Raw genomic sequence first — 51,097 nt, forward strand, 5'->3', positions numbered from 1 at the left:
TCTCGAGAATAAATAAACATTTTTGTACAAAAAGAAAAAAGAGGGACACCTGGGTGGCTCAGTTGGTTAAGCAACGGACGTCAGCTCAGGTCATGATCTTGCAGTTCGTGAGTTTGAGCCCCACATCGGGCCCTGTGCTGACAGCACAGAGCCTGGAGCCTGTTTCAGATTCTGTGTCTCCCTCTCTCCCTCCCCCCTCGTGCTCTGTCTCTCAAAAATAAAGAAACATTGGAAATATATAAATCAATAAAATAAATAGTAAAAAATATGAAAACTAAAACATCCTGTCATCCTGTAAGCAGATAACTTGTGAGATCCCTTTCTCTGGGACCCGCAAACGCTACTCGGGAGGCAATCTTGGGAAATTTGGCAAAGAACAGGGGGACCAGAAAATGACACTGAAGGAGGTGTGGGCACCAGCTTCTTGCTGTGCCCAAGCTTGGGAACACACAGAGCAGGGTGTTTGGACCAGGCTCTGTGCACTGCCCTTCAACCCTCTCTGGGAGACCTGGCCTCCCTGCCTTTGCTCCGCGAGGTTGGACATTCTTTTCTGTCCTTCTCTCCGAAGCTCCAGGGAATTAGCGCCTCCCCGCAAGCTGGTGATCTTCCTTTTTTTCTTTTTTTAAAACCTTTTTTAACGTTTGTATATTTTAAGAGAAAAAGAATGCGTGTGCATGCAGGAGAGACGCAGAGAAAGGGAGACCTAGAACCCAAAGCAGGCTCTGTGCTGACGGCACAGAGCCCGATGCGGGATTCGAACCTATGAACCGTGAGATCGTGACCTGAGCCGAAACGGAGTCCGACGTCTAGTAGACTGAGTCACCCAGGCGTCCCTAGCTGACGATCTTCCAGTTAAGGGGGCAGAGAAAGAGAAGAGCCAGGCCCTGCCCTCCCAGGGAGAAAGCATGTGCGGCCCATGGCCCGACCCAAAGGTTTCTGAGTCTGGCTAACGGATGAGGAGCTCTGGGCCTTCTCCAGTCTAGAGAAGCTCTCACACTGGCTGGGAAGGGCAGACTCACCCTCAGGGTAGTTGGGACTGTAAGCTGGATGTGGGGGCTTATCCTCAGGGAGGTGGAGGTCAGAGGTCAGCCAGGCTGGAGTCGTCAGGGAAGGAATACCCAAGGATGTGGTTTGGGTAGTCCCCGAGACCGTGCTTATCTGTGAGTGTCAGAGGGAAAACTGAGCGAGAAAGCTCCGGGCAAATGGGAAAAGGAGTCATTATTCCCTGACACGTGCACACCTCCTTTCAGGCAGAGCTGAAATCTAGCTCAGCCTGCCCCCACTAGCAGACGCCTGGGCTAGAGGACGCGGGTGGCATGGGTGCACGGTCCTGGCCTTACCCACTCCCAGCCCTCTTAGACACAGCCCCTCGAGCCCCCCATCCAGAGAGCTCCTCACTCTCCCCAAGGGCTAGCTAAGGACATGAAGGACACTGAGAAGCCTGTCTGACCCAGCTTCCTCTGGGCCTGGGGCTCTGGGCTCTCCAGACACAGCCAATTGTGACCAAGCCATCTCAAGTCCAACCACGGCACATTTATTGCCATGAATCACACCCTAGCTCACCCAGGAGGGACCATTTTCGGGGCTCGAGGGCCGGCCTTGGAGCAGGACTGCCCTGCCCCCCCGAGCTGGACTGGGCCCCTGGAGTTCGTGGCCTGGAGTCCACGGCCCCATACCCAGCCACTCGGCTCCGGTCGAGATCGTCTGGGGGCCTGGACCTCAGTCATTCCGTGGGTCTGTGTCCCCTGCTCTGCCCGGCACAGGTGTGTGGGAGAGAACGTCGGAGTCCAGTTTCAGCATCGTGGAATCGAGAACCGTGTTCCTCACCACGTCCCCAGTCCCACCTTCGGGTGCCACTTCCTTGGCGAGCAGTTCCTCAGCCACGTTCCTGAAGAAGCCATTGAAGAACAAGTCACGAGTTGCATCTTTAGGGGCTAAGAAACGCAGTAGCAACTAGAGGCAGCAGTAGCCACGCCTGGCTTTGTGATCCCGAGAGGTGGGGCTTTCCCACACCTGCAAGTCCCCGGCCAACCTTTGTCATGCGCCCTCCGGGACCCTCACCTCCAGGACCAGGCCTGTTCCACCTCCCAACCCTGCCCAGACCCTTCACACTCCTGCATCTTTGGGGCTCATCTCTAGCATTTACTGAGCACCTGCCATGGGCCAGACTCTGCACCAAGTGCTTTATGTGGACTTAGTCTTACCAAGAGCCCTATGAGAGAGAAAGGCTAGGCCTCATGTCTTTCTTTGCCTCTCTGTGCCTCAGTTTCCTCCTCTGTAAAATGGGGCACAGTGAGAGGACCTATCTTGTATGCGGCCGTTGTTAGGACAAAGTATGAAAAGGCGCGTGTGGAACAGGACTTGACACATGGTAAACGTTCAATAAAGGTTAGCTGTTTTTATTACTCTGGTATCATTCCATTTTGCAAATGAAAAAGCTGAGTCTCAGAGGTATTCGGTAACTCCCCTGGGCACATACTAGGATGCCGCAGCAGAGACAGAAATCCGGGCCCTCTGGCTCCAGAGGCTGTTTCTTAGCTCCTCTTGCCGCTTTGCATTTCCCCCTCTCTACAAGGGGACAAACTCCTATTCATCCTTCAAAGCCCTACTCAAATGTCACTTCTTCTGTGACGTCGGCCTCAACTCCCCAAGCTGAGGGTCCTCCCTCCTGGGCCGTCTATAGGTCCCGTGCATCCCTCCCTCAGAGCCCATTAAGTGAAGACTTTCTCCCCATAAAATATTGCTTGAGGCTGGGGACCTCTTACCTCTGACAACGCCTAGCACAGATGGTGCCAATAAGAGTTTGAGGAGGGAGGGAGACGGGGAAGAGGGCAGAGGATGGCCAGAGACAGCCACCCTGTGATATGAGCACAGGGCACTGGAGGCCATCAGCCAGCCTCTGTCCCTCACTGGTGCTCAGGTCCCCTCAGGTCCAGGGAGAGAGCGATGGGCCATATCGGCCCAAACCCCAGGAGACATGGTCCTCCTGGTCATGAGACCAGAAGAGACCAGAGGCCAGAAGTGCCCCTGGAGCAATCAGGATGAAGCCCAATTCCCAAACGGGGCCCTGGGCTGCTGCAGCCTTGAAGTCAGAGTCACGAATCAAGACTGGGTCCTCTTTGAGAACCTGAGACTTCAGACCGGAAATCAGAGGCACTCAGAGAGCTGGTGGCCAGCCAGTCCCTCTGCCATGGGAGGGAGGGAGCCCAGGGCATCTCCACGGACAGCACCCAGTCCTGACAGGCAGCCAGAGGGGAAGGGAGAGGGGAAGACCTGGCCCGGGGTTGGTCAGGAGAGCCAAGAGGGTGGGAGCTGGCCGAGGCCAGGCTGCACGGGGGGGGGGAGGGGGGGGGTCGCGGCAGCATCCGGGAGAGCTGGGCAGACTTCTGTAGACACAGAGTGGCCCTTGTGTCACAGGCCCATCTGGCAAACAGGCAGGGATAGACGGTGCCTGACTATTCTCAGTGCCAAGGGCCAGAGCCCAGGGGCCACACACACCTACCTTGTCTGTAGGGGGTAGTGCTCCAGGATATCAGGGAGAGGCTGGTCTTGCGTTTCTGGCAACAGGGAGCAGAAGAACAAGGCCAGGATGGCTGAGACGCAGCAGAGGAGGATGGGGAGGAGGGTGAGTCTCTGGCTGATGATCATCAGGGACGAGATGGCTCCAGCTGCCCAGGCCAGGGACACCAGCCCCAGACCTGTCGCCCTGGAAGGGGAGGTGAGAGCCCGTCTGGGAGGCCTCCTGGGCCCAGAGGCTGGCTGGAGGTGGGGCGGAAACAGCAGCTCCCCAAAACCTCACACTCTCCAGTCTCCAGCCCATCCCGACTCCCCGGACACCCTTGCACAGCATTGGGCTCCCCCCTGATTCAGGGCAAGCGGTAATTTCTTCTGGGCCTACTTCTTGGCGCAGGAGACCCACCCGGCAGTGTGCGGGCCCGCGGGGAGAAGCCAGGGTGGTGGCGTTGGGTGGGGGGCAGGACGCTGCCACCCTCACCATGGCTCCACGCTGCGGGGTGGAGCCTCAGGGCAGGGCTGTCACATCTCGGGCCCGCTGTGCAAGGCGGAGACTGCAGTCAGACTGCCTGCTGCTGCCATTCGCTGTCTGGCCTCCACCTGATGCTGTGGTCTGAGATCGGGTTAATGATGGAGTCTGGGGGATTTTCTGAAGGGTCAACGGGGTGACCCAGGGAAACCACTCATCATCACGTGCCTGTCACCGGGTGCACGGCCGTTCTCACAGAGGTCTCAGTCTCCATCCCGCGTGCCCTCGCCATGCCCCCCAGGGGCCCTGCCCGCCAGGCCACCTACCTGAGGACCGTGGGCAGGAGCTCAGCGGTGTAGATGAAGAACACGGTAACCGAGGCCGCCAGGCTGAACTCTCCAAGCGCGACCATCAAGACCATTATGGATTTCAGCTCTATGGCCAGACAACGGGGCCACCTGAGTCTGGGGCCGTCCTCCCCCGGGGATGAGGGTTGGGGGCCGCCCATCTGCTCTCCCTCCATCCCTCTTCAAGGCATCTGAACAGTCCTCCCCCACCACCTGGTGGTCAGCTGGTCAGCAGACTCAGGCCGGGCCAGGCCAGTATATCCGTGGTGAGATTGCTCCTCCCCTCTGCCTCTCAGTCCCCACACCTCTGCCTCCCAGCTCACTCCCTTCTTCCACATCCTCACCTGAGGCCGCTTCCCCTACTACTCGACCTGCTCAGGGCCCTCCCACCTCCCCGGCCATCCTCTGCAAGGTAGACCAAGCAGGGAGGGGTGCACAGGGGCCGGGAAGGGTTCGGGCCCTGGAGCCCCAACTCTTAAGACATTCCAGGATTCCCGACTCTGGGCAGCCAGATGTGCGCGTTGAGGAAGGAAGAGAAGATCCCAGAAAGGCCATTCCTCAGCCTTGGGGAGGTCTGGGGGCAGGAGGGAGCTGGAAGCTTCCAGCTCTCCCTTTACCAGCTTCTGCTGGGCCCTGCCCGCACCCCGCTCCCCACTCTGGCCCCAGCTTTGCTTGGCTTTGGGATGAAACCAGAGATATGGTTCATCTATTGGGGATTCCTCGTTTCCCTCACACATGTGAGAGTCTTAAACGTTTCTGTTTGACTCATTGTAGGCCCACTTTTTACAAAAACCGCCAAGCCATAGGAATTTAAGAATGCCTTGGTTTCCCCATCTCGTTTTAGCCAGTCAACGCTGCCAGCGTCCGAAAGAGGAAGGGTCTCAGGCAAGATGTGCACAACGCTAACCCCCAGAGAGCAGGAGGGCTCCCCCTGGAGGCAGATCTTGGACAAGCTCCCCCACCCTGACCCCTGCAGCTGAGGGGGCTCTTGTGGTTAGCAATTCTGATGGAGTGAACCCTGACATCTTAACACCCACATCCCCAGCCCTGCCACTCTCCAGCCCTGTGACCTGGGGCATATTCATCGTCTAAGGGCTCTCTGAATTTTTTTTTTAAATAATTTATTGTCAAACTGGTTTCCATACAACACCCAGTGCTCATCCCAACAGGTGCCCTCCTCAATGCCCATCACCCACTTCCCCCCCCCCCCACCCCCCATCCACCCTCAGTTTGTTCCCAGTATTTAAGAGTCTCTTGTGGTTTCCCTCCTTCCCTCTCTGTAACTTTTTCCCCCCTTCCCCTCCCCCACGATCTTCTAAGTTTCCCAGGATCCACATATGTGCGAAAACATATGGTATCTGTCTTTCTCTGTATGACTTATTTCACTTAGCATCACACTCTCCAGTTCCATCCACGTTGCTACAAAGGGCCATATTTCATTCTTTCTCATTGCCACGTAGTACTCCATTGTGTATATAAACCACAATTTCTTTATCCATTCATCAGTTGGTGGACATTTAGGCTCTTTCCATCATTTGGCTATCGTTGAGAGTGCTGCTATAAACATTGGGATACAAGTGCCCCCGTGCCTCAGCACTCCTGTATCCTTTGGGTAAATTCCTAGCAGTGCTATTGCTGAGTCATAGGGTAGGTCTATTTTGAATTTTTTGAGGAGCCTCGACACTGTTTTCCAGAGGCTCTTTGAAATTTTGAAAATATTGCCACCCCTGCCCCCCACCTCCATTTCCTTGTCTGGTTCTGAGCTGAAGGGTGCTGTGCCTTCCTGGGAAGGAGAGGCCTCCGTGCCAGAATGTTCCAGAGAGTTTAGCCCACTGTTACATGCAGTTTTCAGCGGGCAGGTCATTTTTTTCCTGGTGGAGTCACAGATAAAAGGCGTTTCCCAATCAGAAGCTGCAGATGAGAGGCAGGGCCGGGGGTACCAGTTGAAGGCCTGTTTGTGTGCCTCCGTTCATATGCAACCATCGGATCTGACCGGAAGAAGGCCACCTACTCTCCCACACAAGGATGGGTCCTGGGACAGCACTCCCTCCTCTCCCAGGTTTCTGAGAGCTTCCAGCACCCGGTCTCGGAGTTCTCCTTCGGGGAGGGCAGGGCTCCAGTGACTGGCACCAGCTCAGGAAGGTAGGTGAGCTGTGGGAGCAGGAGGCTGGCTCCCCGGGGTGTCTTGTTGGCCGGACAGGGCAGGAGGAAGGGGTCTGAGGAAGCAGGAAGGCTGGGGGCTGCCGAGGGGAGGGTGAGCCGTACCTGGGGGGAGGATAAGGATAAGCAGGCACGTCAGGGTGCCTTGGAAGAGGCTCACAGCCAGGCTCCACTTCCTCCCGATCTGCTCGAGGAGAAAGATGCAGCACAGCCGGGCGGGCACCTCCATGATGCCAGGAATCACTTGTCTGAAGTGGATGTTCATGGCAAAATCCTTCAACTTGAAGCACAGTGTAAAATAGCTGTAACTGACAGTAAACCTGAAATGAAGCCAGGAGAGAGACGTTCAGAGAGAGAGAGGGGGATACAGACAGGCCAGGAATAAAGACAGAGGCAGAGGAGCGCCCGGGTGGCTCGGTCGGTTAAGAGTCTGGCGTGATCGCGGCTCGGGTCACGATCTCACAGTTCGCGAGACCAAGCCCCGCGTAGGGCTCTGTGCTGACAGCGAGGAGCCTGCTTGGGATTCTCTACCCCCACCCCCCTCCTGCCCCTCCCCTGCTTGAGAGCTCTCTGTCTCACAAATAGGTCAGTGAACTTAACAACAACAAAGACAGAGGCAGAGTCGAGCCGGGCGGGACGGGCTGGGAGAGAGAAACAGAGCACAGAGCTCTGGACCCGTAGGCCAGCTTCCCGCCTGCAGCCCGCTTATGCCCCCTTCCCTCTCCAGAGCCCCCGACACGCCCTGCTTGCAGTCCCTGCCAGCCGGTCCCAACTACTCACCACACACAGCCCATCACCAGGGTCACCTTTCGGAGGTGCCTATTGTTATAAAAGTCCAGGACAGATGCCTTAGTCACCTTCTTTCTGGGCAGCTGGAGCTACAGGACAAGCAGGACCATCAGAGGCAAGGCCGAGACCCCGGCTTGCTCCCCACCCCCACAGGACCTCAAGGCCCTCCTGCCCCCCACCCCCGTCCCCCACAGTCCCAGCTTGGCCTCCGGCCTTCCACTGGCAGGGCTCGATTTCGCTGTCTCCGTTCTCCTCAGACAGTGGACTGGGGACACCCTGTGGGCAGAGGTCCCACCTGAAAGGATGAGGAAGGAAAAGGCCCTTCCTGCAGCCCCTGTCCTGGCCCCACTCCGGGCCCGAGGCCTCTTACCTTGTCCAGCAGACTTAGGGGAATGGTCTTCTTGTTCACGCCAGCCGCGTAGCACAGCATCTGCTTCGCTTCCTCCAACTTCCCGTTCATCAACAGCCACCGTGGGGACTCCGGCAGGATCCTGCACGTACCACCCGCTCTTACCCATCCTTGCGAGATGCCCCCGAGACCTCCAACATGAGGCGACGTGGGTGTCGGAGGACTTGAAAGAGACCATCGACCTCGGGCGCCCCTGCCCCTTTCTGGCAGTCGGCCCTTCCCCTGCCCCGGCCACACACGGCACCCCCCTACTGCCCAGTGTCACCCCAGACACAGGCTGCCTCTGCCCTCCAGCGTCTTCCCCCTCGCCTACCTCTACAAACTCCCTACCTTCCGACCTCAGGCGTCAGCCCCGCCTGCCCAGGCACACTGAGGGCACTGTCCCCCACGCCCACAGCCTCTATTAGAGCCCTGCTCTCCTGGGTGGCATTTCCCTGCTCCCTCTCTGTCTCCTAACAGCTTGCAGAATATGGAGGGCAGGACCCCAGGGCCCAGCCCCTGCTTGAGTGAGTAGAGGTCCTCCCTGTCCCACCTCCTCCCTCGCCACATTGCCCACCGCCTTTGACCTCTGCATAACTCTGGTCCCTCGGTTCTTCCCGATCCTCCTGGGCTGTCAGAATCTCCATGGACGAACATTTATTAGGTGCCCTGGATTGTGCCTGATGCCCTTACATATATATATATCATCCGGTTTAATCTCTGCCCAGCCCTGGACCTAGTTTGATTATCCCCTTTTTATTCCCAGCCTCAAGGGGTAAGGACTCGCCCAAGGTCACAGAGGCAGACCTGATTGGGCACTCTTTACAAACTGTGCCATCACTCCCTGCAGATTCTCGCGTCACCCTCCTCTCGAGGCCCTAGCCTGAATTCCACGGCCAGCAGTGTATACATGTGCCCATGACACTGGAGGCAGCTGCATTCTTATTAAATTTTTTTAATGCTATTCATTTCTGAGAGAGAGAGAGAGAGCACAAACGGGAGAGGAGCAGAGACAGAGAGAGGGAGAGGGAGACACAGAACCCGAAGCGGGCTCCAGGCTCTGAGCTGTCAGCACAGAGCCCGACGCGGGGCTCGAACTCACGAACTGTGAGACGGTGACCTGAGCCGAAGCCGAAAGCTTAACCGATGGAGCCACCCAGGCGCCCCACGGCAGCTGCATTCTTTCTGCCTGCCCCTGCTCCTGCCCTCCCCTGGGGCCAGCCGGCAGTGCCCCTGACATCCTTCTCCACTATAAGGCTGAAGAACTCTCCTAAAGAAAGTCACCCAACTGGGACTTCTTCAGAAAGATGGGAGATTGACCACATGCCCACTCTAAACAACAGGAATGAAAAAGGATAGCAATAGAGAGAGTGGGAGAGAAGACCGGTGGAAGAAAGACGTAAGAAATACACATAGCTCAGAAGCTGAGGGGCTGGAAACGTCCGGTTCCTGGTGGTAAGACTCTCTTCCCGTCCCCAGGCTGCCATCATCCCTTCAAACCTGGGGAAGGAGCCTGCTTTTGCGAAAGGGAGTCAGTCTGCCCTCCCACTCCTTGCCTGGAGCTTACTGATCCAGAAAAGCGGGAGCTGCCCTGTCCTCCGGACAGGCATTTCCAGGAGAGCTAATTCGTGTCCCCTCAAGTCGGAGGGCCTACACGAAACCAGAGATGGGGGAGCTCCCCCTCAGGAAGGAAGTCGGTGGGAGCCATCCACGATGGCAGGGTGGGGGCTGGGGGTGGTGAGAGTCTTTTTGACGAAGTGGACCCTGCTGTCTTGAAGTCACCCCACGTGCTAGGGTGAGGGGACCCTTGCAGAGAGAGCCCGGGGAGTGACCTGCCAGGGACAGGGTGCGGAGAGATCACAAAGACAGTGCCTAGAGCATGAGAAGACACGCGTGAGCCCCTGAGGCACCTGCATTTGAACATCTGCCCTACAGAGGCCAATGACCATGAATACAGCCCCTGTTGTGCACTTATCTCTTTTCTCGCATGGCCCCTCTCCTGCCTAGAATCTAGAAGATCACCGAGCAGGTAGACCGAGGAGAAAGGGCAAAGGTCAGAATACTAGCCTGAGTCGGCTAGCCACGGGGGAGAAGCTGCGAACTAGACGTGAGATCAAGTTTTAAACTGGCCTGGACTGGATTTTTTTCATGCCCGCAAGTGCGTCTGAATTATCAAAATGAGACTTCTTTCTTAGAACTAAGACTGACCGTAAAGAGATGGAACCTGCCCAAGATAATGTCACGAGTCAGCAAAGGGACAGCTGACGGGGCGGGTCTGAAGAAAAATGGACCCCATTCAATGAGCCATCTGTTCACAGAATGTAGAACCAGGGAGGCAGCTACCAGAAGAAAGAGCTAAGAGTCCAGCGTCATGGCATCTGGGGAAGGAACTGGGGGGCTGAGGGGAGCTGAAATTGCCGACTTAACTCTTCACCACAGACCTTTTGGTTGTTACGTAGTCGTTAACCACACGCATCCATTGCAGTAGTGACATTTCGAAGAAATGTTTCAAGGTCAAGCCGTGAAGCACCATTTCCTAGTTACATGACAGAGTCACGCCATCTGGCGTCAGCTGGGTCCCCACGGACGCTTGGGCATCCCGGTGACTGCCAAAGACGGTCTCCAGCACCTGCCGAATTTGGAAGGTCTCCAAGCCACCTACCCGGCCTCACTCTTAACTGGTAACTCCTCTCACCATCCATGTTGGGTATGGCGCAGTGGGTAAAACGCAGAGGCTCCGGGGCCACACAGGCTGAGTCAAATGCCACAACCGCCACTTGGTAGCTATGTGGCCTAGGGCAAGTTACTTCCATTCTCTGAAGCCTCTGTTCTCCCCTCCCCGCCCCCCACTCCCCACGTCTTCAGCCCCCAAGAGACTCACACCCATCTTTCAGGGTCGTAAAGATTAAATGTGATGATTCCAAGGTGAGACCTGATCCTTCCTTCACACTGAACTGCCTGGCCCGTAACCAGGTGATTTCAGTCTCTTCCTCTTCTATCCGCCTTCTCTTCCCTCCCTCCCCAATCACTTGTCCCTTCCTAGCTTCAGTCCCTCGGGTTCCCGTCTGTGACGCCCCACAAGTCAGAACATCACACACCCTCCCTGACTCTGTCTTTGCTGTCCAACCACGTTATCGCTTTGCCCCTGCCCACCGCAGCCCAGCGCTGCGGAAGAGTCACCTCGTGGAAGGCTCCATTTTTCAGCCTCTCTTCAGTCCCGCAACCCCCTGCCACTTCACTGAGGCTACCTCCAGGCCACCAAGGCCAGTAGACTCTTCCCCCGCATCGCCTTTCTTGCCTTCGACCTTGACCATGCTCTTGTCCTGAGCGCCTGCCTCTCAACACTTTGCCTTCTGATTTCTCTGCCTCTCTGACATCTCTTTGAGGGTCTCCTCTGATGGGGGTTAAGGCTAGGGTTCCAGGCGCTCGGCCCTGGGCTCTTTCTCATTACCTCCACATCCCATCCACTTTCTTCAAGGGAAGATCCCACCCACTCCACCCCTTCAAGGACCCCCCGAAACCCTCAACTTCCAGCCCGTCAGACCCGTCACTGCGCGTGCCCTGTTTGCTCACCAGATATAGAAGATGAGGGGGAACACGGGCGCGCCACCCACCAGAAACAGCAGCCGCCAGTGGGGAAGGCTGTTGGCAAGCCCTGTCAGGAACATGACTCCCACAGAGAAAAAGCAGTGTTCCAGGATGATGGCATGGGACCGGTGCTCAGCCACTAGCCACTCAGTGGCTGTGCGGAGGCCAAGAGGACAAAATCATGGTCAGCTCAGTGTCCCCAGGGCTACCCCTGTACCCAGACTTCTGAGATGCCCCAGCCCTGCTCTGGACAGTTCAGCCTGGGTGAACGTTCTTCTGCCCTAGGTGGACGTACTAGATAGCCTCCGGTCCTTTCTCAGCCTGACTGCTCCCTCTGAACACATCCTGCCTGACCCCACGTGTCTCTCTCAGAGATGGCCCATTTCTGGGTACAAGTCCTCACACGTGGTCTGACACACAGTGAGGCGAGGAATCTGTGTCCTTGTGTTTGTTTTTAGTGCCTCGGGGCTTTGGCCACCCAGGCCTCGGGCCCTGGGGAGAATCTAGTTCCTTCTGACCCGCTCCAATGAGAGGAGGTCTCTGGCCGGGGACCCCTGAGCTCACTGGGCCACAGCAGCTGTAAGCTCGATGAGCGTATGGGCACTTAGGGCTTTCGCATTCCACAGGCCAGGGATGAAATCCCAGCTCCTTCCTGTAACTGTTGTGTGGCCCTGAGCAAGTTGGTTACCTTCCTGAGGCTCAAGTATCCTTCTCAGTTAAAGGGATAATAGATGAGCGCCTACTGAACAGGGTGCTGTCATGACACGCTGAGACAGTATGTAACGGGGTTAGCAGCTCGCCTGGTCCTTCCGAAGGGCTCAATAAATGTAAGCCATGTAGGGGGGATGCGAGAGAGGTAAGGGGGGTAATGCGTGCGGTACGAGGGGCCGAGGGTGGAGGATGAGTCTGGAAGGGCGGTCTGCGGACATTGGCCCGCATCGCCACAGGCAGCTGGGAGGAACCTCTTCCCTCCACGGCCTGCCCGGATTGGGCCTCAACTCTACTCCTCCTGCAGGGTCCCTAAGTACCCGCCAGCCCCGCCCCACCGCAGATCGCCCCGCCCCACGATCGCCCCGCCCTTCGGCCGGCCCCGCCCCTCCAGGCCCCGCCCTCTGCTCCCTACCCGCCCCGCCCCTCACAACACCAGCACGGGCCGGGGCTCACCTAAAGACACGCTGCTGATGGTGTAGCCCACCAAGGCCTGGGACACGCCGAAGCGGAAGAACAGGTACTGGTGAAAGGTGCTGACGAAGGCTGTCCCGAAGCCGAAGATGATCAGCCCCAGCAGCGACATCAGGATGGTGGGGTAGCGGCCCAGCCTGCGGGCGGTGGAAGGGAGGCTGCGCCTAGCCTAGCGTGAGGGCCTCCCTGGCTCGCCCAGCACGACACCCAGGGCCAGGCCTTGAGTGCCCCTACCCTCTCCTTCCCCAGCTTGAGACTCTAGCTCTGAATGCACTCACTTGTCACTCATGAGTCCGAAGATGAGGGACCCGGTCAGGATGCCCGCGGTGAACATGGTCTGCGTGCTCTCCGAGTTCTGCTCCTTGCCACACACCAAGTCAAACTGGGGGGTTTATACAAGATTGGCTACAGGTCTCCACCCAGGGCCAGCCTTCCGGGTCTAGAGACTACACCCCTCTACCCCGCCCCCAACCCCCAGGTGGGCCTTTAGGCAGAAGAGGCCTGGGTCAGAAGAGGCAACCGGGCCTGCAGCAGCGTGCCTCAGGTGTCACCTCTGCATTCTACCCGGCACCTGGCAGACTCTGGGAGTGAGGCCTGGAGAGAGGGGACCAGAGGCCCAGGCCAAAATGGGGAAGAGGCCGAGAGGGAACTGAGCAAAGACGGGAATCACTGAAGACCCTTTCCCAAGTACAGATATCAGGCCTCAGTCTAGAGATTCCAGTTGGGCAGGTCTGTGCGGTGACGGGCCCAGCTTGCAGCTTGGGCTGAGAAACCCTGTAGGAGGTGCCCGATGAAAGCTGCTTCTTCCCCGGGGTTCTCTATCTTGTGTGAGTTCAGAGGGCAGGGCCTCGGCTACAGAAGCAGCTCCCTGGACAGATGGCAAGGCCTGCCGACTGACATTTGCCTCTGCACCCAAATCCGCTCCAGCTTCCCGGCGAAGACAGCTGAAGCCAGGGCTGGACAACAGGACCCTAAGGTTCTGCCCTCGCTCTGTCTCTGCAGGGTGACCTCGGGCCAATCACTTCCCCTCCCCGGGCCTCAGTTTCCCCACCTGCTCAATGAGGGTGAGAGCACATCTCTGGGCCTGTGGGGTAGCTATAGACAACTCAGGAGAAGGCACACCTCATTGACCAGTGATCGCTTCTTGGTGTCAGGGTAGATCCACCCATCTTGGCATGACTCTGTGTGGTTGAGGCCAAACTGGATGATAGAATCCAGGTCCCAGGCTACGGGCAAGTACATGAGGCACGTCTGGAAACTTCCATTGGGTTCTCGGGGCAGGGTCAGGTTCATCTGCTCAGCCTCTGTGAGGTTGGGGCCCACTGCTAGAATCCAGCTGGTATTACAATAGGGCTTCTGGGCTGTGAACACGAAGACGTCGGCAGAGATAAAGAAGGCCAACAGGATGTTGGGGATGAAGGTGAGGACCACCAGTCTCCGCTGGAATGTGCCGAACTCCCCCACCGCATCCAGGACGTGGGCAAACTTGTCATCCTGGTTGGCTTCTGTGGCCCTCAGTCTGCGTAACAGCATCTCCAGAGACCAGGAATTGGAGTGTTCTTGTGCCTCGTGCTGGTTCAAGTTCTTGGAAGGGTGGTGGGATCTGTGTTTTACCTTGCAGTTGCTTTCTCCTGACATCTGTTCCAAGAAAGGACGCCACTCAGGGACTGCTGCTGCCACTTCCCAGACACGAGAGACCGGAATGGGAGCCACTGGTCAGAAATGGGCCTCTCTGTCTTGGAATAGTTTGGATTAGGCCTTGATGTTCTCTGTAGCTCCCTCCTTGGCTTATGAAGTTTCTCAGTCAACATCATTTGTCCCCCATGAGCCCCACCCACCCCTGATTTTCAGTACACTGAGGGTTTTTTAAACATTTGAGAAAGTGTCACTTCTGTTGTCATGAGTAAGTTCTGAGCAGCTTTGGTCTCCCACAGCTTTCCCAGAACTGAAACTTTGTTGACACACACAGGGAGGCACTGACAGTCTTGCAAAAGTAGGAGAGGTCTCCAGGGACAATTCCTTCAAAAACAAACAAACAAACAACACCCCCTCCCTGCCCCCCCCCCCCCATATCTGGACCAAGAGTTGCCAGGAAACTGAGGCCAAGGTAGGTGGCTGGAAGCCTTGACCACAGAGATAGGGAGCCAAGCCTGGGCACCAGCAGCATAGAGCCAAACTGGAAAGGCAGGTAAGGGGAAGGCAGTGCGGGGCGGGGGGAGGTAGCAATTCTGACTGTAAGGAGATTTATTACCTTGGAACAGCAGCGAGGTGGGAAACGATGCTTAAAACTGTGTTGAGCTGAAATCCTCAATGGAGCTGAAAGAACTCCTGGGTTGGGCACCAACAGAAGCAGAAACAAGCCTTCTCTGTTAAGCCTGCACAGATTACAATCAAGCAAAGAGTTCAAAAAGAAAGATTACGAAAGTCGTGAGAAGGCAATCCATTCTGAAACAACAGCTCCTGGCTGCAGGTGTCGGAACAGTCAGTTACACAGTATAGAGCCACTATCGTACGCAGTTTTCAAAGCAGTGAAAGTCGTAATTACAGGGTGAACCCACGAAGAATTGACAAAAAGCAGACATTTTCGGAGGGCAGACGCTGAGCTTTTAAATGAAACAGAAACACTAAACGGAAGACTGCTGAGTCAGATTTGATGCAAAGAATTAGGGAACTGGAACATATAGCCAAAATGTGAAACAGAGGCCCAAAGACTCAAGAGATACAAGGTTTACCATGCATGGAGACATAGAGAAGCAAAATCTAAAGAGAGAAAAGCAATACATTTTCTAAAACTTGGAAAACATGAATCCATAGTCTCAGGAAATAGTACGTCCCAAGCAGGATCAATAAAAAAGAAACCCACGGCTATGCACATTGCAATGAAGCTATAGAAGGCATCAGTGACAAAGGTCTTCGAAAACGTCTAGAGAGATATCACTGACGAACGACCAGCGGTGGTAGCCTTCTGTTAAACAAAAGTGGATAATCAACAAGGAAACCAGAAGAGAGTGAAAGTCTTTAGGAAAAAAGAAAATAATAGCCAAGCTAGAATTGTTTACTCATCAAAATTATCTGTCAAGAATGGGGTAAAATAAAGACAGGTATAGCTGGTCAAAAATTGAGGGAGCATTCATGTAAAAGACCTGATTTAATGGAATTTCTAAAAAGTAAGGAGGAGGAAAACTATTTCAGGAGAATAGCCTCAGAAACAATGAGCAATCAAAAAAGGTAAACATGTAAGCCAATCCAAATATTGATTGTATTAAATAATAAAGATCCTGTCCATTTGTGGAATTAAAAAAAAAAAAAAAACATGACAACATGATGGGCAACAAGAAAATATGTCAGGAAGGGGACAATCAGAGCCAAAATATCCCTTTCTATTGTTTGGGATGTAGGACAGAGAAACCAAAAATTCAAATTTACATATGCATGATAAACTTTAAAGGACAACCACTCCAATGATATACCCAGAGAACAGTAGTGGGAAAAGGTGGATGAAAGGGGAAAACAAATACGAACCGTCAATCCAAAAGAAGTTAAGGAAAGAGGGAAAAAAAAAAAGGGGTGGCAATCATTGAGACTGGAAAAATGAGACACAGTACATTGATTATCACTAGTTTAAAAAGAGATGGTTGGATTGAGCCTTTTAAAAGTCAAATTCATACGCTGTTTTTCCAGAGGGTGACCAGTATTTTCCAATTCTCCCAGAACACACCCAGTTCATGTCTGTTGTGCTGGTATGATGACTCATAGTGTCCCCTTAACCCCTCATAAAAGTTTTGATTTGTATGACAATTTGGTCACCCCAAGAGAAGGCACGTGTAAAGCATACGCATGAAAGGTTGAGGGTAAGAGGATGGAAAAAGTTACATTAGGCAAACATTCATTTAAAAAAAGCTGATTTAGGGGCACCTGGGTGGTTCAGTCCATTGAGTGACTGACTCTTGGTTTTGGCTCAGGTCATGATCTCACGATTTGTGAGTTTCAGCTGCGCATCGGGCTCTGTGCTGAGTGTGAAGGCTGCTTAGGATTCTCTCTCTCTCTCTCTCTCTCTCTCTCTCTCCCCCCCCCGCCTCCGTCTCCCACTTGCACTCTGTCTCTCTCAAATAAAATGAAAGAAAGAAACAAAGAAAGCTGACTTAGCTACATTACTATCAGACAAAATAAAAAGATAACGCATCATTTGGAATAGAGGGATTCCTTATCGAAAGATAAAAGTTCTTGGGGCGCCTGGGTGGCGCAGTCGGTTAAGCGTCCGACTTCAGCCAGGTCACGATCTCGCGGTCCGTGAGTTCGAGCCCCGCATCAGGCTCTGGGCTGATGGCTCAGAGCCTGGAGCCTGTTTCCGATTCTGTGTCTCCCTCTCTCTCTGTGCCTCTCCCCCGTTCATGCTCTGTCTCTCTCTGTCCCAAAAATAAATAAACGTTGAAAAAAAAAATTAAAAAAAAAAAGAAAGATAAAAGTTCAGTATGCCACAAGCGTGAATTTTAAATATATATGAACCTAACAAATGTCTTCAAATATGGAAAACAATAATCGGTATAACAGGAGAAATTGACAGCTCATCAATATCATGATGAGAAATTTCAATGCACCTTTTGTTTTATAAGTTTATTTATTTATTTATTTATTTATTTATTTATTTTGAGAGAGAGAGAGCACACGTGAGTGGGGGAGGGGGGCAGAAGGAGGAAGAAGACAGAATCCTAAGCAGTCTCCATATCAGTACAGAGCCCAACCCAGGGCTCGATCCCACAAAAGGTGAGATCATGACCCGAGCTGAAATCGAAAGTCGGATGCTAAGCCACTCAGGCACCCCTTCAAGGGGTCAAATATACAAAAACTTAGTAAAGATATAGATTGTTTGAATCACACAATTAATGAGATTTTTCTAATGGCCATTTGTAAAAGTCTGCATCTAACCACTAGAGAATACCCACTTTTCTCATGCCTCCTGGGAGCATTTGCAAAACTTTATCATGTACTAGGTGATAAAGCAAGCCTCAACAAATGTCAAAGAATAGTCAAAAATTGTCTTCTGACTACCACACAATTAAATTAGAAGTCACTAACAAACAGCTTAATGGCTTAATTTAGAATTCTTGTATATTTTGGGGGGTGCACGGGTGGCTCAGTCATTTGAGCATCTGACTCTTTTATTTTTTATTTTTTATTTTTTATTTTATTTTTTTTTAAATTAGGAAATGTTCTTTTTTTTTTTTTTTTTTTTCAACGTTTATTTATTTTTGGGACAGAGAGAGACAGAGCATGAACGGGGGAGGGGCAGAGAGAGAGGGAGACACAGAATCAGAAACAGGCTCCAGGCTCTGAGCCATCAGCCCAGAGCCTGACGCGGGGCTCGAACTCACGGACCGCGAGATCGTGACCTGGCTGAAGTCGGACGCTTAACCGACTGCGCCACCCAGGCGCCCCGACTCTTTTATTTTTTAAAAAATTTTTAAATGTTTATTTATTTTTGAGAGAGAGACAGAGACAGAGTGTGAGCGGGGAAGGGCCAGAGAGAGAGGGAAACACAGAATCAGAAGCAGGCTCCAGGCTCTGAGCTGTCAGCACAGAGCCCGACTCGGGACTCAAACTCACAAACCGTGAGACCATGACCTGAGCCGAAGTCGGACACTTAACTGACTAACCACTCAGGCGCCCTAAGCATCTGACTGTTGATTTCAGCTCAGCTCATGACCCCAGGGTCGTGGGATTGAGCCCCACACCAGGCTCTGAACTGGGGGCATGAAGCCTGCTTACGATTTTCTCTCACTCTCCCTCGGCTTCTCCCTCGCTCATGCATGTGCTGGGGCGTGCTCGCTCTCTCTCTCTCTCTCAAAAAAATAAAAATAAAAAAAATAAAAGAATTCTTGTATATTTTCCATACATTTGTAATACAGTTGTAGTTACTTGTCAGAATCTGCCTTCTATCCTGGGACTTCTTGGTCTCCTAAATGATTTTTTTTTAATTTACGTATGTTAAGCTTCACTCTTTGCTCTTTAAAGTCCTATGGGTTTTGACAAATGCACAGGGTCATGTACCCACTATGACACCATAGAGTATCATGCCAAAATTTCACTGCCCTAAAAAAAATTCCCGTGTTCTACCTATTAAATCCCTTCCCCTCCTCTCACACCCCTGGCAACCACTGACCTTTTTACTGTATATCTTACCTTTCCAGAATGCCAGATAGCTGGAATCATAGAGTATATAGCTTTTCCAACTGGCTTCTGTCACTTTGCAATATGCACTTTAAGGGTAATCCATAAATTTTCATAGCTTGATAGCTCTTTTTTTTTTTAATTTTTTAATGTTTATTTTTGAGAGAGAGAGACAGAGCATGCGCGAGAGAAGGGCAGAGAAAGAGGGAGACACAGAATCCGAAGCAGGCTCCAGGCTCCCAGCTGTCAGCCCAGAGCCTGACTCAGGGCTGGGGCTCGAACTCACAAGCCGGGAGATCATGACCTGAAGCGAAGTCGGATGCTTAACCGACTGAGCCACCCAGGTGCCCCATAGCTCTTTTTTTCTTTTCTTTTCTTTTTTTTTTTTTAAATCACTGAGTTATATTCTGCTATATCTGCTTCCCACGGTTTGTTTCACCATTCACTTATTGAAGGACATCTTGGCGTTTCCAGTGTTTGGCAATTGTGAATAAAGCTGCTATAAATATTCGCATGCAGGTTTTTGTGTGAATACAGTTTTCAGATCGGTTGGGTAAATACCTTAAGAACACGGGTCAGTGGCTGCACCAGTTTGCACTCCCACCAGCAAGGAACGAAAATGCTTGTTTGTCGGCATCCTTGCCAGAAATTGGTGTTGTCAGTGTTTTGGATTTTAGCCACTCTAATAGATGTGTAATGTTATCCCACTCTTTTCAACTGTGAGGGGCGCCTGGGTGGCTCAGTCGGTCTGACTTCAGCTCAGGTCACGATCTCATGGCTCCTGAATTCTAGCCCCGCGTCCGGCTTTGTGCTGACAACTCGGAGCCTGGAGCCTGCTTCGGATTCTGTCTCCCCCTCTCTCTGCCCCTCTGCCTCTCAAAAGTAAATAAACATTAATTCTTTTAAACGGTGATTCCCTAATGACAAATAATGTTGTGTATCTTTTCATGTTTATTTGCCCTCTGTATACCTTCTTTAGGGGATTATCACTTCAGATTTTTTGCTCATTTTTAAATTGGGGTATTTGTTTTCTTATTCTTGTTATGAATTTTTTGTATATTTTGGATACAAGCCTTTTTATTAGATATGTGTTTTTGCAAATATCTTTTCCAGTCTGTGGCTTGCCTCTTTATTCTCTTAACAGCATCTTTTGTAGAGCCGAAGTTTTTTTTTTTGTTTTTGTTTTTTTAATATTTTTTTTAATGTTTATTTATTTTTGAGACAGAGCATGAACGGGGGAGGGTCAGGGAGAGAGAGGGAGACACAGAATCGGAAGCAGGCTCCAGGCTCTGAGCCATCAGCCCAGAGCCCGACGCGGGGCTCGAACTCACGGACCGCGAGATCGTGACCTGGCTGAAGTCGGACGCTTAACTGACTGAGCCACCCAGGCGCCCCGAGCCGAAGCTTTTAATTTTAATAAGGTCCAACTTACCAAGTTTTTTCTTTCATAGATTCTGTTTTCAGTATTGTACCTAAAAATTAATTGCCTGGGGCGCCTGGGTGGTGCAGTTGGTTAAGTGTCCGACTCTTGATTTCAGCTCAGGTTATGATCTCAGGGTTTGTGAGTTCGAGCCCCATGTTGGGCTCTGTGCTGACAGTGTGGGGCCTGCTTGGGATTCTCTCTCTCTCCTCTCTCCTCTCTCTCTGCCCCTACCCTACTTGCTCTCTCTCTCTCTCAAAATAATAAATTTAAAAACCTTTTCTAAAAATTCATTGCCAAACCTAAGATCACCTAGATTTTCTTCTTTGTTTTCTTCTAGAAGATTTATAGTTTTGTGTTTTACATTTAGGCCTATGATCCACTGAGTTCATTTTTGTAAAGGGTGTAAAATCTATATTTAAAGGTTTTTGTTTTCTTTTCTTTCTTTCTTTCTTTCTTTATTTCTTTTGAGAGAGACAGAGACAGTGCGAGTGAGGGAGGGGCAGAGAAGGGGAGAGAGAATCCCAAGCAGGCTCTGCACCGTCAGCACAGAGCCTGATGTGGGGCTCAAACCTATGAAACTGTGAGATCGTGACCTGAGCCAAAATGGAGTTGGGGGGTGCCTGGGTGGCTCAGTTGGTTAAGCATCTGAATTCGGCTCAGGTCATGATCTCATGGATTGTGGGTTTGAGCCCCGCATCGGGCTCTGCACTGACAGCTCAGAGCCTGGAGCCTGCTTCGGATTCTGTGTCTCCCTCTCTCTCTGCCCTAATCCATTAGCATCCTGTCTCTGTCTCTCTCAAAAATAAATAAATATTAAAAATAATAATAATAAAAATAAATAAAAATTTAAAAAGATTTTATTTTTAAGTAATCTCTACGCCCAATGCGGAGCTCGAACTTACAACCCCAAAGTCAAAAGTCACATGCTCCACTGACCATGCCTGCCAAGCACCCTTAACCTGCTGCATTTTTTGTTGTGATTTGTATTGAACCCTTAGGTCAAGTTGGGAAGAATCGACATCTTTTTTTTTTTTTTTTAATGTAATTTTTTTTTTAAATGTTTATTTGTTTTTGAGACAGAGGGAGACAGAGCATGAGTAGGGGAGGGGCAGAGAGCAAAGGAGACACAGAATCTGAAACAGGTTCCAGGCTCTGAGCTGTCAGCACAGAGCTGGACCCGGGGCTCGAACCCACAAACCGTGAGATCATGACCTGGGCCCAAGTCAGACGCTCAACCGACTGAGCCACCCAGGCACCCCAGAAACTGACATCTTAATAACAATATTGGGTCTTCTAATCCATGAACATGGAATATCTAAATCTATATCTATATATATATTTTAAAATGTTTATTTATTTTTGAGAGAGTGCAAGTCGGGGAGGGGTAGAGAGAAGGTGGACAGAGGATCTAAAGCAAGCTCGGTGCTGACAGGATGACAGCAGCGAGGCTGATGTGGGGCTCGAACTTACGAACCACGAGCTCATGACCTGAGATGAAGCTGGACGCTCAACCAACCGAGTCACCCAGGTGTGCTTATCTATATATTTTTTTAAGTCTTATAAATATATATATGACACATATGATTTAAAAAACATATATATATGATTTTAAAAACTTGCGAATACTTCAGAAGTCAAAGAAGACGTCATAATGGAAATTTTAAAATATTTACAAATGAGTCATAATGAGTGGTAACATATTAAAACTTGTGGGTGGTATAAAAGACGGTCCTCTGTGGGATTTTCTACTGAAAATCAGAAGACTGAAAATAAACAAAACGCCCATCATAAAGAGAACAATAGAATAAATCCAAATAAGTAAAGGAAGGAGATAATACAGTTAAGACAGAGATAAATAGAAATAAAGAATATAATAAGAAATGGGGCACGTGGGTGGCTCAGTCGGTTAAGTGTCTGACTCTTGGTTTGGGCCCAGGTCATGATCTCACGGTTTTGTGGGTTCGAGCCCTCCATCGGGCTCCGTGTTGGCAGCATGGAGCTTGCCTGGGATTCTCTCTCTCTCACTCTCTCTCTCTCTCACTCTGTTTCTATCTCTGCCCCTCCCCCACTCACACTGTCTCTGTCTCTCTCAAAGTAAATAAATAAACTTAAAAAATACACATATATATAATAAGAGAATCAATAAAGTCCAAAATTGGTTCTTTAAGTAGATGAGTAAGTTAGACAATTAAATAAAAATTAAAAAACAGAAAATACAATAGAGGCTTTTACATATGAAAGAAAAAGGAATATAAAGGTACAGCAAGATTAAAAATATTAAATTTTTTTTTCCAACGTTTTTATTTATTTTTGGGACAGAGAGAGACAGAGCATGAACGGGGGAGGGGCAGAGAGAGAGGGAGACACAGAATCGGAAACAGGCTCCAGGCTCTGAGCCATCAGCCCAGAGCCTGACGCGGGGCTCGAACTCACGGACCACGAGATCGTGACCTGGCTGAAGTCGGACGCTTAACCGACTGCGCCACCCAGGCGCCCCAAGATTAAAAATATTAACCAAATGCTAATATCAACTTTATGTCAATGAATTTGAAACTTCGATGAATTAAATTCCTAAGACAAAAGGAATCCAATGGACTCCAGAATACATAGAAAGACTTACAAGTTCTACAATGATGGAAGAAATGAAAGCAGAAGTTAAGAATCTTTTCACAAAGAAAACACTAGACCTAAAATGTTTTTCAGGAGGTCTACCGAACATTTATGAAACAGATCATTCCAGTTTTTGTTTTTGTTTTTTTCTTTCAGGAACTAAGTAGAGAGATCATTCTAACTTCAGTAACAAAACTAGAAAACTACAGTACAACAGTGGAAATTTTAGATCCATTTCATTCATAAAAATAAATGTAAAAACTCTAAGTACAATGTTAGTAAATCAAATTCGATAGTGTATAAACAGGGAAAATATACCATGATCAAGTGACTTTCAAACTAGGAATGCAAAGGGGCACCTGGGTGGCTCAGTCAGTGAAGCGTCTGACTTTGGCTCAGGTCACGATCTTATGGTTCGTGGATTTGAGCCCCACGTCGAGTTCTGTGCTGACAGTTCAGAGCCTGGAGCCTGCTTTGCATTCTGTGTCTCCTTCTCTCTCTATCCCTCCCCTGCTTGTGTCTGTCTCTGTTTCTCAAAAATAAATAAATGTTAAAAAAAAAAAAAAACTTAAACTGGGAATGCAAAGATGGTTCTATTATTAGAAAATACATAAATACTTATACTTAATAGATTAAAAGAGAAAAGCCATATGATCATGTTTAGAGACACAGAAAATGCATTTGATAAAGTTCAATGCTAATTCATGATTTTTTTTTAAATCCTAGGCAAAAATTGGATTTTTTTTAATCCAATAAAGAGAATCTACCCTCCTTCCCAAAATTATCCCAAAGGGGAAGCTTTAGAATTATTCCCTTTAAAAATTAAAGGCAAGACAAAAGTGTCCACAATCACCCATTCAGTATGGTGCTGACAGCCCTAGCCAGGGCAATCAGATAAAGAGAAATTGAAAGCATAAAGATTAGAAAGAAGAAAATAAAACCCCAAAGAATCTATAAATAATTAGAAACAAAAGGAGAAATTAGCAAGCTAGCTGAGTATAATGTGAATATGCAAAAGTCAGTTATGGGCGGGCACCTGGGTGTCTCAGTCAGTTAAGAGTCCAACTCTTGGTTTGGGCACAGGTCATGATTTCACGGTTCGTGAGATTGAGTCCCGGGTTGGGCTCTGTGCCGACGGCATGGAGCCTGCCTGGGATTCTCCCTCTCGCTCTCTGCCTCTTTCCCTCTCTCAAAATAAATAACCATTTTTTTTTTAAAAAGTCAATTAATTACATGTCTGTAAACCCCAAACCATTAAATTTGTAAAAATATACCATTTTAATGGGAAGATGTTCAAATTCACTTGACATTAGAGAAATGCAAATTACAATAATACTAAGATAACATTTTTTACCTATCAGATTGGCAAAAATTGAACACGATGACTCATTTTGTCAGTGAGGCCGTGAGGAAACAAATTCCCATTGCTTATGGGAATGCAAACTGGGACAAGCCTTCTGCAGGATAATTTGGCAACTCCTACTATTAACCCAGCAACCCAGCCACGCTGAGTTGCTTAAATCTCGCATGTTCTTCTAGGACCTGCGTGTGTGACTGGTCCTCAGCTGGCTTCTGGGAGCTGAGTCCTGGGCTACAAACTGCTAAGAGTATTTTACATGCTTGGAACTTTGAACCACCCTGTACCAGCCCGTCTACGTGTCTTGTGCCTTATGGGGAACATACCCTTCCTTCCTAAGGGCTGAAATTGAGTAACGAAGTTTCAGTAACTATAGTCAATCATGAAGGTGCTGTGTGCCTATGTGACCAACCCCCAGTAAAAACCTCAGTTCTCAAGCTCAAGGAAGTTTTTCTGGCAGAAAAGACTTATGTTGCCACTGTTCATTGCTGGGGGAGTAAGGATATCTTGTGTAATTTTGCTGGAAGAGTACTGTTGGAAGCTGGTGTCTGGTTGCCCCAGCCTGCACCCAATGCATCTTTCCCCTTTACTGACCTTGCTTTGTATCTCTTTGCCGTAATCATTTTAGCTGTGAGTATAACAATTTCTGAGGCCTATGAGTGCAGGATATCACAGAACTGGGGGTGGTCTTAGAGACCACTGACACTTGACGGAACTATAGATGCACTTACTTTTTGACTCGGCAATCCCACTTCTAGGAATTTACTCTGCAGATACACTTCTGACGATAAGAAAATACATAGGTGCGAGATTACTCACTGCAGCTTTGATGGTATTATGAAATATTGGGAACAACATCAATGTCCATACGTAGGAGAGTGGTTGAATAAACGATGGTGTATCTGCCCAGTGGAATATTATGCAGCTGTAAAAAAGAATGAGGAAACTTTCTATGAACCCATGGAATGATTTCCAGGCCATACTGGTAAGCAAAAAAAGCATGTGCTCAAGAGTATGTATTGTATGCTACCCTTTTATAATAAACGGAGATATAAGGTGATATAAGGTGTATGCTCATTTGTGGGGGAAAAAAAGTACAGGGCAGGTAAGTCGCAAGCTAATGAGATTGTGTATCTATGAGAGTGAACAGATGGAAACAGGTGAATGGGGCTGAAGGGAAGAGGGGGAGGGACACTTCTCTAAGTATAGCTTTTTTTTTAACAAAAGGAAAGTAGATACATTATTGTCATTATTAATAACAGCTTATAATTGTAGTTGTTATAGTTTACAAACATTGTCATGTTCATTACATCATTTCCCCCCATCTTCCTTTGCCCACTTATTTTTCTCCAGAGAGCTTGTCGCCATCTGGTTTCCAGTTTGTATATTTATATAGTTATGTATGTATTTATTTATTTTAAAGTTTAAAATGTTATTGAAATCCAAGTTAGCTAACATATAGCATACTGATGATTGCAGGAGTAGGATTTAGTGATTTATCACTTACATAGAACACCCCGTGCTCATCCCAACAAGTGCCCTCCTTAATGCCCATCCCCCATTTAGCCCATCCCCCCACCCAACACCTCTCCAGCAACCCTCAGTTTGTTCTCTGTGTTTAAGAGTCTCTTATAGTTTGCCTTCTTCTCTGTTCTTATTTTTCCCTCCCTTCCCCTATGTTCATGTGTTTTGTTTCTTAAATTCCACATATGAATGAAAATACATGGTATCTGTCTTTCTCTGACTGACTCATTTCACTTAGCATAATACCCTCCAGTTCCATCCATGTTGTTGCAAATGGCAAGATTTCATTCTTTTTCATTGCCGAGTAGTATTCCATCATGTATATATACCACATCTTCTTTATCCATTCATCAGTCGATGGACATTTGGGCTCTTTATATAACTTGGCTATTGTTGACAGTGCTGCTATAAACATTGGGGTGCATGTGCCCCTTTGAATCAGCATTTTTGTATCCTTTGGATAAATACATAGGAGTGCAATTGCTGGGTTGTAGGGTAGTTCTGTTTTTAACTTTTTGAGGAACCTCCATACTGTTTTCCAGAGTGGCTGCACCAGTTTGCATTCCCACCAGCAGTGCAAAAGTGTTCTCCTTTCTCTGTATCCTCACCAATCTAAGTATAGCTTTTAATATAATTCTGACCCTTAGAACCATAGCATGTTTCACATACAACCCCTCCTTAAATAAATAATCAAAATCAATCAGGACATGGCAAAAATCCAAATGACAAACCTAACTATTGTAAACATCATAACCACATTGAAGGGGATGGGGAAGAAAAGAATTAATCTACATAACTTTATGTTGACGACATTATAAAGCTGAAGATAAGAATTGTACAAAATGTATTCTAGTTAGGGCATTTGTTTGTCACAGGGATATGAATTTGCAGTTCTGAAACTACTTTGTGTATATACCGGAATTCAGCAAATAAGCAACTGTATTATAGATAAGAAGAGCTAGCTTTCTCTTAGAGAAAAGAGTTACAACCAAGGACAAAGGAAGACTAGAATGAAGACCGATGGTGTTGGACTAGACTCAGAGGCACCAGTATGAACCCATGACTTCGGATACATATTGATACATAAGAGATACGTTGGATATATATTTTGTAGCCTTGCCCATTGAGATGGCCTAGAGCAGTAACACCCTAGTAGCAATGATCACACTTAGTTCTCAGATCTTGGTTTCCAAGTAAAAGAATGACGGTTCTTTGGAGAAGTGGTTGGTTCCAGGGCTGGAGCAGGGAAAGTGCAAGATGAGGGGGTAGGCACTGTGCTACCAGAAAGTAAGGAAGTACCCCCGAAATGGCAGGAGCACATCAAAAGGACACAGAAGCCAACCAGAAGAAGTCCCCAGTAGCCAAATCTAGGACAATGTTGGCAAAAAATAAATGACTGTAATAGATTATGACCCATAGACTAAATATACCTGAGTCCATGGAGATACAATAGTTGAATTAACAGGAGAAAAGGGACAGTTCTTTCTTACTGTAGGATTTTACATTAATAATATGGAAGGAATGATGGAAATAGAAAATCTCCACCGTTGTAATTGCTGCAAGCAGGAAGCATTGAGGGCTGTATAAGACTACAGGATGAAAATAGGAGGAATAGGTATGTGCAGAGTTTCAAAGTATCTCCCCACCTGACACTTACCAACTACAAAGGGAAAATAATGACTTTATAATGAAGAAACTTGGTGGACACCACTTCAAACAAGTGATCGAAGTTAAAATCCCAGTAACGGGGCACGTTGACATCAGGGACCCCCTGATATCGTGCACTAAGAAGGGTACATCAACACTTCTTGCCGAAAATGCATAGCGCTAAATAGTCATGAGGAAACACCAAACAAATTTAGGGACATTCTACAAAATAGCTAGTTACTACTTTCCAAAAGTGTCAAAGCATGAAAGATGAAGCCCTAATTTGTTTCCAGGTCGGAGGAGACTAGGAAGACAAATCAATGCAGTGTGGGATCAGCCCAACTCTAAGGGAAGGAGCCAGGAGCAGTCCAGTCACTTGCTGCCTTCCAGCCTGGAGGTGAGGGGGTGATGGATGCCAATGGCTCTATCCATTATGGCCTTCACAAGGCCTAGAATGAAGCCACCAACTTTTACTGGGTCAGGGTCCTTATCGGCTTTGGGCTCTTAATGTGGGTCAAGAGGAATAAAAGGAAATTATGAGAATATTCAGTGTGCTGCCTACAGCAGAAACTTGGTCAGAGCCCAACTTTTATGACACAATAAGCCAAATTCGTTTAAGATAGCAACTGGAAATATATTCCATTTCCAGGCAGTCTGACTATGAGCAGCTACAAAACCAAGCTAACACTATGCGGCTCTCGTTGGAATGATATCTCAGAAAAGGAGCAACATAAGCGATTATCATTAAACAACGTCGTAGGAAACTCCGGATTCTACTAAACCATGAATAGCATTTTTTAAAAACTTCTGTCTTGCTAAAATCATTTACTTGTGACTTTTCAATTTTTTTGTGTTTTGTTTTGTTTTCTAAAATTGCATCTTTGAGGGTGCCTGGGTGGCTCTGTCGGTCACGTATCCGACTTCGGCTCAGGTCATGATCTCACAGTTCATGAGGACAAGCCCCGTGTCAGGCTCTGTGCTGACAGCTCAGAGCCTGGAGCCTGCTTCAGATTCTGTCTCCCTCTCTCTCTGCCCCTCCCCCACTCACACTCTGTCCCTCTCTCAAAAATAAATAAACGTTAAAAAAATAAAAAATAAATAAAATTGCATCTTTGGGGCACCTGACTGGCCGAGTAGGTAGAGCATGTGACTCTTGATCTTGAGGTCGTGAGTTCAAGCCCCACCTTGGGCATAGAGCTTATTTTTAAAAAGTAATAAAAATAAATAAATAAAATTGTATCTCCAACTCATTTTTTGCACAAATTTTAAAAATGGTTTCAAAAAGCCTCAACACAAAGAGTCTGCACATACCTAGGAACATAGAATATAACTAGGGATGGGGATTTTACCTTTGGTTTCTTCAGGATACAATCAATCAGGAATAAAAACACAGCTCTGGAGGAGAGTATCTGTAGTGCATGCCACTTTGACTTGAACATTTTTGCAGAATTAAAAAAACAAGCATCATCAGCATAACTTCCTCTTTGATTATATTCTGTGATAAAGGTACCATGGATAATGGATTAATCTGTGTTCTTACCTGTTATTACCACTCTTTAATTGAATTAACTATCTCTGCTTCTTTAGAACTTGCACAGTAGACTATCTTTTCTTTTCTTTTTTTCTTTAATGTTTTTTAAAATTTATTTATTTATTTATTTTTTTAATTTTTTTTTTCAACGTTTTTTTTTTTTATTTATTTTTGGGACAGAGAGAGACAGAGCATGAACGGGGGAGGGGCAGAGAGAGAGGGAGACACAGAATCAGAAACAGGCTCCAGGCTCTGAGCCATCAGCCCAGAGCCCGACGCGGGGCTCGAACTCATGGACCGCGAGATCGTGACCTGGCTGAAGTCGGACGCTTAACCGACTGCGCCACCCAGGCGCCCCTAAAATTTATTTTTGAGAGAGAGAGAGAGACAGTGTGTGTGTGAGCTATGGAGGGGCAGAGGTGGGGGAGGGGCAGGGGATCCAAAATGGGCTCTGCACTGACAGCAGAGAGCCCGATGCAGGGCTTGAACACATGAACCATGAGATGATGACCTGAGCTGAAGTCGGACACTTAATAGACTGAGCCGCCCAGGTGCCCCTAGACTATCTTTTCTACATCGTGAAGTATCCATCTGCTAATGGTGGAAGCTTTCTGTGGCTGGACTTTTCCTCCCTTAATTGTGTTCCCAAGAGTTTGTTCTCTTTCTTTCTTTCTTTTTTTAATCCCTCTTCCATGGGAAGAGTCTTCCTTAAGCCATACTGGGGGGCCATGCTGCTGAATCAGTGGGCACTTCTGTATTGATGTTGGCAACGTTTTTTTGTCATAGGACTATCAATGTTTACTGTAACTATCTGATTACTTATGCTTTTTTTAGTATAATAAGCTTCCCTGAAGATTCTCATATCCTGTACCATTTTGTACTGTATATTAAAATCTTTTAACCTCATTTTAAAAAGTATTTATTTAAATAAAAGCTGGTTGTAGACAGTGGCAAGGAAGTTTGTCCAGGTGACTGTTCAAGAATAAGTTTTTAAACCAAAGTTATTCTTTATTTAAAGAGTTAAGAGTTAATGTTTCAAGCATTATTGCCTTTTCCTTTTCTAATTGCAAGGTAAAGAATATAAATTTTAAATGAAAAGTTTGGGCCAAATAAAATAATTCAGGGAGATTGTATTTACTTTTTTCTTTTTTATAAGAGAGAGAGAGTGCCAGTCAGGGAGGGGCAGAGAGCGAAAGTCTTAAGCAGGCTACACGCTTAGTGTGGAGCCCAAGGTGGGCCTTGATCCCATGATGCTGGGATGGTGACCTGAGCCGAAATGAAGAGTTGATGTTCAACTGACTGAGCCACCCAGGTGCCACTGCATTTACTTTTAAAATTTAAGTATATCACTCAAAAATATGTCTGTGGTACAAGGTGGAATGTTGACCAAATGAAATAATTCTTTATTAACTCACAAATGAGTTTGATGTATCACCTATGCATAAAATGAGAAACTAACCAAAGGACTGAAACAGTTATAGTTATAGGCTGGGGGGAAGCAGAGCATCCAGGGGACAATCTTAAACTTTGCTCTGTTCTTAGGGGAACTACTGTGTACTTCCAGGAGCAGAGAATATAATCAGAAACAGGAATGGTTTACTTATTGTCACTGATGTGTGGCACACAAGTTACACTATGCTAAATGATAAACCTGACCGCTTAAAAATGAAAATCTTAAGACTCTTAAATACAGAGAACAAACCGAGGGTCAATGGAGCGTGGGGTGGGGAGGAGGGGGAAAATGGATGATGGGCATTGAGGAGGGCACTTGCTGGCATGAGCACTGGGTCTTGTATGGAAGCAATGAACCATGGGAATCTACCCCCAAAACCAACAGTACACTTCACACATTGTATGTTAGCCAATTTGACAATAAATTATATTTTAAAAATAAAAATAAAAAGTATTCTTTTCACCCAGAAACTGTATCAAAAGCTCCTGATATGGGGCGCCTGGGTGGCGCAGTCGGTTAAGCGTCCGACTTCAGCCAGGTCACGATCTCGCGGTCCGTGAGTTCGAGCCCCGCGTCGGGCTCTGGGCTGATGGCTCAGAGCCTGGAGCCTGTTTCCGATTCTGTGTCTCCCTCTCTCTCTGCCCCTCCCCCGTTCATGCTCTATCTCTCTGTGTCCCAAAAATAAATAAACGTTGAAAAAAAAAAATTAAAAAAAAAAAAAAAAAGCTCCTGATATGTGTTCAAACCAGGGACTAGTACAATCCTTCATCCCCCGCAACCTTTTCTATCAGAACTGTCTTACTGTAAGTAACTCAAATGTGTCCAGTTAAACTTTAATGTATGACAAAGTTTTAGGTATAGTCATTGCTTATTAATAATTGTCTAACTAAGAAATGTCTAATCCAAAAGCACTAACCCAATACATAGAAGGTACTCTGAAAAAAAAAGAAAGGAAAGAAAATCTTAAAAAAGAAAAACAAAACAAAACAAAAAAATAAGCCACAACTGACAGAATGTACTTGAAAACACATATTGCTGAGGAAATAATTAGAATCAAAAGCTATAAAGTACCTTACAAATCAATAATAAAAAGTCAAGAGAAAAATGGGCGAAAGACATGAATAGGCATTTCAAGAACAGATAATCCCGGTGGCCCACAAATGTATGAAGAAATGTTTAATCTCTTTAATAATGAGAGAAATGCAATTCAGGGCCATAATGAGATATTTACACTAGTTTGAGACTAGTGTAAGACTCAGGAAATCTGACAATACCAAGTGTTGGAGAGGGTCATCATTTCTGGCAGGATTATTCATTGTTCCGCTTTGAAAAACAATCTGGGATTGTCTTATCCAGTTGAGTCTTTGCATACTTGATGACCCAGCAATTCTGCTTCCAGGTGTATACTCTGGGGAAACATTTCTATGTATGATCCAGGAAATAAATACCGAAATGTTCATGACAACATCAAATAGAAAAAATAAAAGAGCATAAATGCCCATCAACAGAAGAATGGGTAAATGGAAGCATATTTATACAATGGAATACAATACAGCAGTGAAAATGAATAAACTTTAGCTATATCCATTAAGACTTGACCATTTCTGACTTCAAAGATGGAAGGGGATTAGGAGCCAAGCAATGCGGACAGCCTGGAAAAGCTGGAAAAGTTGAGAAAACGAATCCTCCCCTAGAGCCTCCAGAAAGGAATGGGGCCCTACTGACGGCTTGATTTTAGCCCAGTACGACCCATTTTGGACTTCTGACCTCCAGAACTATAAGGTAACAAGTTTGTGTTAAGCCACTAAGTCTGTGATAGCTTGTTATAGCAGCTACCCGGAACTAATACAGTGTGTTTGTGTGTCAGGTTGGAGGGAGTGAAGGTGGAGAGAGGCTTCCCAGAGAGAATTTTGCTCTCCTCACAGAGACTGGGCTTTCAGGCATGGAGCCAGCTGTACTGGCCTTCCCCCATGGGGTCCCCTTCAGTGTCCCCTTCACGGGGCTCTGCCAGTCCGCGGGGCTCTGGAGCACCTGCTCCCTCAACTGATCCCACAGTTCCCTTGCCAGATGGACAGGCCCCAGGCAATTGGTTCTCAATATACAAAAGAGGACACCGAGACCCAGAAAAAGGAGGTAAAGCCAGGAGCAGCACTGCATCTGAAGGCAGGAGATGACCAGTTGCCACACCTGGGAACTCACACTTCCTGTGAGGGCAGCCTGTTCCTTCCACAGACTCGTCACCGCTGAACAGGCCCCTGTAGGCTCCTGTCCACATCTGTGCTGAGAACGCAGCCCCACAATTGCCAGGTGTCATCATAATTGCCACCTTCCACCCCCACCCCCCCCACCCCCACCCCCTGTCCCTCCTCCCCGGAGACAGGACCACAGTCAAAGCCAGGACCCACCTGACCACAATCCAGGCCTGGCCAGACCCTTGGAAGCAGAATCCTTGGGTTCCATTGGCGGCCGGGGACGAGTGTCACAATGGGCCAGGCGGTCCGGGGGAGGGGGGGGGAGGAATGGTGGGGAGCAGTATTCGACCCCAGGGCACAGCTACTGCAGACCCCAGAGACAGAATGGGGCAAGGTGGGTGGAAAACCTCCACGTGCAGCAACCCTAGGCCTCAGCGTCGACTGTTCTGGCCCCCGGAGCACCTGCCGTCTCCAGAAACCCTACCGAGGGGAATTCTCCCACCCTTTCAGACACCACTTGCCCCTCCCCTGTCCCCATGCCTAAGGCGGGGGTTGGGAAGGAGAGTCCAAGGAGCTGCTCCCAGACCTGAGAACAGAGGTGTAAACAGAGCGGAGGCCTGGTCCTCAGTGGCTTCATTTGAGATTGGGGGTGGGGAGAAGTTTAGGGAGCTGCCATAGGACGGTTTCTGCTTTCTCTGAAAGGAGGGAAGCCGTATGTTAGAAAGGAGGTAGGAGGGAAGGGAGCGATACGGAGCGGGGCGTGGAAACAGCCACTGGTGAAGATTGGAAAATAAGCTGATGAGAAAAAGCCGGCAGGGAAAAGCTGGGCGCTGTTAAACCTGAGGCTGGTGGCCAGGAATTCACAGAATAGGCCTGCTGGGCGTGTGACTTCGGCAGTGACGGCAGCCTGGGGTTCAGGGAGAGAGAAGGCCAAGAGTCAGGCTCGTTCGCTGCTATGGTGTTGCTAGCTAGCTGGTCGCAACCAGAGCGGAAGGGGGAGAGAGGAGGCTTTTGGCGACAGGGAGGAGTGGTGTCTCTCCATAGACGTGAAAGTGGTGGCTTCCTTCCTCCAGTCCTAGAAGAGAGGACAGAGGCGGAGAGAAAGTCCCAAAGTCAGCAGACCAGGGGGCCCAATGAGGCTAAGGAGGGTGTTATGGGATTGGATGTTTGTGTCCCCCAAATGTATATGCTGAAGCCAGCCCTCGGTGTGACGGTATTTGGAGAAGGGGCTTCTGGAGGTGATTTAGTTTAGATTAGCTCATGAGAGTGGGGCCCTTGTAATGGGACTAGTGGCATTAAAGAAGGAGGAGAGGGACACCTGGGTGGCTCAGGTCATGGTCCCAGGGTTCGTGAGTTCCAGCCCTGTATCTGGCTGGCTAGCCATCTTGTGCCCCTGGCCCCGCCCCTCCTTTCCTCCTCCTCCCCTCTCCTTTTCCCCTCCCCACCCTGTTCTTGTGTGCTTGTGCTCTCTCAAAAATAAATACTAAAAAAAAACGTTTTTTACATTTATTTACTTTGGGAGACAGAGAGAGAGAAAGAGTGAGCAGGGGAGGGGCAGAGACAGAGGGAGACACAGAATCTGAAGCAGGCTCCAGGCTTCGGGCTGTCGGCACAGAGCCCGATGTGGGGCTCGAACTCATAAACCATGAGATCATGTCCTGAGCTGAAGTCGGACACTCAGCTGACTGAGCCACCCAGGCACGCCTCAAAAATAAATATTAAACGAAAAAAAAGGAGGAGGAGGAGAGAGAGAGACCGTTCCTTCCCACTCCACGTTCTTGCCCCGAGGAAAGGCCACGTGAAAGCACATCAAGGAGGTGGCCGGCTGTCTGCAGGCCAGGAAGAGCCCTCACCAGGACCCGACTCTGCTCACGCCCAGCCTCAGAAAGTGTGAGAAAACAAGTTTGTGTTTTTAAGCCACCAGCCTGCGGCACCTCGTTGCAGCCTGGGCAGTCCAAGGCAGACAGGAAGGAAGAGTAGAGCAAACCAGCCAGAAGGATGGGGCTGCGGTCAGAGGAGGGGGTGTCTGAATTAGAGGCGCCTTCATTTACTGACTTCTACGCCGGGAATTGTTGAGATTGTGGTGGTGGGCGTGCAGTTTTGTAGGGTGACAGCAGGAGCCTGGGTGGAAGGGACGGTGGTGAAGCAGGTGGTTTTCGGTGAGTGAGGGAGAGCGAGGTTGAGAGCACAGGGAGGGACCCAGGTCAGGGGGAACAGTGTGGGAGTAGAGGAGTTGGCTGGACAAGAGTGGGGTGCCCTAGGCTTTGGACATGGATGTGGCGACACAAGAACAAAGTACAGAGGTCTCAGTCTCAGAAGTCTCTCTGAGGAGGGCGGGCCCAAGAGAAGCTGAGCTGTGCACCCAGGGCGCGGGCCAATGGGGCACCGATCAGCTCTTCGCCTCTTCCTCCCTCCGGTTCCACCGTTATCACCCCATTTAATCATCAGGTCAGGTGAGGCAGCAATGTTTGCCATGGATTTCGTTGTCGTAACGACGCCCTGCCTGGTTTCTCTGCTCCTGCTTTTGCCCTGTTCCAACCCAGGCTTCAGATACAGCGTGAGTTTTATCATACCGATCTTGCGGGGCCACCCCCCTTGCTTGGGGAGAAAAGGACAACCAGTAGCTTTCATTGTTCTCAGAACAAAGTTCAAAATTAAACACGTGGCCCGATCTCTGCTGTCAGCACGGAGCCCGCTTTGGATCCTCTGTCTCCCTCTCTCTGCCCCTTCCTGGCTCATTCTCTGTCTCTCAAAAACAAATAAAATATTTAAAAAAAAAATGTGGCCCGAGTGCGGCTTCTCAAACTCCCGGAACTCGTTCCGTCTTCACCCCAAAGTGCTTCTGCACCCCCCTGGCTGCCTGTGCCTCCTCTGGCCTGCACTTCCTTCCCTCCATGGATGACCATCCTTAGGGGGCCTTCCACGCCCTGCATGCTGGGTTAGCTGCCCGGTTTAACCCCACGGGGACCTCCAGATTCCTCCAGATTCATCCAGAGCATTCCCCTGAGGCGCTGGGGAGCGGTTTCGTGGCTGCAGATGAATTGTGCGCCTGTGGGTCCAGCGTGCTCCCGAAGGCAGAGCAGTAGGTGAGCGGGTCAGCGAGTGAGGCGAGCCCGCGGTGCGTGAGTCAGGCCCAGGCTCCAGGACTCAGCCCTGAGACCTAGGGGTGTGGGGGAGGCGGGGGGAAGGGGGATGGGGAAGGGGTTGGCACTCCTTTTCTATCTCCTTGGACTTGGGGGCCGACTGCCAGAGACCTTTGTCTTTCACACCCAAGATTAGAATCCTTGAGGATTCGAGTAAAGGGACCTATGAAACCATCCACTTGAAAATGGGGAGCCTAAGTACCAGGCTCCCGTCACCAAGGCCTGAGAGCTGAGCCCTGTGCCCCAGCTGACCGTCAAGGCTGCACTGCTAGGGTGTCTCCCCAGTCTGGGCTTTTCTCTGATCAACACAGTCTATGGAGAACCACCACGGTGCAGCCTGTGCTGGAAACTTCCCGGTATCATCAAGCCCCCTTTCTGTCAAGCTTCTCAGGGTAGAGTCAAGACCAGGTCCTCTGAGGTCCTAGGGGCTCAGCAGCTGAGCTCCTGTCAGCAACTGCTAAAAGACAGTTCCCTTTTTTTTCTTAATTTTTATTTAATTTATTTTTTAAACTTACATCCAGGTTAGTTAGCATATAGCACAACAATGATTTCAGGGGTAGATTCCTTAATGCCCCTGACCCATTTAGCCCATCCCCACAACCCCGCACAACCCCTCTAGTAACCCTCTGTTTGTTCTCCATATTTAAGAGTCTCTTATGTTTTGTCCCCCTCCTTGTTTTTATATTATTTTTGCTTCCCTTCGCTTGTGTTCATCTGTTTTGTCTCTTAAAGTCCTCATATGAGTGAAGTCATATAATATTTGTCTTTCTCTGATTGGCTAATTTCACTTAGCATCATACCCTCCAGTTCCATCCACGTAGCTGCAAATGGCAAGATTTCATTCTTTTTGATTGCCGGGTAATACTCCATTGTATATATATATACCACATCTTCTTTATCCATTCATCCATCGATGGACACTTGGGCTCTTTCCATACTTTGGCTATTGTGGATAGTGCTGCTATAAACATGGGGGTGCATGTGTCCCTTCGAAACAGCACACCTGGATCCCTTGGACAAATGCCTAGTAGTGCGATTCCTAGGTTGTACGGTAGTTCTATTTTTAGTTTTTTGAGGAACCTCCACACTGTTTTCCAGACTAGATGCACCAGTTTGCATTCCCACCAGCAGTGCAAAAGACATCCTCTTTCCCCGCATCCTCACCAACATCTGTTGTTGCCTGAGTTGTTGATGTTAGCCATTCTGACAGGTGTGAGGTGGTATCTCATTGTGGTTTTGATTTGTATTTCCCTGATGATGAGTGATGTTGAGCATTTTTTCATGTGTCGGTTGGCCATCTGGATGTCTTCTTGGGAGAAGTGTCTATTCACGTCTTTTGCCCATTTCTTCACTGGATTATTTGTTTTTTGGGTGTTGAGTTTGATAAGTTCTTTCTAGATTTTGGATACTAACCCTTTATCTGATATGTTGTTTGCAAATACCTTCTCCCATTCTGTCGGTTGCCTTTTAGTTTTGCTGATTGTTTCCCTCGTTGTGCAGAAGCTTTTTATTTTGATGAGGTCCCAGGAGTTCCTTTTTGCTTTTGTTTCCCTTGCCTCCGGAGATGTGTTGAGTAAGAAGTTGCTGCGGCCGAGGTCAAAGAGGTTCTTGCCTGCTTTATCCTCAAGGATTTTTCTGGCTTCCTGTCTTACATTCAGGTCTTTCATCCATTTTGAGTTTATTTTTGTGTCTGGTGTAAGAAAGTGGTCCAGGTTCATTCCTCTGCATGTCGCTGTCCAGTTTTCCCAGCACCACTTGCTGACGAGACTGTCTTTATTCCATCGGGTATTCTTTCCTGCTTTGTCACAGATTAGTTGGCCATACGTTTGTGGGCCCATTTCTGGGTTCTCTCTTCTGTTCCATTGCTCTCTTCTATTCTTGTGCCAGTACCATACTGTCTTGATAATTACAGCTTTGTAATACAGTTTGAAGTCCGGGATTGTGATACCTCCAGCTTTGGTTTTCTTTTTCAAGATTGCTTTGGCTATTCAGCGTCTTTCCTGGTTCCATACAAATTTTAGGATTGTTTGTTCTAGCTCTGTGAAGAATGCTGGTGTTGTTTTGATAGGGATTGCACTGAATATGTAGACTGCTTTGGGTAGTATCGACATTTTAGCAGTATTTGTTCTTCCTATCCAGGAGCATGGAATATTTTTCCATTTTTTTTGTGTCTTCTTCAATTTCTTTTATAAGCTCTCTATAGGTTTCCAGTGTATCGATTTTTCACCTCTTTGGTTAGATTTATTCCTAGGTATTTTATGGTTTTTGGTGCCATTGTAAATGGAATTGACTCCTTGATTTCCCTTTCTGTTGCTTCATCGTTGGTGTGTAGGAATGCAACCGATTGGGGCGCCTGGGTGGCGCAGTCGGTTAAGCGTCCGACTTCAGCCAGGTCACGATCTCGCGGTCTGTGAGTTCGAGCCCCGCGTCAGGCTCTGGGCTGATGGCTCAGAGCCTGGAGCCTGTTTCTGATTCTGTGTCTCCCTCTCTCTCTGCCCCTCCCCCGTTCATGCTCTGTCTCTCTCTGTCCCAAAAATAAATAAACGTTGAAAAAAAAAAAAAAAAAAAAAAAAAAAAAAAGGAATGCAACCGATTTCTGTGCGTTGATTTTATATCCTGCCACTTTGCTGAAAAAGACATTTCCCTTTTAAACAGAACAGGCCACAGGGCATTTTTTATTACATACAAAGAAAAATCTTTCCCCCAACAGCCCACAATCCCTAAAAAAAAGTTCTCAAAGACCTGGCCCAAAGGCAATAGGTGAATCTTTGCAGCATTTATGCCTGTGTCCTGATCTGTTTAAGTCTCTTCCCAGGAACGGAGATCATTCTGCCTCAAAAGGACGCAGTGTCCACATTGTAGAGGAGGTTGCTGTGAGAAGTAAATGAGATGAATCCTTTTCAGAATTACCAAATAAAATCTGTGCTGTCTAGTTGACAATAGGTTTACAACCTATGGGAAATACGTACGAACCAACCCTCCCTCCCCCAAACCTTAGACACTTCCCTTCCTGGTTCTTCTGCCCCTCTCCATTCCCAGGGCTTATTTGTTGTGGGCTTTGCAATGAGCATGAGCCAAAGAACTGAAGTCTCTGTGTCACCTCAAGTCCAATCAGACTACTTTTGGGGTTTACATGGGCATAGGCGACTTCCTGGTAAGACTGTAACCTCTATAGTACTCAGCCGAGGAATCGGGGCGGGGGGGGGACTTCACACTAGGAGACAAATTGCCTGCTGTAACCCCCCCTCCCCCACCCCAGGGTGCCTGTCCATCAGACACCTGCTCTCACATGAACTTTAATTAAAGTTTAATTTAATTAATTTAAACTTTAATTAAAGCTTTGCTTCACAGCGCTCCGAGTCTCCGCGTCCCTCCTTTGGTTGAGGAGTGGCCTCTGGCTTTGAACTGGCCTCTGCCCAGATCCAACGCAGGTTGTTTTCACGACCAGGCAGGTTTGGCCTGGGTACCACACTGCACCACAAAAGACTTTCAGGTGTACCCAACGGGTGACTTTAGCTTGGGATTCCATGACTGGGTGCATAGCGGGAAGCTAAATAGAACTTTTCCCCACCATCCCAAAGCTGAGTCTGTAAGTAATAAATGATGTCATCTGGAGGTTGGGTCCGAGAGCAAAGAGCCAAGAAAGCATTCTTGAGACGTTTTTGGTGCAAAAAGAAGAGTGATTTTATTAAGGTCCGAGGACAGAACTCGTGGGCAGTAAAATCTGCATTCTAAGTGTGAGGAGTGACTGATCGTGTAGGGCTTTTTATCCTATAAAGGGAGGAGGTGATGTTAGGGCTCCAAGAAATTGAGTCTATAGGTTTCTGGAGGTCTGACTATTCCTAGGATTGTGCTTTTCTTGTAAATCACGAAGACAGTTACAAACTGATGGAGTCTTGTGTCCTTTATGACTGTGATCTTTATCAGGTGACCATTGGCTCTTTCCTTCCTTTGGTCGTGAGTCTGAGAAATGTCCCATGTGTCCCACTCCCACCTTGGGGGAGGGGAACGTGGAGTGCCAACTTGCCTTTTGTTATGTCCTCAATAAAGATTCGCGTATTCAAAAGAGGTGCTGGAGACCTTCGTGCCAGATTTGCAAAGATGGGGAGCACTCCCTCCAGCCTCCATTAGGGAAGGTGAGTGGGAGAAAGGGAGGGAGGTCCAGAAGGAGCCCCTCTTCAGGCCTGGGCCTCTGGGGAGAGGCGGAACCTCACTGTCTGCAGGGCAGTTAGCTGGGGAGGCCTTGGAGGAAGGGCACAGGAGGGGAAGAGGCCGGGCAAGCTCTTTTCCACTCTTTGCTGGTGCGAGGATGTATGGTGCTCTTGTGGGCCAGGTGGCTACCGGGGAAGGCACTCTAGCTGGAGGTCCCTTGATGGGACGCAGCCAGGAGGGCTGTCTCGTAAGATGAGGAATGCTGGCAGTAAGAGACATGATGGGGGCCGCAGTGCTGGGGCAAGAGCTGAAGAGAGGGCCCTGGAGGTCAGCTGTGAGTATGCTCCTCGGATGAAGGAACAAGGCAGGGGTCCTGGGAGCACCGCTGAGAAATCCACCGATGTGTCCCCATGGAGGAGCTGTTAGAAGCCTGCCAGGGAACACTGGCTGATGATCAGCCAGTACACGCAGGGAAAGAACCACGGCCAGCAGCAGCAGAGCAGAAAGCCCTTTCCCCTGGCCCCGCAGGAGCCAGAAGCAGCAGAGGTGAAAGGGAAGAGGGAGGTGAGGACGGGAACAACCAGCCTCCTCCCTTTCCCCACTGCTGGTCCCTGGGCCACGAGGCCAGGTACGAGCTGGACTGAACGCGGGGCAGGGGTGGAGGCTCTTTGAAGAGAGGACAGCTCTGAAGCTTTGGTTTCGAGCAGACAGAGTCCTCTCTCAGCAGGATGGCGGGTCCTGTGGGGCCTCCCCCTGAGCCAGCGGGGCCCGGCCCAGCCACCGGAAGGAACTACAACCTTCCCATCCACAGCCTTCTCTCCCACCGGCCAGGGTACCGGCCGCGGCTTCCAACTTCCTCTCCCCCTGCTGCCGCGTTCTTGGAAAGGCCCTACCCATCTGCTCTGCTCTGGGCTTAAACGTTTTGAGGGCAGGGGGACCCCAGACTGAGGAAACTAGAGGAGCCGTAAGCCCACAGGTCTATTAGAGAACCAGGGAAGCCCAAGAAACGCTCAAGGCCCGACCCCAGAACAGGGGTGGGGGTGGGCTGGGTTGAGGAAGGTGGTGAGGGGTGACGAGAAGAGGGAGGCCCTCACAGACACTTCAGGACCGGGCAGCCAGCGGCCGGGACGGGGACCAGGTCAGGGGTGTGCTGCCTCCAACTGCGAGGGGGGCCGTGCCGGCAGCCCCCAGCCATTTCCAGGGGTGTCCAGGCAGCTCCCCGCTGTGCTCCGACTCCAGGGACACAATCAGAAGTACGTGCTGCTCACGAAGGTCACCCCTGGGCTGCAAGTTCTTCCTGAAGCCTCTGTTTCCTTTTCTGAAGGTGCTGACTCCAGAGACCTGGCGGGAGCCGGAGGCCGTCACCGGCCGGCCACGAATGGGTCCCGTGGCAGCGTCCTTCACCGCCCCTCCCCCAGGGGAGGGGACCTGGCCCAGAGCCAGTCGGATGCGTGTGGCTCCCGAGGGCCCCCGTATTGGCCTCTAAGCAACAGAGGACACATAGTGAGGTGGGGGCCTAGGCTTCAGAGAAAGCGAGCAGCTCACCGTGGGTGGGGCTCCTCCTCCAGCTCCTTGATGGTGTCCTTCAGGGGCTGGCCCCGTGTCTCCGGCAACAGGGCACAGAGGAAGCCTGCCCCGATGGGGAGGCTGCCGTAGATGAGCATAGGGAGGGCTGCCTGGTACTCGCCCAGCAGGCTCACGAGAGGGGTGAGGATCCCCCCGATCCTCGAGGAGATGCCCATCAGCCCCATGCCTGTCTGCCTGTGGGAAGGCCCGTCCGACTGAGCACACCCAGCGGCGACCCCCGGGCCACAGCCCCATCCCCGCTGCGCCTTGGCGGGGGGGGGGGGGCAGCCCCTCATTATGGCCCCGCAGGCCTGCCGCCTCCCCAGCCTCACCGGCCTTCTGCTCTCTGCTCCTGCATAGTAACTTCGTGTAGTCCGGCCGCGTGCCACGCCTCTCTCACCTCCAGGCCTGTCTATCTGCTGCCCCCCTGCTCGCCTACCAAGTCTCAGGTCAAAGGCTGCACCTCACGTCTCCCCAGCAACCCCTGAGTGTTCCTCCTTCTGAGCCATTCATTCTTAGACTTGCTCCATATCCCAGTCTCCACAAGGCCAGGCCGTGCCCTCCTTCTGTATCTGTCCTCCACTGCCTGGGATAAGACGGGGACTCGGGCTAGATTCCTAGCTGCCCGGACCCCATCCGCGCTGCTGCCCCGCGAGCCGGCCTCATAAGCCAGCTGCCTGCGGGACAGGGGTGAGGGCAGAGGAGCGGGAGGGGTGAGGGCAGAGGGCGGCAGCCCTTACCGGATGACGGTGGGGAGGAGCTCGGCACAGTACACGTAGGAGACGGTAAAGCTGGCGGCCATGGCGAACTTGCCCACCACGGCCAGCACAGTGACCACCACCGGCAGATCTGGGGGAGGATGCCGGTCAGCCGCAGGCAGGTGGACGGCCCCACGCCCCGGGCCCCACCCCTGCCCTGTCCTCCCGAACTCCTGGCCCCCTCTGCTCCCGGGCCCCAGGGTTGCCCTCACTCCTGGAGGCGGGGGGGGGGGGGGGGGGGGGGGTGGGGGGGGGTGGGGAGGGCAGGAATGTGGCAGAGCCAGCCCTGGCACCTGCTGGGACAAAGACGATGCCGATGCACATGAGGCCACCCAGAACCAGAGTCAGCATCTGGCTCCACTTGCGGCCCAACCACTGCATCATGAAGATGCTGAAGCAGCGGGCGGGAACCTCCACGGTTCCGAAGACGAGCTGCGTCAGGTAGATGTCCAGGCCAAAGTCGCCGACTTGGAAGCTCAGGCCAAAGTACCCCAGACTGTCCACAAACCTGCAAAGTGTCCAGGAATCCCTATCACTGCTGGGGGATGAGACACCAGCCCTCTCAGAGGGAGCCTGTCTCTGAGCAGGAGGCAGCAGCACAGCCAGGGGGAAACCCAGTGAGGCCGCACAGCCCGTCCCTGACCGCCAGCCACCGTGTCCCAGCCGCTGACGCGCACCAGAGACGGGAGAGCCCTTTGGCGTGGGCTTCAGGGCGGGGCGCGGGCCCTGGCGCGCTCACCAGACATAGAAGAAGATCAGGGTCACTTTCCGGAGCCGGGGGTGTCTGAACAGATCCAGGGGATTCCCTGAGGGGCCTGTCTTCTCTGGGACCAGCTGGGGGCACGATGCACAGTGAGGGGCCAGGCAGAAAGGTCTGGGCCCTCCAGATTCAGGGCCAGGGCTGGGCTTGGCCTGTGAGAAGTACCTGGCTCAGGAGCTCTGGGGAGAGTTTCCGCCTGTTGACGGAGGCCGCCTTCTGGATCACTTGTTTGGCCTCCTCCACCCTCCCTCTTGTCAGAAGCCACCGTGCTGACTCTGGCAGAGCCCTGCAGGTCAGGAATGGCTCTGACCTTGGAGCCCACCCCCCCCCCCACTCCCCCAGGGGCCTTCCCAGCTGTTCCAGGGCGCACAGAACCTCACACCCATCGCACTGTGGAGCGTTCCCCGAGATGAATGTGAGTGCTGTGCTCCAACCACACCCCCGCACAGCTAGCAGGGGCAGGTGGGGAGGGGGAAATGGCTTGCTCCTGGGAAGTACTCCTCACCAGATGTAGAGGAAGAGTAGCAAGACAGGTGCGGTGCCGGCCATTTGGAAATACCTCCAGTTTCGGACGCCATAGGCGAGTCCTGCTAATGCCATCTGACCCAGGGAGAAGGCGCACTGGACCAGGACCACAGCCTGAGTCCTCCTGGAGGGCCCCACCCACTCTGTAACTGTGGGAACAGAGAGACTGAGACCCGGCCAGCCCCCCTCCCCCACCCGTGGGCCCCCGGCTCCCTCCCCGTCATTCCCTAGACGGTCTTCTGTCAGGGTGGGCCTCAGTCCCACTTGCGGTGTGGGTGCCCGACAAGGCTCCCCCGGGCAGTCCGGGAAAGTGGCCGGCCCAGACCCCAAGGCCTCACCCCATGCTTGAAGGCTTAGGGACCCAGATACTCACCTAGGGGGACGTTTAGGGACCCAGATACTCACTTAGGGTGACGTTGCTGAAGGCGAACCCAGAGACAGCAGTAGCCACAGCAAAGCGCAGGACCATGTAGAGCTCAAAGCTGGGCACGAAGGCCGTGGTCGGGCCGAGGAGGGCGAACAGTAGCAGCTGCACCAGGAGACTGACCTTGCGGCCAATCCTGGAGTAACAGAGGGGCAGGAAGCATGGGAGACCCAGCCCTGCCCTGGGCTCTCTGTCTGACAGGGGACACGTGACCCTGCCCTGCGAGCTCTGTTTGAGGGAGAGGGGAACAGGGCCTTATCCCAGACACCAGTGAAGGGCACGGGGGTGGGGGCGGGGCGAGAGAGGGAACTGTACCGGGAACATAGGAGCACGCGAGGTCAAGGGCGAGCCGGTCAAGTTCCTACCGGTCACAGAGGGGCCCGAAGATGAGAGCCCCAGTGAGGAGCCCGGCCATGAACACCGACTGCGAGGTCTCCTTCAGGTGCTTCTGACCACAAACGAGGTTGAACTGAGGCAGACACGGGCGGATGTGAACCAGGGGCAGCCAACGGCAAGTCCTCTGTCGTCCAGCCCACCCACTGCAAACCTCTCAGGGCAGATGCCCGTGGCTCCCAAAGTGTGTGCGAAGGCAGCCCAGGGCACCAGAACAAATTCATGGGGCACAGAGCGACATTCGGAGTTTTAAAGGAAAATGCAGCAATCCTCAACATCTGTCTGGCGTTACGAGAACTACCAACTAAGGACAGTTCTGGTTCAACATGAGATCACGCTACATTCCTTCCAGTGACATCATATCTATGTGAAGCTGTATTTTGGGGAGGTGTTTTGAAAAAAAAAAAAAAAAAGCAAGCACCATGGGGAATGGAAAATGAGGGTGTCAGTGTTTAAGGACTGAGAAGTTGCACAGTTCCCAATGGGCACATACATCCTATTAGTAGGGGGTCGTATTTATTTAAAGATGAAAAATATGGAGTGCCTGGGTGGCTCAGTCGGTTGAGCGTCTGACTTCGGCTCTGGTCATGATCTCGTGGTTTCTGAGTTCGAGCCCCGCGTCGGGCTCTGTGCCGACAGCTCAGAGCCCGGAGCCTGCTTCGGATTCTGGGTCTCCCTCTCTCTCTGCCCTCTCCCACTTGTGCTGTCTCTCAAAACTAAATAAACATTAAAAAAAATTGTTTTTAATTAAAATGAAAGATATTTCCTTTCAGTTTCTGTGTATTGTTATTTTTTTTTAAAGTATTTTTTTTAACGTTTATTTATTTTTGAGACAGAGAGAGACAGAGCATGAACGGGGGAGGGTCATAGAGAGAGGAAGACACAGAATCTGAGACAGGCTCCAGGCTCTGAGCTGTCAGCACAGAGCCCGACGCGGGGCTCGAACTCACGGACCGGGAGATCATGATCTGAGGCGAAGTCGGATGCTTAACTGACTGAGCCACCCAGGCGCCCCCACCCAGTTCTATTCTGTTTGGTTTTTGTTTAGCAACCACAGAGTGCCTTTGTAGTTAGACGCTATTTAAAATAACTCATGAAGGCCTGCTGCTATCAGCCTCTGGAATCTGAACAGAGAGGCTTTGTGGGACTTTGTTAACCTATCTGTTGGTGTCTTGGTTTCTCGTGTACAAAATGGGGATAAAATATACTACATGGTGTCCCCCAGCAGGATTAAAGGAATTAATGCATGGAACATGCTTAGCACGGTGGCTGTCACACAGGAAGTCCTCAATAAATGTCAGCTCAGCGGAGGGGGCACTGCCCCCCCCCCCCCCCCCCCCCCCCCCCCCCCGTGCTCATGAAACTCACAGCTGGTGACCGACACCTCGGACACATGGGGCTATAGTGCTCTGAAGGCACGGATGCCGACCCCAGGGAGGCTTCCGAGGCTGGTGCCCCTACTCGGTGGCCACCACTCGCTACCTCCTTATAGCTTGTGTACCCCTTATTTCATTCAGTCCTCATTCTAACCTCATAAAGGATTATCATTCCCACTGTGCAACTACAGAGGCCAAAGCTTGGAGAGGTGCCAAGACGTGGTGTGCAGATGGAACAGAGGCAAAAGGGCTCCCCACCTTGGGACGCCAGCCATTACCCTCTCCGACCCTAATGCCCAGAGTGGAGGGTTCTGTCTGGGGCTTGCCACATGGGCACACAGAACCCCGCCCCCATTCTTGGAGCACACACATCACATCTTCCTCCCCTGTTCTAAAAGCTTCCATGGCTCTCCTTGGAGGAGAGAGCCCAAATCTCTCAGCTCTGTATCTAAGACCGTGGAAGAGTCATCTCCTCCTGATTTCCCAATATCTTTGTTGGTCAGCATTCCTCAGTCATGGCAAGCATTTTCATGCCTCCGGATCTAGAAACGGCTATTCTCTCTGCTTCCCCTTCCCTCCCATTCTTTCCCCTTTTCTGGGCCCAAGACAGATCACACTGTTGTTAGTCATTCAGAGTCTATTTCCCTCCCGATTCCAAGGTTCATGTGGACAAGGCTGGGAATTATTTTTTTCTTTTACCAAGGACGGGCACCCAGGAAATGTTGGGAGGTAGATGGAGAAGGAGAAATGCACTCTGCTCTTCAAGAATACGTAGCCTATAAGGCAATGTGCTCTTTTCTTCTCAAATTAGGACTATCCATATTTCAGTTTGAATATGAAGCTGCTGGTTATCAGAAGGAACGTTGGGAAGTCAGCTCAGAGAGAGTCCCCTGAATCAGTGTGGTGGAGCCCCTCCTCACAGATGGGAAGCAGAGGGAAACGATCTCACGCAACAGAGCTCTGGAAGCAAAGTTGGACTCAGCATGCGGGTACAGGGCACAAAGTACCCAAGGTGTGCACTCTTTTGGGAATCCAAGTCCTTGAGAGTGTTGGAGCAGGAGAAGCATGGTAGGGAAGGGCAAGAGGTCCAAGACCCAATGCCGGTGGTGGCACAGTCCAGGTTGGTGATTAAAGACCAAGAGGGCAGCCTCAAATCCTTAGAGAACTCGAACAAGGTGCCTCCCTCCTCTGACTGTTCCCTGCACAGTTAATACTCAACAAGCCTTAGCTGAATAAAATTGCGTGAACAGTCCAGCACAGGGTGCAAACGGGGCTAAAAAAGTCTGGAAGTCTGGGAAGTCTGGAAGTTTGCCTGGGTTTTGAGGATGGTGTTTGGCCAGGTAGGCACCCACAGCATATGGGGACCAGTGGAGGCTGATCCTACCAAGAGGGTGATGCTGGGAACCTGGAGAGGTCACTAGGGACCAGACGGGGCTCTGCTGGGAGAGCTCCTAGGCCGCATGCGACTCTATGGGGCAGAATGGGGTGGAGGGTCAGGAGGAAGACAGGCAGGACAGATCTTTAGGCTGCAAGGGTTCTGGGGGCAGGTTTATGGTCACATATTAAAAGTAAATGCCTGGGGGTGCCTGGCTAGTTCAGTCAGTAGAGTATGCAACTCTTGAGCTTGGGGGTTGTGAGTTCAAGCCCCAAGTGGGGTATAGAGATTACTTAAAAATTGAAAATCTTAACGTGCCTTTGGTCAAAACATCATTCTCTGAAAGCCTCTAAAAAGTAAATACTTTTTTTACCTGCAGAGAAAAAAATAAATGAAGGCTTCTGGACTCCAGATTCCCCTCGCCACAAAGGCTCAGGATTCGCCACCCTCAAGATGAGTCATCCAGACCTCCCAACAACACTCGCCCCTTGGATGCTGGACCATCTGTGCTCTTTCCCACTCCTGCAGGGACCTGAGTGGGAGTCCCACGTCCACGATCAGCTCATTATGTTGCCCCGGACGAGTCGTCTCCCTACTCTGTGCCTCAGACCCAGCTTCTGGGAAGCAGCAGAGTGGGCCTGGATGCTTCCAGAGAGCCGTCCTTGCTCAGGTGGCTGGAGTGGGCATCTGTTTACCTGCCCAGATCCTCCCTAAGAAAATGAGTTAGGCAGAGCAAGTGTTGTTATCTGCCGGACAAATCCTAGAGTCACAGTGTGCCCGGCCCCCTGGAGGCAGGTGGGGAGAGCTTCAGAGAGGGCAGCCGAAGGGCAGGAAGCCCACATCAGGCAAGCAGGAGGTCAGACAAGTGGATGGGGATCCAGGAAGATAGGTAAGCGGGCAGATACGCAGGGGCGGACTGAAAGACAAGGGCAAGTGGACCGACAGATGGGAGCACCGGGGAGAAAGACATAAAGACAGGAAAGCAGGAGGGGATAGGAAAAAGGTCAGGCCACTGGGCACACAGGCGGAGAGATGGACAAAAGGTAGACAAAAATGGACAGAGGGGCAGACAAATCAGAGACAGAATATGGATTGAAAGGTAGATGGACCAGTAGTCAGAGGACAAAGAGAAAAGCAGGATGAATGGCAAAAAAAAAAAAAAAAAAAAAAAAAAAAAAAAAGCCATACCAAGTGGTCAATCATTGACCATGGATGGGTGCTCCAGGGCAGATACAGAAGCAGCAACACCGGCGGCTGAGGGCAGACGGTCAGGCAAAGGAGCTGACCGACCCCAAACAGGCAGACAGGCAAAAGGGCAGCCCTACCTCGTTCTTTAGGGACAGGGGCCTGTCTTCAGGATACTCCCAGCCTGCCTCACAAGGCTGCGTCTCGTTGAAGTGGTGGCTGAGGATGTCCTCCAGGCTGGCGTCGTCAGGGGGCGGCCGGAACATAAGGCAGGACTCAGGCTTGCCTGCAGCATCCAGGGGCACGCTCAGTGTCAGCTGTTCAGCCGCACTCAGGTTCAAAGTGTGGTTCTTGACCCAGGCTACTGAGCAGTGGTGGGCCTCATGCTGGATCATGAAGACCTGGGCAAACATGTAGTAAGCGGACAGGAAGCCGGGAATACACAGCAGCATCACCAGCTGTATCTGGAAGCGACCAAAGTCGCCTATTTCAGCCAGGACCTGGCCAAATTGAGCCATGTCTACTGGTCAGCCTGGGGCCATAGACAGCTCTGCAGCTCGGCCTTAGGGTGCTTACTCCTCTGAGCGGAGGTGACAGCTCTGTTAATGTTTAATCCAGCCTTTGACCTGTCACACTTCAACTCCCTGGCTGTAGCCTGGGCAGGATAGAATATGATAAAAAAAAAAAAAAAAAAGTAGTCTACTCTGGTTTGCAAAATGCAAGGATGCTTTATTGACCGTGCGATGGACACAAGCCCCACAGAAGGACTTTCTCAGGCCCCGCACAGGAACGAGCTTCAGCCAAATGTTCGACAGTGCACAAGCAGCGTCCCCTCCCATGTCATCCCAAACAAATCACACCCAGCTCAAACCCCTCCCATTATGATAGACCCCAAATTCTGAGGGTAGTTCTGACACTTAGAGGGACACAGAAGCCCCTTCTTGGGACCAGCTTAGAATAGACAATGGGGGTAAATCAGGAGAGGAGCAAGGACCCAGCCTGCCTATTCACTTGGTCAGCTGCCCAATCTGGCCTCTTGATCTGCTGATCTTATCTTTCTCTTATTTTTTTTATTTAAAAAAATTTTTAATGTTTTCTTATTTTATATTTGAGAGAGAGAGACAGAGCATGAGCAGGGGAGGGGCAGAGAGAGGAGGAGACAGAATCTGAAGCAGGCTTCAGGCTCTGAGCTGTCAGCACAGAGCCGGACTTGAGGCTCAAACTCACAAGCAGTGAGATCGTGACCTGAGCCGAAGTCAGACGCTTAACCAACCGAGCCACCCAGACACCCCTTGTCTTTCTCTTAGCGGTGATTGGCATGTGGTAGGACCTCCCGGCATGTGGTAAGTCCGGGAGACCTACCAAGGGCATAAACTTGCCAAAGGCAATCCGAGAGCACACAGCAATTACAGAAGAACCAAGAGTTGCATTTTGAGCTCTACGCTGATCCAGGAACCATTAACACATTCCCAAAATACACAGGCAAGCTGCTCCAGGGTAGCTCCAGTCCCAACGGGCAATCTCAGTGGTAACAGAGGAGCACGGGACAAAGCCTCCCCACACCACAGCGGCAGCCGCGGACGCCCTTGCTGGCCTCAAGGCTGGAATGGGGCTCATGGTGGCTGACAGGGCAGGATTCTTACAGGACTGGAGGCTGACAGGATCTCTGACAGGAGGAATCTCCCAAAGATTAAAAAGTCTCCATCCTTTCTACTCTGGAAGAGGTCTACTGCAGGTAGACCCAGGGCTTGGAGAGCACCTCGTTCAGTCATAGGAGATGGGGAATGATAGGACTAAAGACAGCATTTGGGAAAAATACACGCGCACACGCACACACATACACACACACATTCACATAGTTGTCTGTGTATGCATAGGCAAGACTTCTTATGTTTTGGATTTTGAACCATTTTAAGAGAGGCTGAGCAGCACAGGTGAAGGGAGTGCACGGAAGGAAGGCTGCACGGGGCGGTTCTGGACACGGCATGCCTGCGTCTGCCTGGCCACCTGGCTGGCACAAATGTTGGCTCCTTGTTAATCTGCCAGCATGCAGGGCAGGGCAGGGCAGGGCAGACTGTGAAGGGTAGAGGCATGGGCCCGAGACCCCACGTAAGGAGAGGACCTCTCTCTCTGCCCCATCCCAAAGTCCCCACCAGGCTCACCGCTGTCCCCAGCTCGATCTTTTCTTCCTCCCTTAGCTTTCTCGGATGTGCTTGTGCTCAGCGTCACCTTGACTGAATTCTCAAGAAAACAGACGTTGCAGGTTGTCACTGCCCCATGTGGTGTCCCCCTGGTCGGGGAGAACTGAGACGGAGACGTGAGCCTGTTCTCAGCCCTCGTCATCTTCTTACTCAAGTCGGGGAGATTTTTGCTTCTTTGGTTCCAAGCAGTGGGGGCTGTTGTGAGGAGGCAGGAACCTCGGGCACTGTTATTGATTCCCTGGGATCCTGAGTTTGTCCCTGTTAAGAAAACAAAATTCAGCCGGGCAGATTGAAAGATCTAATTGGCTCTCCTCAATGATTCATGAATTGGGCAGCATCCCATCTGGCAAGTAGAAAGGAGCTCCAAGGAGCCGTATAAAACGGAAGCATTTAAAGGCAGAAAAGGACAGAAAAAAGAAAATTTCCAGCAAAGAGTGGATTGTTTCTGGCAGTGACCCTCCTTTGGGGCAGTGAGGGGATCTATCAGGCGGATTACCTCACTGGTGCTGATCAGGTAGTTCCAGATTGACTTATTTAAGGTCACATTCCTGGGAGAGACTAAAATTGCAATGAGGTCAGGTGTTACACTTTGGTTTGCTGATGTGAGCTTAGCACAAGGGACTCTATTTGAGGCCGGTGGTTTCTTTTTTAACAAGTCCTCCTTTCGATCAGACTCGAAGCTTAACTAAGCGGTGGGATCAAAATGTAAGGCGTTAATGCCACCGTCAGCCACCACGCTGTAGTTCTCACAATTTTTGTTTGTTCTGTATGGTGTTCACAGATCAGGATGTATTTTGCTGAATCTCTGTGGTGTTCACAGACCGTGACTTTCGGCTCATAATTTTTTAGTTGGTTTTTCTCTTTGTTCCTTTTTTGACAGTCCAGTCTTAGGGAGATC

At 50.2% G+C, this 51,097-nt stretch overlaps 2 protein-coding genes and 1 pseudogene across 12 annotated transcripts; 1 reads left to right on the forward strand and 2 right to left on the reverse strand.

Moving 5' to 3' along the window:
* Positions 1 to 855: 855 nt before the first annotated feature.
* Positions 856 to 32,468, reverse strand: SLC22A14 (solute carrier family 22 member 14). Of its 9 annotated transcripts, XM_045436547.1 has the most exons (14): positions 32,337 to 32,466; positions 24,726 to 24,919; positions 14,688 to 14,811; positions 13,559 to 14,074; positions 12,715 to 12,818; positions 12,419 to 12,573; positions 11,240 to 11,408; positions 7,649 to 7,769; positions 7,270 to 7,367; positions 6,595 to 6,809; positions 4,309 to 4,417; positions 3,503 to 3,706; positions 1,677 to 1,888; positions 856 to 1,158 (listed from the first exon to the last, which is right to left on the reverse strand). In XM_045436547.1, exons 4-13 carry the CDS (start codon positions 14,072 to 14,074, stop codon positions 1,720 to 1,722), a joined length of 1,860 nt encoding a protein of 619 aa, XP_045292503.1. In that variant the 5' UTR covers positions 14,688 to 14,811; positions 24,726 to 24,919; positions 32,337 to 32,466; the 3' UTR covers positions 856 to 1,158; positions 1,677 to 1,719. The 9 variants fall into 9 exon arrangements, 8 of the variants coding, with proteins under 8 accessions (XP_045292503.1, XP_045292502.1, XP_045292499.1 ...); XM_045436546.1 differs by lacking the exon at positions 856 to 1,158 and having other exon boundaries at positions 1,514 to 1,888; XM_045436543.1 differs by lacking the exons at positions 856 to 1,158; positions 1,677 to 1,888 and adding an exon at positions 2,996 to 3,386 and having other exon boundaries at positions 32,349 to 32,468.
* Positions 26,825 to 27,930, forward strand: LOC123610424 (annotated as a pseudogene).
* A 6,675-nt stretch (positions 32,469 to 39,143) lies between the features above and the next one.
* On the reverse strand, positions 39,144 to 48,582 carry SLC22A13 (solute carrier family 22 member 13). Of its 3 annotated transcripts, XR_006701003.1 has the most exons (11): positions 48,139 to 48,582; positions 44,035 to 44,138; positions 43,651 to 43,805; positions 43,226 to 43,394; positions 42,886 to 43,006; positions 42,700 to 42,794; positions 42,254 to 42,468; positions 41,943 to 42,051; positions 41,182 to 41,397; positions 40,731 to 40,977; positions 39,144 to 40,066 (listed from the first exon to the last, which is right to left on the reverse strand). XR_006701003.1 is itself a non-coding variant. In XM_045436550.1 (10 exons), exons 1-10 carry the CDS (start codon positions 48,514 to 48,516, stop codon positions 40,884 to 40,886), a joined length of 1,656 nt encoding a protein of 551 aa, XP_045292506.1. In that variant the 5' UTR covers positions 48,517 to 48,582; the 3' UTR covers positions 39,144 to 40,883. The 3 variants fall into 3 exon arrangements, 2 of the variants coding, with proteins under 2 accessions (XP_045292506.1, XP_045292507.1); XM_045436550.1 differs by having other exon boundaries at positions 39,144 to 40,977; XM_045436551.1 differs by lacking the exons at positions 39,144 to 40,066; positions 40,731 to 40,977; positions 41,182 to 41,397 and adding an exon at positions 41,464 to 41,788.
* Between the last annotated feature and the right edge of the window lie 2,515 nt (positions 48,583 to 51,097).

This window comes from Leopardus geoffroyi, chromosome C2 (genome assembly GCF_018350155.1).
Source record: "Leopardus geoffroyi isolate Oge1 chromosome C2, O.geoffroyi_Oge1_pat1.0, whole genome shotgun sequence".
Taxonomy (NCBI): domain Eukaryota; kingdom Metazoa; phylum Chordata; class Mammalia; order Carnivora; family Felidae; genus Leopardus; species Leopardus geoffroyi.

Coding starts and splice junctions, on each gene's coding strand:
- SLC22A14 (XM_045436543.1), bottom strand. CDS start 14,074: ATGTCAGGAGAAAGCAACTGCAAGGTAAAACACAGATCCCACCACCCT. Junction 12,574..12,714: donor TTCGGACTCATGAGTGACAA/GTGAGTGCATTC, acceptor CACCGCCCGCAG/GCTGGGCCGCTACCCCACCA. Junction 11,409..12,418: donor CATCAGCAGCGTGTCTTTAG/GTGAGCCCCGGC, acceptor GCCTCCGCACAG/CCACTGAGTGGCTAGTGGCT.
- SLC22A13 (XM_045436550.1), bottom strand. CDS start 48,516: ATGGCTCAATTTGGCCAGGTCCTGGCTGAAATAGGCGACTTTGGTCGC. Junction 43,806..44,034: donor TTCGGGCCCCTCTGTGACCG/GTAGGAACTTGA, acceptor CTGTTACTCCAG/GATTGGCCGCAAGGTCAGTC. Junction 42,469..42,699: donor CTGATCTTCTTCTATGTCTG/GTGAGCGCGCCA, acceptor GACACTTTGCAG/GTTTGTGGACAGTCTGGGGT.